The sequence below is a fragment of the Ranitomeya variabilis genome, chromosome 8 (assembly GCF_051348905.1).
Source record: "Ranitomeya variabilis isolate aRanVar5 chromosome 8, aRanVar5.hap1, whole genome shotgun sequence".
In the NCBI taxonomy this organism is placed as follows: Eukaryota; Metazoa; Chordata; class Amphibia; order Anura; family Dendrobatidae; genus Ranitomeya; species Ranitomeya variabilis.
Window position 1 is genome coordinate 118,515,173 of NC_135239.1, and position 72,089 is coordinate 118,587,261.

General features: G+C 45.1%; 1 protein-coding gene across 1 annotated transcript; it reads left to right on the forward strand.

Moving 5' to 3' along the window:
- The first annotated feature begins 39,717 nt into the window (after positions 1–39,717).
- On the forward strand, positions 39,718–40,443 carry LOC143788141 (uncharacterized). Its single transcript, XM_077277549.1, has 3 exons — positions 39,718–39,870; positions 39,953–40,022; positions 40,228–40,443. Exons 1-3 carry the CDS (start codon positions 39,743–39,745, stop codon positions 40,441–40,443), a joined length of 414 nt encoding a protein of 137 aa, XP_077133664.1. The 5' UTR covers positions 39,718–39,742.
- The last annotated feature ends 31,646 nt before the right edge of the window (positions 40,444–72,089 follow it).

The window sequence follows — 72,089 nt, forward strand, 5'->3', positions numbered from 1 at the left end:
GTGTATAGGCTGACAAACATTTCCCCAAGGGGGATACATTTATTAAAAACATACTATGGGCATCATAGACACCCTTTCCAAAAATGTCTCTGTCTGTAGCAGCGCGGAACACATGAACCCTGGTGATCTAGTGGTGGAAAATGATGAGAGGTGGAGGAAGGCCTCATTAAAAAGTAGACCCAATGTCAATGAGCGGGTCTCCTTCACTTGTAATGCCCATACACTAAGTGCATGGGCTGTCAAACATTTCCTCATGGGGGGTTATTTAAAAAAAATATATATTTACCGGCATCATAAACACCTTGCAAAACTGCAAAGTGGTTTCCTACACAGTTGCTGCTGGGAAGGCGCATTTTTTTGTTTAAAAAAATGGCAGACGAATCGTTGGATGAAGTGATCAGGAAAAGGGGCATGGTGATGACAGGAATGGGAACGTACATGATTAATAACAGCGGTGGCTATGGGAGGTATGAGATCCAGGATACGGCCTACAATGATTATTATTTATCCACCACCAATTACCAGAATGTGTTTCATGCCCATCAGAAGATCGGTGTAACAGATGCTCGTGTTTGACTCGGCCTAAAAAATGCCTGTCAAAAATATGTTGCCAAAGACGCACGTGTTGTGAATTCTATTTTTGGGCTCCCTCTAGTGGTCACAAGCGGTACTGTGTAGTGTTGTCTTTCTGCAGGTTGGCTGCATCAGCTGGTTCGTTATCCTTGGTTGGTTTCCTATTTAGCTCACCTGGAGACTCAGTTCCTTGCCTGCTATCAATGTATTCAGTGCTCTTCAGATTCCTTGTGTCTACCTTGCTCCCAGTCTCTCCAAGACAAGCTAAGTTTTTGTTTGTTCATTTTTTGATTATCAGTGTTCATTATGTTTTTTTGTCCAGCTCGCTAAAATGTGATTTCCTCGTTTGCTGGTTGCTCTAGGGGACTGAGTTTCTCCCCCCACACCGTTAGTTGGTGTGGGGGTTCTTGAAATCTCTGAGTGGATATTTTGTAAGGGTTTTTTACTGACCGCATAGATTCTCTTTTCTTTTTTCTGCTATCTTGTATTAGTGGGCCTCATTTGCTGAATCTGCTTTCACCCCTGTGTATGTGCCTTCCTCTTACCTCACCGTTATTATCTGTTGGGGGCTTCTATATCTTCGGGGATTATTTCTCTGGAGGCAAGAGAGGTCTTTCTTTCTCTCTAGGGGTAGTTAGTTCCTCAGACTGGCTCGAGACGTCTAGGATTTTTAGGCACGTTCACCGGCTACTTCTAGTGTGTTTGGATAGGTTCAGATTTGCGGTCAGTCCAGTTTGCCACCTCCCTAGAGCTTGTCCTATGTTTGTTACTTAGCTGGAGTAATTTGTGATCCTCAACCACTAAGGATCATAACAGTATAGCAGGCCAAAAAGTGTTTAATGCATCGCAGAAGTGGGATAAAAAGAAGACCTGAGTACATTTTTTTTTCCCCTCCCGCTTTTCCTTTGCTGCTGTCTGTTTAGCTTCTTTCATCCCCTTGAACTCTGGGTGGTTTTGAGCTCAGCTGCAGACATGAATGTTCAGACTCTGACTTCTAGTGTGGATCATCTTACTGCACGGGTGCAAAGTATTCAGGATTTTGTTATTCATAGCCATATGTCAGAACCAAAGATACCCATTCCTGAGTTGTTTTCTGGAGATAGATCTAGGTTTCTAAATTTTAAGAATAATTGTAAGTTATTTCTATCTCTGAGACCTCGTTCCTCTGGTGATTCCGCTCAGCAAGTTAAAATTGTTATCTCCTTGTTGCGTGGCGACCCTCAAGATTGGGCTTTCTCTCTGGCGCCAGGAGATCCTGCATTGCTTAATGTAGATGCATTTTTTCTGGCTCTTGGACTGCTTTATGAGGAGCCTAATCTTGAGAATCAGGCAGAAAAAGCGTTGCTGGCTATCTCTCAGGGTCAGGATGAAGCAGAGGTGTATTGTCAAAAATTTCGGAAATGGTCGGTGCTTACTCAATGGAATGAGTGTGCCCTGGCTGCAAATTTCAGAGAAGGTCTTTCTGAGGCCGTTAAGAATGTTATGGTGGGGTTTCCCACCCCTGCAAGTCTGAGTGATTCTATGGCTTTAGCCATTCAGGTTGATCGGCGTTTGCGGGAGCGCAAATCTGCTCTTCCTTTGGCGGTATTTTCCGAAAAGAGACCAGAGTCTATGCAATGTGACCGAACTCTGACCAGAATTGAGCGTCAAAGTCATAGACGTCAAAATGGGTTGTGCTTTTACTGTGGTGATTCTACTCATGTTATCTCAGCATGCTCTAAACGCTTAAAAAAATCGCTAAACCTGTCACCATTGGTACTATACAACCTAAATTTATTTTGTCTGTTACTTTGATTTGTTCTTTGTCGTCCTACCCGGTTATGGCTTTTGCGGATTCGGGTGCTGCCCTGAATCTGATGGATTTGTCGTTTGCCAGGCACTGTGGTTTTGTCCTGGAGCTTTTGGAATTTCCTATTCCTCTGAGGGGAATTGATGCTACGCCATTGGCTGAGAATAAGCCTCAGTATTGGACGCAAATGACCATGTGCATGACTCCCGTACATCAGGAGGTGATTCGCTTTCGTGTTCTGCATAATCTGCATGATGTTGTCGTTTTGGGTCTGCCATGGCTGCAAGCTCATAATCCAGTTTTAGATTGGAAAGCTATGTCTGTGTCAAGTTGGGGTTGTCAGGGAATTCATGGCGATACTCCGTTGGTGTCTATTGCTTCTTCCACTCCTTCTGAGGTCCCTGAGTTTTTGTCTGACTATCAGGATGTATTTGATGAGCCCAGGTCCTGTGCCCTGCCTCCTCATAGGGATTGTGACTGTGCTATAAATTTAATTCCTGGTAGTAAATTCCCTAAGGGACGACTTTTTAATTTGTCTATACCAGAGCATGCCGTGATGCGGAGTTATATAAAGGAGTCTTTGGAGAAGGGACATATTCGCCCATCCTCTTCCCCTCTTGGTGCAGGATTTTTTTTTGTGGCCAAGAAGGACGGTTCTTTGAGACCTTGTATAGATTATCGTCTTCTGAATAAAATCACAGTCAAATTTCAGTATCCTTTGCCACTATTGTCTGATTTGTTTGCTCGGATTAAGGGTGCCAGTTGGTTCACCAAGGTAGATCTCCGTGGTGCGTATAACCTTGTGCGCATTAAGCAGGGAGATGAATGGAAAACAGCATTTAATACACCCGAAGGCCATTTTGAGTACTTGGTGATGCCTTTTGGACTCTCTAATGCTCCTTCTGTGTTTTAGTCCTTCATGCATGACATCTTCCGAGAATATCTGGATAAATTTATGATTGTTTATCTGGATGACATTTTGGTCTTTTCTGATGATTGGGAGTCCCATGTGAAGCAGGTCAGGATGGTGTTTCAGGTCCTGCGTGCTAATTGTAACAACTCTGCTGGCATCACGGCATGGCCTCGCATTTCTCACACTATCTTACCCACTGCTCCAGGCCATGATGTGGTTTCTGTTTCTTGCCAGCTCCATGTTCTGTGTCTCTGCTCTCTGCATGCTTCATAGTTCTGTGTATAGAGGGGCGGCGCCTGAACTCTCTGGTTCTTATAGGAATCAGGTGCATCTGTCCAATCTGTTCCTGACCAATTGCCAGGAGACCTCCAGTATTTAGTTCAGCTCCACCCAGTGTTCTGGGCCTGTGCAATGTGTTAGCTCAGTTAGTGTCTTGCTTCTGAATTTGCCTGGCCTTGCTCTGAGTTACTCCCTCTCTGGAGGATTCTCTGTGTTATTTCCTTGGTCTTGTTGTCCGCCCACCAGGAGGCAGTATATCCTGGTCCCAGTGTCTTTGTCCTTGTGTCTTGTTCCATTGCCTTGTCTGCACTTAGTCTTACCTCGGTCTTCTAGTCTTTGGCTTCCTTCCCTGTTGTCTTTCCTTGTATTCTCAGTCTGCTTTCACTCCGCACTCTTGCAGCTCTGCCTGCTCTGAACCTTTGTGACTTTACCTCTGCTCCTCACTTCTGCGTTTCTGCTCCTTTCTACTCAGCTTATCTTCTGCTGTTGCAGTTATCCCTTGCTGCAGCTTCTCTCCACATTCCTTGTGGCTCTGCTCAGCTTTGCTGCAGAGACCTCTCCCGCAGCACCTCTCCGCTCCTTGCGGTTCTACCTGGCTCCGCTCCTTGCGGTTCTACCTGGCTCCGCTCCTTGCGGTTCTACCTGGCTCCGCTCCTTGCGGTTCTACCTGGCTCCGCTCCTTGCGGTTCTACCTGGCTCCGCTCCTTGCGGTTCTACCTGGCTCCGCTCCTTGCGGTTGTACCTGGCTCCGCTCCTTGCGGTTGTACCTGGCTCCGCTCCTTGCGGTTCTACCTGGCTCCGCTCCTTGCGGTTCTACTCCTGCACTTGGCTCCGCCTCCTGCCTGTCTGCACTTGGCTCCGCCTCCTGCCTGTCTGCACTTGGCTCCGCCTCCTGCCTGTCTGCACTTGGCTCCGCCTCCTGCCTGTCTGCACTTGGCTCCGCCTCCAGCTCTTGGCTCCGCCTCCTGCCTGTCTGCACTTGGCTCCGCCTCCAGCTCTTGGCTCCGCCTCCTGCGGTTTTGCACTTGGCTCCGCCTCCTGCTCTTGGCCCCACCTCCTGCATTTCTGTTCTTGGCTCTAGCTCCTGTGCTTTCGCTCTGCATCCGCTCTTGCGGTCTTTATCTACTTATTCCTAGGTCCTCGTGTCTGAACAGGTTCTTACCCGTTCTACATACCTGCCTGCAGGCCGGTCCCTACCGGTCCTTCCAGTGTACCAGTCTTGTCCACCAGTCCTGCCACAGAGCCAGCCGTGCCCGCCTGCCTACCAGAGAGCCAGCCGTGCCCGCCTGCCTGACAGTGTTCCTGTTGTACCCATCTGCCTGCCTATGTGCCAGCCGTGCCTGCTTGCTTGTCTATGTTCCGTTCCCCGGTGGGATCAGCAGCCACAACCAGACTCCACCCTGGAGTGGTACCTGGTAGCTTCCTATTGCACAAGTCTGACCTCACCATCAGAGGCTCCAGCGAACACCTAGGAAGCTACTTAGTTACGCCCCTTCCAGGGAGGTTTGGTCTGTGGCACAGTGGGGCCACACACCTCCGCACGCCCGCGCCAACCAGTCTGGGCGCGAGCATGACACTAATGCTTTATTTGTGAAGGGCTCAAAATGCCTCTTCGGAGTACAGAAGGTCTCCTTTTTGGGTTTTAATTTTTCTCCTTCTACTGTGGAGATGGACCCAGTCAAGGTCCAGGCTATTCATGACTGGACTCAGCCCACGTCTGTTAAGAATCTTCAGAAGTTCTTGGGTTTTGCTAATTTTTACCATTGTTTCATCGCTAATTTTTCTAGCGTGGTTAAACCTTTGACGGATTTGACCAAGAAGGGTTCTGATGTGACTAATTGGTCTCCTGCGGCCGTGGAGGCCTTTCAGGAGCTGAAGCACCGGTTTTCTTCAGCTCCAGTCTTATGTCAGCCAGATGTCTCTCTCCCCTTCCAGGTCGAGGTTGATGCTTCTGAGATTGGAGCAGGGGCTGTTTTGTCGCAGAGAAGCTCTGATGGCTCTGTGATGAAGCCATGTGCTTTCTTTTCAAGAAAGTTTTCGCCTGCCGAGCGGAATTATGATGTTGGTAATCGGGAGTTGTTGGCTATGAAGTGGGCATTTGAGGAGTGGCGACATTGGCTCGAAGGAGCTAAACATCGTGTGGTGGTCTTGACTGATCACAAAAATCTGATTTACCTTGAATCTGCCAAGCGCCTGAATCCTAGACAGGCTCGTTGGTCGTTGTTTTTCTCCCGTTTCAACTTCGTGGTCTCATACCTGCCTGGTTCGAAGAACGTGAAAGCTGATGCACTTTCTAGGAGTTTTGTGCCTGACTCTCCGGGAGTTTCTGAGCCGGCTGGTATTCTCAGAGAGGGAGTGATTTTGTCTGCCATTTCCCCAGATTTGTGACGAGTGCTGCAGAAATTTCAGGCAGATAGACCTGACCGTTGTCCACCAGAGAGACTGTTTGTCCCGGATAGATGGACCAGCAAAGTTATTTCTGAGGTTCATTCTTCGGTGTTGGCAGGTCATCCTGGGATTTTTGGTACCAGAGATTTGGTGGCTAGGTCCTTCTGGTGGCCTTCCTTGTCGCGGGATGTGCGTTCCTTTGTGCAGTCTTGTGGGATTTGTGCTCGGGCTAAGCCTTGCTGTTCTCGTGCCAGCGGTTTGCTTTTGCCTTTGCCTGTTCCGAAGAGGCCTTGGACGCACATTTCCATGGATTTTATTTCGGATCTTCCAGTATCTCAGAAAATGTCTGTCATCTGGGTGGTGTGTGATCGTTTTTCCAAGATGGTCCATTTGGTGCCCTTGCCTAAGTTGCCTTCTTCCTCCGATTTGGTTCCTCTATTTTTTCAGAATGTGGTTCGCTTGCACGGCATTCCTGAAAATATTGTGTCTGATAGAGGATCCCAGTTTGTGTCCAGGTTTTGGCGGACTTTTTGTGCTAAGATGGGCATTGATTTGTCTTTTTCGTCGGCCTTCCATCCTCAGACTAATGGCCAAACCGAGTGAACTAATCAGACGTTGGAAACTTATTTGAGATGTTTTGTTTCTGCTGATCAGGATGATTGGGTGACTTTTTTGCCATTGGCCGAGTTTGCCCTTAATAATCGGGCTAGTTCTGCTACTTTGGTTTCGCCTTTTTTCTGCAATTCTGGTTTCCATCCTCGTTTTTCCTCGGGTCAGGTTGAGCCTTCTGACTGTCCTGGGGTGGATTCTGTGGTGGATAGGTTGCAGCAGATTTGGAACCATGTGGTGGACAATTTGAGGTTGTCACAGGAGAAGGCTCAGCGCTTTGCCAACCGCCGCCGTGGTGTGGGTCCCCGACTTCGTGTTGGGGATTTGGTGTGGCTGTCTTCTTGGTATGTTCCTATGAAGGTCTCCTCTCCTAAATTCAAGCCTCGCTTCATCGGTCCTTATAAGATCTTGGAAATCCTTAACCCGGTGTCTTTTCATTTGGATCTCCCAGCATCGTTTGCCATTCATAATGTGTTCCATAGGTCTTTGTTGCGGAGGTATGTGGTACCTGTGGTTCCTTCTGTTGAGCCTCCTGCTCCGGTGCTGGTCGAGGGCGAATTGGAGTACGTGGTGGAGAAGATTTTGGATTCTCGTATCTCTAGACGGAGGCTTCAGTATTTGGTTAAGTGGAAGGGCTATGGTCAGGAGGATAATTCCTGGGTTGTCGCCTCTGATGTTCATGCGGCCGATTTGGTTCGTGCCTTCCACGCGGCTCATCCTGATCGCCCTGGGGGTCTTGATGAGGGTTCGGTGACCCCTCCTCAAGGGGGGGGTACTGTTGTGAATTCTATTTTTGGGCTCCCTCTAGTGGTCACAAGCGGTACTGTGTAGTGTTGTCTTTCTGCAGGTTGGCTGCATCAGCTGGTTCGTTATCCTTGGTTGGTTTCCTATTTAGCTCACCTGGAGACTCAGTTCCTTGCCTGCTATCAATGTATTCAGTGCTCTTCAGATTCCTTGTGTCTACCTTGCTCCCAGTCTCTCCAAGACAAGCTAAGTTTTTGTTTGATCATTTTTTGATTATCAGTGTTCATTATGTTTTTTTGTCCAGCTCGCTAAAATGTGATTTCCTCGCTTGCTGGTTGCTCTAGGGGACTGAGTTTCTCCCCCCACACCGTTAGTTGGTGTGGGGGTTCTTGAAATCTCAGAGTGGATATTTTGTAAGGGTTTTTTACTGACCGCATAGATTCTCTTTTCTATTTTCTGCTATCTAGTATTAGTGGGCCTCATTTGCTGAATCTGCTTTCACCCCTGTGTATGTGCCTTCCTCTTACCTCACCGTTATTATCTGTTGGGGGCTTCTATATCTTTGGGGATTATTTCTCTGGAGGCAAGAGAGGTCTTTCTTTCTCTCTAGGGGTAGTTAGTTCCTCAGGCTGGTTCGAGACGTCTAGGATTTTTAGGCACGTTCACCGGCTACTTCTAGTGTGTTTGGATAGGTTCAGATTTGCGGTCAGTCCAGTTTGCCACCTCCCTAGAGCTTGTCCTATGTTTGTTACTTAGCTGGAGTAATTTGTGATCCTCAACCACTAAGGATCATAACACGCACGTGTCTCTCTAAAGGGCAAAGTGCAACATGTTCGTGAGATGCTGAATTAGAGAAAGCAGATCAGTGTTGGAGGAAAACCAAACAAACTGATGGATGCTTGTGAAAAAATAAGTTTAAAGAGGAGTGCACTGCCCGTAACTATAAACACACCCTTGGCACAAGCTTCTTCTTCACCCATATATATTACCAATACTATCCAAATGTCACAGTCGAAAATTATTTGTTATAGTGTAACGAACGCTGTTAAAGGAATGCAACTAAACTTAGATAACCACTACCCTGGGAAACACCAGATTTCCTCTTTACAAGATATGGACGATGATGGTATTGATGACGACTTTGAAATTTACAACATCCACACAAAGAAGATGAAGATCAGAGCTTCAAAACATGTGCAAAAAAGGCCGGTAATGTCTGGAAAATCATTTTCTCTTGGGTAGATCTACGTGTCATCGGCGTACTGATGATATAGCAAACCGTGCCATTACATCAGCTGTCCCAGGCCGAAGGTGTAGATGGCAAAGAGTAGGGGTCCTAGAACTGAGCCTTGGAGAACACCAAAAGACCGGGGTCGAAGTGAGGAGGTGGTATGGGAGAGGGAGAAACTAAATGTCCCTGTAACAGCCTGGTTGTTTTTTAAAGACTGTGCCGATAAACTCAAAAAGGCCATTTGCACCACCGGCCATGCCCGCAGCAGCAGGAGTAGCAAAAATTCCATAATAACCACCACAAGCATGATCAGGCACATGGCAGCAAAGCACCTGACTTTGTGGGTTGAACACAAGGCTCCATGAACAGTGTCTGCGGGTGATACCACTGCTTCTTCTGATGTTCTGCGTGCAAGCCAATCCACTGTCCATGGTGCATTTTCAGATGCCTTATGCCCTGCATCTGCAGTTGCACACAAACTGAAATAGCACCATCAACAAGCACGTCCACGTCCTTGTCCCAGTGCAGCGTTCAATTGTCCATACCCCAGTCCTTGGATGCAAGCCGAAATATGCAGCCAACGCCACAGTACTAAATTAACACATTTGTCGTCTGCTTGCTCTGGAAATATTGCAATTTAGGCCCGTGGGAGATGTAAGCTTTCGGCAACCTGATGGCGGTGACCATCACAAGGTACTCGTTACCCAGCCGCCACAATTTTTCCTGGTCTGCCGTCATGACATCACACAAGCAAGCACGTGTCCACAACATTACCCGTGCCCTCCACAATGCTGTTATTGGGAAAGTTCCACCTAACTGCAGACACGTGGACAAGTGCTTGTGGTCAAGGGAGGTACATCTCACTAACGGCACACTGGATTAACATAGTGGAAGCTGGGACCCAGTTCAACCTTGGGATGGTGCACGTCCTCTAATCCCTGAGTATTGCAAGCCCTATGTCAATCTGGGTTGCCCCCACAGTCTACAGCTCCTGCACCTCCTCCTCCTTCACGTTCTCTTCAGCCTCCATCTCTGAAAGTAACACATCAGTCACAAACTTGATGCACTGCAGCACTGCCTCAGCCAAGCGGCAACAGGCTGTGCTGAAGGTAATATGCTGTGACAAGCCGCACAATGATGAAGAGTTGTGGACAGCTCTGAAAGAGCAGGCAGATCTGTGGCTGACACCGCTCAACCTACAGCCAGGCATGGTCATGTGTGACAATGGCTGGAACCTGGTGGCTGCTCTGTGTCGAGGCTCACCAACACAAAAAGAGGACTTAGAAATCCTCCAAAAAATTTAAAAAAGTCACAGAGAAAAAAGCAGAGATGTTTACCTGCTGAAGTCTCCAACCAAATGCACTAGCAGGGCGCAGCAGACCCGATTAATGATGGCAAACACGCAGGTGCAAAAAATACCGATGAAACAACCACTTTCAATCCAGTGTTGGCTGTTTGGCATTAGTGCACAAAAAGATAAGAGATACTAGTCTGTATATGGCATTATTCACACAGTCAATGCAGAGCATCTGGTTTACAGCCTATTACTAACGCACATACAGGCAGGCTGCCCAGTGCTACAAAATGCATGCTGTGCGAACAGAGGCCAATAGTTTACAGAGCCATCTTGGTCCGACTGCACCCTGCAAGATAAAGTGCAAAAAAAACCACATATCAATGTATGTAAGGTATTAGTTTACATTGGGGCCTCAATACGTAAGCTGGCAACCCACGTCAAGGGTCCTTACATTTTGCCAGTCCTAAAGCTAAACATAGAATAAAAGCTCACCGACACAAAAAGAGGACTTAGAAATCCTCCAAAAAATTTAAAAAAGTCACAGAGAAAAAAGCAGAGATGTTTACCTGCTGAAGCCTCCAACCAAATGCACTAGCAGGGCACAGCGGACCCGATTAATGATGGCAAACACACAGGTGCAAAAAATACCGATGAAACAACCACTTTCAATCCAGTGTTGGCTGTTTGGCATTAGTGCACAAAAAGATAAGAGATACTAGTCTGTATATGGCAGAGGCAAGCTCACACACGTGCCATGCCTGGCCCATGTGCTTAACCTCATTGTTGAACGTTTTCAGAAAAGCGACACAGAGGTGACAGATCTGCTTGGAAAAGTACGAGGCTCTGTGTACCCATTTTAAAAAGTCAGCTAGAGCTTTATCAGCCCTTGCCGTGCTTCTGCAGCACTTGCAGATTCAGGCTGAACAAATGATGTGTCATTATCTTCCCCCTGCATTGGAACTCTACACTTCATATTTTGGAAAGGATTTGTGAGCAGAAGAAGGCATTTGTAGATTACCAGCATCAACAAGGCCGTCGGTATTCAGTTCTGACTTCACACATAAGATCTCAGGAGTGGACATGTATGTCAGACATATGTACCATCCTCCAAAACTTTGACGAATTCACGAAGATGGTGATCGGCAATGATGCCATAATTAACATCTCCATCCTGCTTCTCTGTGTTCTAATATCAATAATTATAGTTATTTATATAATGTTAACATATTGTTATGGCTAGCGGAACGCACCGAATAAATAGAGATGTTTTTATTGATATTGGTGCGTTCGCAGCCCGGGGTCCACCGTGCAGGAGTACCTTCTGCTAGCAACGGCGGCTCGATATGGTGGTATGGACTAACTCAGTTACTTCACCGAGTAGTCGTGAAAGAAAAGCACTGTGCCTTGTTAGGCTTCACCGAGGCACAGGCTAACTGCCCACACAGAGAGCAGTCAGTGGTCACGCATGCACACAAAACTCCTCGCCGGAGATGCCAGCATTCTAGGGGCTTATTTCAGCCGGGTCCCTGAACACATTCAAACACAAACTCCTCGCCGGAGGTGCCAGCATTCTAGGGGCTTATTTCAGCCGGGTCCCTGAACACATACTCTCGTGACCACACATGCGCAAAGCACTTAACAAAGAACAATACTAGCGCATGGCCGTGCGGTCATGCGAACCTTAAATAGCTGCAGCACGTACAGGATCTTCCTAGAAGGACCAATGAGAAGCTACACCAGAGCGTGAGCACCTACAGGACTTTCCTGAAGGAGCCAATGACCTTAGCTGCAGTATCAGATCATGTGACCCTCGATCTCCACTGAGAGATCTTACTCTGGGCATGCTCAGAACGAGCAAAGCAGGACTTAGACCCAGAAGCGTCTGCTCGCCGCTGCCCAGCACTGACTTCAATGGCAGAAGCAGGAATGGCAGAAGCAGGAAAGGCAGCAGTAACTCTTAGCACAGAGTCAGACTGAGCGAGACACTGGGACCGACGTCTCCGCTGAGCAGGCTCCACTGCGGCAGGAGAAGAATGGGAGACCGCAGCGGAGATGGACCGAGATTCCCCCTGTGCAGAAGAGGGAACTCGACCCGTAACATTACCCCCCCTCCTTGGGCCTCGCTACGTTCGAAGGCAGCAATGAGCTGCAGAGCCCGAATGCGCTCAGCAGGCTCCCAGGACCTATCCTCAGGACCGTAACCCTTCCAGTCCACCAAATAAAATTTTTTGCCACGAACCACCTTGTACCCCAAATTAGCGTTCACCTCGTAATCGTCCGTAGACGAACCCGATGTCCCGGCAGATTACTCAGAAAACCGGGACATGTATACGGGCTTAAGGAGGGACACATGAAAGGTGTCGGTGATACCTAGGCGTGGAGGAAGAGCTAGACGGTAGTACACAGGATTAACCTGTTCGAGGACCTTGAAGGGACCCAAGTAGTGAGGAACAAACTCAGTGGACTCAACACACAGCCTGATGTTACGGGCGGAGAGCCACACTAAATCGCCGGGAGCAAAGGTCGGAGCGGGCGCCGATGTGCATCGGCGGAAGACCTCTTTCTCTCCTTGGAGGCCCGAATGGCATCCTGAGTGCGGTCCCAAATGTCCCGTGCCTCCACAGCCAAGTCTGCCACCCTGGAGTTGGCGGAAGACACGGGCATGGGCACAGGTACCCGCGGATGCTGACCATAATTAAGGAGGAATGGCGTCTGTCCAGTGGAGTCGGCTACAGCGTTGTTCAGTGCAAACTCTGCCCACGATAGCAAGGATGCCCAGTCATCCTGCCTGGCTGAGACAAAATGTCGCAGATATGTGACCAAGGTCTGGTTGGCCCTCTCTACCAACCCATTCATCTCGGGATGATAAGCAGAAGAGAGATTTAACTCAATACTGAGAAGATGACAAAGCTCTCTCCAGAACCGAGACGCAAACTGGGGACCCCGGTCACTGACAATTTTGTCTGGCATACCGTGTAGGCGGAAGATGTGTTTAATAAACAACGCTGCCAAAGCCCGTGCAGAAGGTAGCCGTGGAAGCGGCACCAAGTGCACCATTTTAGAAAAATGATCGGTGATAACCCAAATGATGGTACAGCCACGAGACTTAGGCAAACCAACCACAAAGTCCATCCCGACCATCTCCCAGGGCCTATCTGCCACCGGCAGAGGATATAATAACCCCGCTGGCCGTTGTCGAGGAGACTTATTTTTGGCGCAGGAGACACACGCCCGAACATAGTCTGCGACATCACGAGCCATATGCGGCCACCAGTATGTCCTCGCCAGTAACTCAGATGTCCTTTTGGAACCAAAATGTCCACCCACCCTGGGCGAGTGTGCCCAAGAGAGAACCTCTGGTCGCAAACCGGATGGTACAAAAGTCTTGCCCGGAGCCACAGACTCTAGCGAAACCGGGGCCACAGTTCTCAGGCTCTCGGTGGGGACAATAAGCCACTAACACATATTTACAGTTTCAAACACAACAGTCCTAAGTAACAATAATACAATAGTTAAACAGAAATCAAACTACCCTGCTTGTGACAGCTTACAATCTACACTAACTAACAACGATAGCAATAATTAACCACACCCAAAAAAAAACCTGCATGTGAGACAACTTACAATCTACAATGAGGTGGGGGAGAAAAAAACTACAGGGGAATGTATTTACAGTGATGTATTTACAATGATATTACTGAGGTTTGTCAAAAGTCGTTGAGGACAAGGAGGAGAAGACCATGGTCAGTTGTCCTCTTGGTGAGGACATGAAAGTATCGACAGTTAGCAGTCTTGCACGCATGGCTGAGTTTATGTTACGCTGCCTTTCCCGTCACCCTCGCTTTCCCAAAATTTCAAAATTTTAGGTGACAAGCAATACTTATTGTTGACAATTCTAGACCCACTCTACAAGGAGAACTTTATATCTCTTATTCCAGAGGCAGACAGGTGTACTACAATGTTGGAGGACCATAGGGCCCTTCTTGATGAATTATTTAAAAAATTCCCATCTGAAAACGCTGGCAGAAGAGGAGTACAGGGGAGAGAGACACAACTCCAATCCAGCAGAGGTAGTGGAGCACTGACAAAGTTCAGGGAGAGTTTCCTAGGACCCTCCAATTGCCCTGGCCGTGAAGCATGGGGGACTCTCACAAGGAGTGCTTTGCTTGGAAAAATGCCGAGGGAGTACCTTGCTGACCATACCATCGTCCTCTGTCATTCCTCTGTGCCCTTTCATTATTGTTTTGCAAAGCTGAACACGGAGCATGAACTGTCTCTCTCTACTGCGAACATGCGCTGTACTCACGGTCATGGAGCGCACGGTGCCGCACTCTCTGGCGGTCACTGTGAACATGCCTCCTCGCTTTCTGGCAGTACTGCTTTTATTGGCGGGAGCAAACGCCTTCGTAATACAGAGACAGAGTACAACACTGCCCAAGCGTTCACACTCTGCTCCTCAGACTTTCTATGTGCACAGTGACTGCCTCTAGGCAGAAGATGATGATGGTGGTAGTAGTACTTGGAGCATTTAACACAGTCATGAAGCAGCCATAACAACTTGAAAGAAAAGTATTTTTAACGAGATACCACACTGTTCGATATGTGGCCTGTATTTTTTAATTTTTTAAACTAAAATAGTGTACTGAACTAGGGTAACAGACGGCAAATAAAGCTGAATGTAGGCCTGAATTTCCACAATTTGTAGGCCAGAAATACATCATACGTCTGACAGCGATAACACACTGCCAAATATGTGGCCTGTATTTTTTGTAATGCAAAATATTGCTGTGTATAAGTAGAGTAACAGACAGTAAAAAAAGTGGGAAACTGGCCTACAATGCCCAAACTTGGAGGACTCAAATATATGAGGCCTGTCACAGAAATACCACACTGCCAAATATGTGGCCTGTTGTAAGGTTTTAGACAATTTGCTATATCTGCTGTTATTTTTAGTAGAACCTAGTTTTTCCTGTCGGCCATTTTGCTTTCTGTTCTGCTGTATCTACTTTGCCCTTAACCAGTATGGAGTTCTCAGTTTCAATGCTTCCGCCCTGTTCTCTGCCACTTGCCCTTTAAAAGCAGCATCAGCTGTTTAATCAGTGCTTCAGAATCAAGTCTGCAGTTTACCTATCACCTTGTTCCTGGAAGACATGGACTTATTATCCTAACCACCTTTTGCTTCAGATCCTTGGACATGTCTGGACTCAGGAATCCCTCAGCTTACCAACAACATTGGCAAGGGAAGTAGAGAGAGAACCTTTAACCTGTTTCTGTGACTAGATGGACTTAATGTTAGGGTTGGCGGAACGCACCGAATATATTTATTAGATGGGATTGGTGCGTTTGCAACCCGGGATCCACCGTGCAGGAAAGAACCTGCTGCTAAGTAATTGGCGGCACTAAAAGGCGGTATGAACCAGCTCTGTTAGCTTCACAGAGCAGCCGAGAGAGCAAAGTTCTGTGCCCTGTTAGACTTTCACAGAGGCACAGGCTAACTACCCAAATGAGAGCAGTCAGTGGTCATGCATGCACACAAAACTCCTCGCCGGAGGTGCCAGCATTCTAGGGGCTTATTTCAGCCAGGTCCCTGAATATACACAAACACAATCTCCTCGCCAGAGGTGCCAGCATTCTAGGGGCTTATTTCAGCCGGGTCCCTGAACACATACAAACACATGACCACACTGGCGCAAAGCACATAACTTAGGAAGATAGCCGTGCGGCCATGCGAGCCTTAAATTGCTGCAGCACGTACAGGACCTTCCTAGGAGGACCAATGAGTGGCTGCTACAGGGCCTGCGCACCTACAGGACCTTCCTAGAAGGACCAATAGATTTGGCTGCAGTACCTGAGCATGGGACCCTTGATCTCCACTGAGAGATCTTACCCTGGGCATGCTCAGTGTGTGCAAAGCAGGAATTAGTCCCAGAAAAGCCTGCTCGCTGCAGATCAGTGCAGGGTACAATAGCAGAGCCTGGAGAGGCAGCAGTAACCCTTTGCACAGAATCAGTCTTAGTGAGACGCTGGGACCGACGTCTCCGCTGAGCAGGCTCCACTGCGGCTCATGCAGAATGGGACACCTCAGCAGACACGGATCGAGATTCCCCCTGTGCAGCAGAGGAAACTTGACTCCTAACATTACCCCCCCTCCTAGGGCCCCCGCCTCCTTGAGCCTCGCTACGCTCAAAAGCTGCAATGAGCAGCGGAGTGTTATGACCTGGTGGGTACGGAGCGGTACTGAAATGGCCTGGTGGGCAAAACCAATCATGAACTCGCTAAGGAGCAGCACTGAAATTACCTGGTGGGTAAAACAAAAATAGGACTAGCTCTAAGGAGGTGGTAACTTTACTGACCGCAATCCCTACTCCTAACACCAACACTAGAAATAGCCATGGAGCGTTCCTATCTCTGCCTAGATGCCTCTGCACAGCCTAAGAACTAGCTACCCCTGGAGATGGAAACGGAAAGCTATCTCACCTCAGAGAAACCCCCAAAGGAAGATAGACCCCCACAAATATTGACGGTGAGTGGTGTTATGGTGACCTGGTGGTTAGGAGCACTAGGAATGACCTGATGAGCAAACTAGTAATACAGGACCAGCTCTGGGAAGTGGGAGCTCTGCTGACCGCAACCCCTAATCCTATCACAACAACTAGAAATAGCCGTGGAGCGTACCTGACTCTGCCTAGACGCCTCTTCACAGCCTAAGAGCTAACTACCCCTAAAGATAGAAAATAAAGCCTACCTTGCCTCAGAGAAATTCCCCAAAGAAACAGGCAGCCCCCCACAAATATTAACTGTGAGTTAAGATGGAAGTCACAAACACAGGAATGAAACAGGTTTCAGCAAAGGAGGCCAGACTTAACTAAACAGACTGAGGATAGAAAAGGTAACTTTGCGGTCAGCACAAAAAACTATAAAAACCACGCAGAGTGTGCAAAAAGAGACCCCCGCACCGACTCACGGTGTGGAGGTGCCACTCTGCATCCCAGAGCTTCCAGCTAGCAAGGCAAAATCATGATAGCAAGCTGGACAAGAAAACAGAGATAAACAATTTAACTAGCAGGGACTTAGCTTTTGCTGGAGTAGACAGGTAATCTGCAAGATCCAAGAGAGAACTGAACCAGTACTAGAACATTGACAGCTGGCATCAAGTAACGGTCTGAGTGGAGTTAAATAGAGCAGCCAGCCTAGAACTAAACGAGGTCAGCTGGAGAAGGAACCTCAGAACCAGCAGCTCCACTCACAGCCACCAGAGGGAGTCCATGGACAGAACTCGCCGAAGTACCATTCATGACCACAGGAGGGAGTTCAAGAACAGAATTCACAACAGAGTGGAGAGGGAAAATGACAAACTCAGAAATGAAACTAGATTTTTTAGCAAAGGAGGACAATACTACCTAAATAGACAGAGATAGAAAAGGCTACTGTGCGGTCAGTATAAAAACTAAAAGTCCACGCAGAGTTTACAAAAATAACCACCACACCGACTCACGGTGTGGAGGGGCAAATCTGAGACCCCAGAGCTTCCAACTAGCCGGAATATTTCATAATGACAAGCTGGACAAAGAGACATAAATTGAACTGAACAGAAGGTCATAAGCAGGGAAACACCCAAATAGTAGCAGACTTATCTTAAGCTGAAAATGGACTGGCCAACAGAGAACTTCCAGGAAAGGACTGAATCCACAGGAAATACATTGACAGCTGGCATCCACTAAAGCCAAAAGCCCAGTTAAATAACAAGGCCAGGAAACTGATTAGTGAACGCAGCTGCTAAGTTCCACTTGAAACCACCAGAGGGAGCCCAAGAGCAGAACTCCCAAAAATACCATTCGCAAACACAGGATGGAGCCCAAGAACGGAATTCACAACAGTACCCCCCCCTTAAGGAGGGGTCACCGAACCCTCACCAGAGCCCCCAGGCCGATCGGGACGAGCCAAATGAAAAGCACGTACCAAATCGGCAGCATGGACATTGGAGGCAAAAACCCAAGAGTTATCCTCCTGGCCATAACCCTTCCACTTGATCAGATACTGAAGTTTCCGCCTTGAACGACGAGAATCCAAAATCTTCTCCACCACATATTCCAGCTCCCCCTCAACCAACACCGGAGCAGGAGGGTCAACTGAGGGAACCATGGGCACCACATATCTCCGCAACAAAGATCTATGGAACACATTATGAATGGAAAATGAAGCTGGAAGGGCCAAACGAAAAGACACCGGATTGATAATTTCCGAAATCCTATAAGGACCAATAAAACGAGGTTTGAACTTAGGGGAAGAGACCTTCATAGGAACATGACGAGAAGACAACCAGACCAAATCCCCAACCCGAAGCCGGGGACCAACGCATCGACGGCGGTTAGCAAAACGTTGAGCCTTTTCCTGAGACAATGTTAAATTGTCCACCACATGAGTCCAAATCCGCTGCAACCTGTCCACCACAGAATCCACCCCAGGACAGTCTGAAGGCTCAACCTGCCCTGAAGAAAAACAAGGATGAAAACCGAAATTGCAAAAAAAAGGCGAAAACAAAGTAGCCGAACTAGCCCGATTATTAAGGGCAAACTCGGCCAACGGCAAGAAGGTAACCCAATCATCCTGATCAGCAGACACAAAGCATCTCAAGTAGGTTTCCAAGGTCTAATTGGTTCGCTCCGTCTGTCCATTTGTCTGAGGGTGAAACGCCGAAGAAAAAGACAAATTAATGCCCATTCTACCACAAAAGGACCGCCAAAACCTAGAAACAAACTGGGTACCTCTGTCAGACACAATATTCTCCGGAATACCATGCAAACGAACCACATGCTGGAAAAACAAAGGAACCAAATCAGAGGAGGAAGGCAACTTAGGCAAAGGTACCAAATGGACCATTTTAGAAAACCGGTCACAAACCACCCAGATGACAGACATCTTCTGAGACACAGGAAGATCGGAAATAAAATCTATGGAAATATGCGTCCAGGGCCTCTCAGGGATAGGCAAGGGCAAAAGCAATCCACTAGCACGAGAACAGCAAACAGGCAAAAAACTCCTAGACAAGGCATCAGCTTTCACATTCTTAGATCCCGGAAGATACGAGACCACAAAATCAAAACGGGAGAAAAACAAAGACCACCGAGCCTGTCTAGGATTCAAGCGCTTGGCCGACTCAAGGTAAATCAGATTCTTATGGTCGGTCAAGACCACAACACGATGCTTGGCTCCCTCAAGCCAATGTCACCACTCCTCGAATGCCCACTTCATAGCCAACAACTCCCGATTGCCGACATCATAATTACGCTCAGCAGGTGAAAACTTTCTGGAGAAGAAAGCACACGGCTTCAACACAGAGCCATCAGAGCTTCTCTGAGACAGAACAGCTCCTGCCCCAATCTCAGAAGCGTCAACCTCAACCTGAAAATGGAGAGAAACATCTGGCTGACGCAACACAGGGGCAGAAGTAAAACGACGCTTAAGCTCCTGAAAGGCCTCCACAGCCGCAGAGGACCAATTCACCACATCTGCACCTTTCTTGGTCAAATCGGTCAGAGGTTTAACCACAGTAGAAAAATTAGCAATGAAGCGGCGATAAAAATTAGCAAAGCCCAAAAATTTCTGAAGGCTCTTCACAGATGTGGGCTGAGTCCAATCATAAATAGCCTGGACCTTAACAGGGTCCATTTCAATAGCCGAGGGAGAAAAAATGAATCCCAGAAAAGAAACCTTCTGAACTCCAAAAAGGCACTTAGACCCCTTCACAAACAGTGTATTACCACGAAGAATCTGAAATACCATCCTGACCTGCTTCACATGAGTCTCCCAATAATCGGAAAAAACCAAAATATCATCCAAATATACAATCATAAATTTATCCAAATACTCCCGGAAAATATCATGCATAAAGGACTGAAACACAGATGGAGCATTAGAGAGCCCGAAAGGCATCACAAGATATTCAAAATGGCCTTCGGGCGTATTAAATGCTGTTTTCCATTCATCACCCTGTTTGATGCGGACCAGATTATACGCCCCTCGAAGGTCAATCTTGGTAAACCAGCTAGCCCCTTTGATCCGAGCAAACAAATCAGAAAGCAAAGGCAAAGGGTACTGGAATTTGACCGTGATCTTATTGAGAAGGCGATAATCTATACAGGGCCTCAAGGAGCCATCCATCTTGGCAACAAAAAAGAACCCCGCTCCCAATGGTGATGAAGACGGGCGAATATGCCCCTTCTCCAAGGACTCTTTTACATAAGTCCGCATAGCGGTATGCTCTGGCACAGACAGATTGAAAAGTCGACCCTTAGGGAACTTACAGCCAGGAATCAAATTAATAGCGCAATCACAGTCCCTATGAGGAGGCAGAGGACTGGATTTAGGCTCCTCAAATATATCCTGGAAATCCGACAAAAACTCAGGAACTTCAGAAGAAGGGGACGAGGAAATTGACATCAGAGGAATGTCACTATGTATCCCCTGACAACCCCAACTAGTCACGGACATAGATTTCCAATCCAGCACTGGATTATGTACCTGTAACCATGGAAACCTGTTGTGAACTCTATTTTTGGGCTCCCTCTAGTGGTCACAAGCGGTACTGTGTAGTGTTGTCTTTCTGCAGGTTGCAGCATCAGCTGGTTCGTTATCCTTGGTTGGTTTCCTATTTAGCCCACCTGGATACTCAGTTCCTTGTCTGCTATCAATGTATTCAGTGCTCTTCAGATTCCTTGTGTCTACCTTGCTCCCAGTCTCTCCAAGACAAGCTAAGTTTTTGTTTGATCATTTTTTGATTATCAGCGTTCATGATGTTTTTAGTCCAGCTTGCTAAAATGTGATTTCCTCGCTTGCTGGTTGCTCTAGGGGACTGAGTTTCTCCCCCCACACCGTTAGTTGGTGTGGGGGTTCTTGAAATCTCAGAGTGGATATTTTGTAAGGGTTTTTTACTGACCGCATAGATTCCCTTTTCTATTTTCTGCTATCTAGTATTAGTGGGCCTCATTTGCTGAATCTGCTTTCACCCCTGTGTATGTGCCTTCCTCTTACCTCACCGTTATTATTTGTTGGGGGCTTCTATATCTTTGGGGATTATTTCTCTGGAGGCAAGAGAGGTCTTTCTTTCTCTCTAGGGGTAGTTAGTTCCTCAGGCTGGCTCGAGACGTCTAGGATTTTTAGGCACGTTCACCGGCTACTTCTAGTGTGTTTGGATAGGTTCAGATTTGCGGTCAGTCCAGTTTGCCACCTCCCTAGAGCTTGTCCTATGTTTGTTACTTAGCTGGAGTAATTTGTGATCCTCAACCACTAAGGATCATAACAGTATAGCAGGACGAAAAGTGTTTAATGCATCGCAGAAGTGGGATAAAAAGAAGACCTGAGTACTTTTTTTTTTCCCCTCCCGCTTTTCCTTTGCTGCAGTCTGTTTAGCTTCTTTCATCCCCTTGAACTCTGGGTGGTTTTGAGCTCAGCTGCAGACATGAATGTTCAGACTCTGACTTCTAGTGTGGATCATCTTACTGCACGGGTGCAAAGTATTCAGGATTTTGTTATTCATAGCCCTATGTCAGAACCAAAGATACCCATTCCTGAGTTGTTTTCTGGAGATAGATCTAGGTTTCTAAATTTTAAGAATAATTGTAAGTTATTTCTATCTCTGAGACCTCGTTCCTCTGGTGATTCCGCTCAGCAAGTTAAAATTGTTATCTCCTTGTTGCGTGGCGACCCTCAAGATTGGGCTTTCTCTCTGGCGCCAGGAGATCCTGCATTGCTTAATGTAGATGCATTTTTTCTGGCTCTTGGACTGCTTTATGAGGAGCCTAATCTTGAGAATCAGGCAGAAAAAGCGTTGCTGGCTATCTCTCAAGGTCAGGATGAAGCAGAGGTGTATTGTCAAAAATTTCGGAAATGGTCAGTGCTTACTCAATGGAATGAGTGTGCCCTGGCTGCAAATTTCAGAGAAGGTCTTTCTGAGGCCGTTAAGAATGTTATGGTGGAGTTTCCCACCCCTACAAGTCTGAGTGATTCTATGGCTTTAGCCATTCAGGTTGATCGGCGTTTGCGGGAGCGCAAATCTGCTCATCCTTTGGCGGTATTTTCTGGACAGAGACCTGAGTCTATGCAATGTGACCGAACTCTGACCAGAATTGAGCGACAAAGTCATAGACGTCAAAATGGGTTGTGCTTTTACTGTGGTGATTCTACTCATGTTATCTCAGCATGCTCTAAACGCTTAAAAAATATCACTAAACCTGTCACCATTGGTACTATACAGCCTAAATTTATTTTGTCTGTTGCTTTGATTTGTTCTTTGTCGTCCTACCCGGTTATGGCTTTTGTGGATTTGGGTGCTGCCCTGAATCTGATGGATTTGTCGTTTGCCAGGCGCTGTGGTGTTGTCCTGGAGCCTTTGGAATTTCCTATTCCTCTGAGGGGAATTGATGCTACGCCATTGGCTGAGAATAAGCCTCAGTATTGGATGCAAATGACCATGTGCATGACTCCCGTACATCAGGAGGTGATTTGCTTTCTTGTTCTGCATAATTTGCATGATGTTGTCGTTTTGGGTCTGCCATGTCTGCAAGCTCATAATCCAGTTTTAGATTGGAAAGCTATGTCTGTGTCGAGTTGGGGTTGTCAGGGAATTCATGGCGATACTCCGTTGGTGTCTATTGCTTCTTCCACTCCTTCTGAGGTCCCTGAGTTTTTGTCTGACTTCCAGGATGTATTTGATGAGCCCAGGTCCAGTGCCCTGCCCCCTCATATGGATTGTGACTGTGCTATAAATTTAATTCCTGGTAGTAAATTCCCTAAGGGACGACTTTTTAATTTGTCTATACCAGAGGATGCCGTGATGCGGAGTTATATAAAGGAGTCTTTGGAGAAGGGACATATTCGCCCATCCTCTTCCCCTCTTGGTGCAGGATTTTTTTTTGTGGCCAAGAAGGACGGTTCCTTGAGACCTTGTATAGATTATCATCTTCTGAATAAAATTACAGTCAAATTTCAGTATCCTTTGCCACTATTGTCTGATTTGTTTGCTCGGATTAAGGGTGCCAGTTGGTTCACCAAGATAGATCTCCGTGGTGCGTATAACCTTGTGCGCATTAAGCAGGGAGATGAATGGAAAACAGCATTTAATACGCCCGAAGGCCATTTTGAGTACTTAGTGATGCCTTTTGGACTCTCTAATGCTCCTTCTGTGTTTCAGTCCTTCATGCATGACATCTTCCGAGAATATCTGGATACATTTATGATTGTTTATCTGGATGACATTTTGGTCTTTTCTGATGATTGGTAGTCCCATGTGAAGCAGGTCAGGATGGTGTTTCAGGTCCTGCGTGCTAATGCTTTATTTGTGAAGGGCTCAAAATGCCTCTTCGGAGTACAGAAGGTCTCCTTTTTGGGTTTTATTTTTTCTCCTTCTACTGTGGAGATGGACCCAGTCAAGGTCCAGGCTATTCATGACTGGACTCAGCCCACGTCTGTTAAGAGTCTTCAGAAGTTCTTGGGTTTTGCTAATTTTTACCGTCGTTTCATCGCTAATTTTTCTAGCGTGGTTAAACCTTTGACGGATTTGACCAAGAAGGGTTCTGATGTGACTAATTGGTCTCCTGCGGCCGTGGAGGCCTTTCGGGAGCTGAAGCACCGGTTTTCTTCAGCTCCAGTCTTATGTCAGCCAGATGTCTCTCTCCCCTTCCAGGTCGAGGTTGATGCTTCTGAGATTAGAGCAGGGGCTGTTTTGTCGCAGAGAAGCTCTGATGGCTCTGTGATGAAGCCATGTGCTTTCTTTTCAAGAAAGTTTTCGCCTGCCGAGCGGAATTATGATGTTGGTAATCGGGAGTTGTTGGCTATGAAGTGGGCATTTGAGGAGTGGCGACATTGGCTCGAAGGAGCTAAACATCGTGTGGTGGTCTTGACGGATCACAAAAATCTGATTTACCTTGAATCTGCCAAGCACCTGAATCCTAGACAGGCTCGTTGGTCGTTGTTTTTCTCCCATTTCAACTTCGTGGTCTCATACCTGCCCGGTTCGAAGAACGTGAAAGCTGATGCACTTTCTAGGAGTTTTGTGCCTGACTCTCCGGGAGTTTCTGAGCCGGCTGGTATTCTCGGAGAGGGAGTTATTTTGTCTGCCATTTCCCCAGATTTGCGACGAGTGCTGCAGAAATTTCAGGTGGATAGACCTGACCGTTGTCCACCAGAGCGACTGTTTGTCCCGGATAGATGGACCAGCAGAGTTATTTCCGAGGTTCATTCTTCGGTGTTGGCGGGTCATCCTGGGATTTTTGGTACCAGAGATTTGGTGGCTAGGTCCTTCTGGTGGCCTTCCTTGTCGCGGGATGTGCGTTCCTTTGTGCAGTCTTGTGGGATTTGTGCTCGGGCTAAGCCTTGCTGTTCTCGTGCCAGCGGTTTGCTTTTGCCTTTGCCTGTTCCGAAAAGGCCTTGGACGCACATTTCCATGGATTTTATTTCAGATCTTCCAGTATCTCAGAAAATGTCTGTCATCTGGGTGGTGTGTGATCGTTTTTCCAAGATGGTCCATTTGGTGCCCTTGCCTAAGTTGCCTTCTTCCTCCGATTTGGTTCCTCTATTTTTTCAGAATGTGGTTCGCTTGCACGGCATTCCTGAAAATATTGTGTCTGATAGAGGATCCTAGTTTGTGTCCAGGTTTTGGCGGACTTTTTGTGCTAAGATGGGCATTGATTTGTCTTTTTCGTCGGCCTTCCATCCTCAGACTAATGGCCAAACCGAGCGAACTAATCAGACGTTGGAAACTTATTTGAGATGTTTTGTTTCTGCTGATCAGGATGATTGGGTGACTTTTTTGCCATTGGCCGAGTTTGCCCTTAATAATCGGGCTAGTTCTGCTACTTTGGTTTCGCCTTTTTTCTGCAATTCTGGTTTCCATCCTTGTTTTTCCTCGGGTCAGGTTGAGCCTTCTGACTGTCCTGGGGTGGATTCTGTGGTGGATAGGTTGCAGCAGATTTGGACTCATGTGGTGGACAATTTGAGGTTGTCACAGGAGAAGGCTCAGCGCTTTGCCAACCGCCGCCGCGGTGTGGGTCCACGACTTTTTGTTGGGGATTTGGTGTGGCTGTCTTCTCGGTATGTTCCTATGAAGGTCTCCTCTCCTAAATTCAAGCCTCGCTTCATCGGTCCTTATAAGATCTTGGAAATCCTTAACCCGGTGTCTTTTCGTTTGGATCTCCCAGCATCGTTTGCCATTCATAATGTGTTCCATAGGTCTTTGTTGCGGAGGTATGTGGTACCTGTGGTTCCTTCTGTTGAGCCTCCTGCTCCGGTGCTGGTCGAGGGCGAATTGGAGTACGTGGTGGAGAAGATTTTGGATTCTCGTATCTCTAGACGGAGGCTGCAGTATTTGGTTAAGTGGAAGGGCTATGGTCAGGAGGATAATTCCTGGGTTGTCGCCTCTGATGTTCATGCGGCCGATTTGGTTCGTGCCTTCCACGTGGCTCATCCTGATCGCCCTGGGGGTTTTGATGAGGGTTCGGTGACCCCTCCTCAAGGGGGGGGTACTGTTGTGAACTCTATTTTTGGGCTCCCTTTAGTGGTCACAAGCGGTACTGTGTAGTGTTGTCTTTCTGCAGGTTGCAGCATCAGCTGGTTCGTTATCCTTGGTTGGTTTCCTATTTAGCCCACCTGGATACTCAGTTCCTTGCCTGCTATCAATGTATTCAGTGCTCTTCAGATTCCTTGTGTCTACCTTGCTCCCAGTCTCTCCAAGACAAGCTAAGTTTTTGTTTGATCATTTTTTGATTATCAGCGTTCATTATGTTTTTAGTCCAGCTCGCTAAAATGTGATTTCCTCGCTTGCTGGTTGCTCTAGGGGACTGAGTTTCTCCCCCCACACCGTTAGTTGGTGTGGGGGTTCTTGAAATCTCAGAGTGGATATTTTGTAAGGGTTTTTTACTGACCGCATAGATTCCCTTTTCTATTTTCTGCTATCTAGTATTAGTGGGCCTCATTTGCTGAATCTGCTTTCACCCCTGTGTATGTGCCTTCCTCTTACCTCACCGTTATTATTTGTTGGGGGCTTCTATATCTTTGGGGATTATTTCTCTGGAGGTAAGAGAGGAGAGGTCTTTCTTTCTCTCTAGGGGTAGTTAGTTCCTCAGACTGGCTCGAGACGTCTAGGATTTTTAGGCACATTCACCGGCTACTTCTAGTGTGTTTGGATAGGTTCAGATTTGCGGTCAGTCCAGTTTGCCACCTCCCTAGAGCTTGTCCTATGTTTGTTACTTAGCTGGAGTAATTTGTGATCCTCAACCACTAAGGATCATAACAGAAACCCCAGCACAACCACATCATGCAAATTATGCAACACCAAAAAGCGAATATTTTCCTGATGTGCTGGAGCCATGTTCATGGCTAACTGTGTCCAGTACTGAGGTTTATTCTTGGCCAATGGCGTAGCATCAATCCCCCTCAAGGGAATAGGACTCTGCAACGGCTCCAAGGAAAAACCACAGCGCTTGGCAAATTCCAGGTCCATTAAGTTCAGGGCAGCGCCAGAATCCACAAATGCCATTACAGAAAAGGACGACAATGAGCAAATCAGGGTAATAGACAAGAGAAATTTAGGCTGTAAAGTACTGATGGTAACCGACTTAGCAACCCTCTTAGTTCGCTTCGGGCAGTCAGAGATAGCATGAGTAGCGTCACCACAGTAAAAACACAGCCCATTCTGACGTCTGAACTCCTGCCGTTCTGCTCTCGTCAAAACTCGCATTGCATAGGCTCAGAACTCTGCCCAGAGGACACCGCCATATGGTGCACCACCTTACGTTCACGTAAGCGCCGATCAATCTGAATGGCCAGAGACATTGATTCGTTCAAACCAGCAGGCGTGGGAAACCCCACCATAACATCTTTAAGAGCTTCAGAAAGACCCTTTCTGAAAATAGCCGCCAGGGCATCCTCATTCCATTTTGTAAGCACAGACCACTTTCTAAATTTCTGACAATATATCTCTATTGCTTCCTGACCCTGACACAGAGCCAGCAAAATTTTTTCTGCCTGATCCACAGAATTGGGTTCGTCATAAAGCAGTCCAAGTGCTTGAAAAAACGAATCTATATTGAGCAATGCAGGATTCCCTGGCTCAAGGGAGAATGCCCAGTCCTGCGGGTCGCCACGCAACAGAGAAATAACAATCTTCACCTGCTGAATGGGGTCACCAGAGGAACGGGGTCTCAGAGCAAAAAATAATCTGCAATTATTTTTAAAATTCAAAAACCTAGATCTATCCCCAGAAAACAAATCAGGAATAGGAATTCTAGGCTCAGAAACAAGAGTTTGAACAACATAGTCTTGGATACTCTGTACCCTTGCAGCGAGATGATCAACACGCGCAGACAAACCCTGAACCTCCATATCAGCACCAAGCTCCTGCCCATCCAAAAATCAAGGGGAAAAAAAAGGACAAAACAAGCAACACAAAAAAAAAAAAAAAAAATGACTCAGAACTTTCTCTTCCCTCTTTTGAGATGCATTTAACACATTGTGGGCCAGCTGTACTGTTATGACCTGGTGGGTACGGAGCGGTGCTGAGATGACCTGGTGGGCAAAACCAATCATGAACTCGCTAAGGAGCAGCACTGAAATGACCTGGTGGGTAAAACAAAAATAGGACTAGCTCTGAGGAGGTGGTAACTTTACTGACCGCAATCCCTACTCCTAACACCAACACTAGAAATAGCCGTGGAGCGTTTCTATCTCTGCCTTGACGCCTCTGCACAGCCTAAGAGCTAGCTACCCTTGAAGATGGAAACGGAAAGCTATCTCGCCGCAGAGAAACCCCCAAAGGAAGATAGCCCCCACAAATATTGACGGTGAGTGGAGAGGGAAAATGACAAACTCAGACATGAAACTAGATTTTTTAGCTAAACGAGGTCAGCTGGAGAAGGAACCTCAGAACCAGCAGCTCCACTCACAGCCACCAGAGGGAGTCCATGGACAGAACTCGCCGAAGTACCATTCATGACCACAGGAGGGAGTTCGAGAACAGAATTCACAACAGAGTGGAGAGGGAAAATGACAAACTCAGAAATGAAACTAGATTTTTTAGCAAAGGAGGCCAATACTACCTAAATAGACAGAGATAGAAAAGGCTACTGTGCGGTCAGTATAAAAACTAAAAGTCCACGCAGAGTTTACAAAAATAACCACCACACCGACTCACGGTGTGGAGAGGCAAATCTGCGACCCCAGAGCTTCCAACTAGCCGGAATATTTCATAATGACAAGCTGGACAAAGAGACATAAATTGAACTGAACAGAAGGTCATAAGCAGGGAAACACCCAAAAAGTAGCAGACTTATCTTAAGCTGAAAATGGACTGGCCAACAGAGAACTTCCAGGAAAGGACTGAATCCACAGGAAATACATTGACAGCTGGCATCCACTAAAGCCAAAAGCCCAGTTAAATAACAAGGCCAGGAAACTGATTAGTGAACGCAGCTGCTAAGTTCCACTTGAAACCACCAGAGGGAGCCCAAGAGCAGAACTCCCAAAAATACCATTCGCAAACACAGGATGGAGCCCAAGAACGGAATTCACAACAGTGGAGCCCAAATGTGCTCCACAGGCTCCCAGGTTCTATCTTCTGGACCGTGACCCTTCCAGTCCACCAGATAAAATTTCTTGCCACGTACCACCTTGCACCCCACGATAGCATTCAGCTCAAACTCATCCGTGGATGAACCTGATGTCCCGGCAGATGACTCAGAAAACCGGGACAAATGAACGGGCTTTAAGAGGGAAACGTGAAAAGTATCGGTGATACCAAGGCGTGGAGGAATAGCCAAACGGTAGACCGCAGGGTTGACCTGTTCCAGAACCTTGAACGGGTGAATGTAGCGAGGCGCAAACTTAGTGGACTCAACTCGCAGCCTGATGTTACGGGCGGAGAGCCACACTAAGTCACCAAGAGTAAAGGTTGGAGCGGGGCGCCGGTGTGTATCAGCCGAAACCCTCATTCTCTCCTTGGAGGCCCAGATGGCATCCTGTGTGCGGTCCCAGATGTCACGTGCCTCCACCGCCCAGTCTGCCACCCTAGAATCGGTGGATGACACGGGCATGGGCACAGGGACATGCGGATGCTGGCCGTATTTAAGAAGAAAAGGAGTCTGACCAGTGGAATCAGCTACGGCGTTGTTCAAGGCAAATTCCGCCCAAGGTAGCAAAGATGCCCAGTCATCCTGCCTAGCAGAGACAAAATGTCGCAAGTACATCATCAGAGTCTGGTTGGTTCTCTCTACCAACCCATTCGTCTCGGAATGAAATGCAGAGGAAAGATTCAGCTCTATGCTGAGTAAATGGCAGAGCTCTCCCCAAAACCGAGACGAAAACTGGGGACCCCGGTCACTGACAATTTTATCAGGCATTCCATGTAAGCGGAAAATATGTTTTATGAACACTGCCGCCAAGGCCTGTGCAGAAGGTAACCGTGGAAGCGGCACCAAATGCACCATCTTAGAAAAATGATCGGTGACTACCCAGATAACGGTGCAGCTATGAGACTTGGGTAAGCCCACCACAAAGTCCATCCTGACCATCTCCCAGGGCCTGTCTGCCACCGGCATGGGGTAAAGTAACCCAGTAGGCCGTTGCCGAGGAGACCGATTCTGGGTGCAGGAGACACACGCCCGAATATAGTCTCCGACGTCACGGGCCATATAAGACCACCAGTACGTCCTCGCCAAAAGCTCAGATGTCCTCTTGGTCCCAAAATGTCCACCGACTCTGGATGAGTGAGCCCAAGAGAGAACCTCCGGTCGCAAATTCGCTGGTACGAAAGTCTTGCCCTGGGGCACGGACTCTAGCGAAACCAGAGCCACAGTTCTCAGGCTCTCAGAAGGGACAATAAGCCGAGGCTCCTCCTCCTCAGATGACACTACGGAGCGGGAGAGAGCGTCGGCACGAATGTTCTTCTCCCCAGAGAGAAAATGAAGAGTAAAATGTAACCGGGAGAAGAACAGGGACCATCTAGCCTGGCGAGAATTCAGCCGCTGGGCCGTCTGTATATATACCAAGTTCTTGTGGTCAGTGAACACTTGGAAGGGAAAGCAAGCTCCCTCCAAGAGGTGTCTCCACACTGAAAAAGCCAACTTCATGGCTAGCAACTCCCTGTCCACGATGGACTAGTTCCTCTCCGCTGGTGTGAAGGTCTTGGAGAAGAAGAAGCAAGGATGCTTCCGACCTTGAGCATCCTTTTGGAAAAGGACTGCTCCAGCACCAACGGATGAGGCATCCACCTCCATGATAAATGGCTTATCTACATCGGGGCGATGTACAGTAGGATGGGAGCGCTAGCGAAGTGTGACTTAATCGAGAGAAAGGCCTTGGAGACCTCCTCTGACCACAACTTGGGATTTGCTCCCTTCTTGGTGAGGGCAACCAAGGGAGCTACCAAAGTTGAGAAGTGTGGAATGAACTGGCGATAGTAATTAATGAACCCCATAAAGTGCTGCACCGCTTTAAGAGAATGGGGTTCCTGCCAGTCCATCACAGCCTGTAGCTTGGCAGGATCCATAGCCAAACCCTGGGCAGAGATGATATAACCTAGGAAAGGCAAGGACTCCTGCTCAAACACACACTTCTCCAACTTGGCGTAGAGGGAGTTTTCCCGTAAGAGGTCAAAGACTTTGCGAACATCTCTCCGATGGGAGTCAATATCTGGAGAGTAGATGAGAATATCATCCAGATAGACTACGACCGAGGTGGTGAGCATATCCTGGAAAATGTCATTCACAAAGTCTTGGAAAACAGCTGGAGCATTACAGAGCCCAAAGGGCATCACCAGGTGTTCATAGTGCCCATCCCTGGTGTTAAAAGCCGTCTTCCATTCATCCCCCTCACTGATGCGAATCAGGTTATAGGCACCCCACAGATCTAATTTTGTAAATACCCTTGCTCCCCGTAGCCTATCAAAAAGCTCAGATATCAGGGGTAATGGGTACTTGTTCTTAACGGTGATGGCGTTAAGACCCCTGTAGTCTATGCATGGACATAAGTCTCCAGTCTTCTTCTGCACGAAGAAGAACCCAGCCCCTGCAGGTGACACTAACTTCCTAATGAATCCTCTTGCCAGATTCTCTTAGATGTACTGAGACATTCCCTCCGTCTCCGGGAGAGATAACGGATAGACTCGAACACGGGGATGCTCAACACAGGCAAGAGGTCAATAGGACAGTCATAGGGGCGGTGAGGCGGAAGGGTCTCCGCAGCCCATTTGGAGAACACGTCTGCATAGGGCCAATAGTGCTTGGGGAGAGAGGAAAGATCTGCGGGTACCGGTGTTGTAGCAACCTGAACGCACTCCCTCAGACATCTACCCTCGCAGGATTTACTCCATCCCAAAATTCTCCCTGAGGACCACTCTATATGAGGAGAATGATAGTGTAGCCATGGTATCCCCAACAGGACCTCATCAATTCCCTCAGGAATGACTAATAGGGAGATAATCTCCTGATGTGATGTAGACACAGAAAGCGTGATAGGAATGGTTTGGTGGGTAATCTGTGAAGGTAGTGTCGACCCATTTACCACTCGAACAGTTACTGGTTTAGCAAACATAACCAGGGGTATTGCGTGACGCTGGGCGAAAGCGGATTACATAAAATTACCCTCCGCCCCAGAGTCCACGCATAGCTCTACCATAAGAGTGGATTGGGCCTAAGGTAATTGTCCCCTTGAAGGACAACTTTGAGGCAAACGTCGCCGTGTCTAGTGTACCTCCTCCAACTGCCATTAGACGCTGACGTTTCCCCGACCGCTGAGGACACTTGGAGGCAAGATGTCCTGACTGCTGGCAAACATGACAGACCTTATGTGCACGAGCGGACTGGGACTTGGATCCCGCTCGTGTCACCTCTATGGCCTCATGTGACTCGGAAGCCTGGACTGGAGATTCCAGAGGTCTGGTGAGGGTGGGAGCCAGCCGAAACCTCTGCCTACACTGGGCTCGCTCCAACCTTCGCTCGTGAAAACGAAGGTCTATGCGAGTTGATACAGCTATGAGCTCCTCCAGTGTGGCGGGAATCTCCCTAGTAGCCAAAGCGTCCTTCACATGGTCAGCCAGCCCCCTCCAAAATACAGGAATGAGGGTTTTATCTGGCCATTCCAACTCAGACGCTAATGTCCGGAAGAGAACAGCAAAATGGCTGACCATGGTTGAACCCTAAGTCAAAGCCTGCAGTTGGAGCGCTGTATCATGGGTGACTTGAGGTCCTACAAAGACCTGTTTCAGAGTGTCCAGAAACTGAGGAACACTCCGCACCACATGATCATTGCGCTCCCACAGCGGCGTAGCCCACTCCAAGGCCCTGTCCGACAAGAGAGAGATTATGAATCCCACCTTTGCCCGCTCTGTGGGAAAACGTGCAGCCAGGAGCTCGAGGTGTATACCACACTGGCTCAAGAAACCCCTACAGGACTTACTGTCCCCAGAGTATCTCTCAGGCAATGGGAGGTGAGATAAGGTCGGAACAGAGGTGGCTGTGGGTAAAGCTGCTGCAGCCACGCTAGCAGCCTGAACAGCTATTGCGGTAACATCCACCGCCGAGGTTGCACGCTCAAGAGACGCCAACCGGCCCTCCAGCAGCTGGATGTACCCCTGCATTTGCTGTTCATTCGCCATTACTTAGCCAGATCCTGGCGCTAGTATACTGTTAAGGTTGGCGGAACGCACCGAATATATTTATTAGATGGGATTGGTGCATTGGCAACCCGGGATCCACCGTGCAGGAAAGAACCTGCTGCTAAGTAATTGGCGGCACTATATGGCGGTATGAACCGGCTTTGTTAGCTTCACAGAGCGGCCGAGAAAGCAAAGCTCTGTGCCCTGTTAGACTTTCACAGAGGCACAGGCTAACTACCCAAATGAGAGCAGTCAGTGGTCATGCATTCACACAAAACTCATCGCCGGAGGTGCCAGCATTCTAGGGGCTTATTTCAGCCAGGTCCCTGAATACACACAAACACAATCTCCTTGCCGGAGGTGCCAGCATTCTAGGGGCTTATTTCAGCCGGGTCCCTGAACACATACAAATGCAGCGCCCCAGAGTCCTGGTCATTGCAGTACTGATGCTCCGCCGCTAAGGGGAGTGATGGTACGTCTGATGGCACTTAAGGAGTTCACCTGACCAGGTATCACAGACACCAATACACTTCACAGTTTAGCCTCCAGGGGGAGCAAAGGGTACTATGTATTAGGCCACTCCTCACAATCTGGTAAAACTGGGGGCTGGATAGGAAGTTAGGCAGAAGTTGACTGGGTTGGAACCAGGAAACATCCTGTGGCAGAGGGTGTTGCAGGGGAAGATTCAGGGGGGTCCCTGTCAGGGGTGGGATCCTGACAGAGGCCTAGCGAACAAGACAAAACATTAAGGAACCGCGCCTGCACTACCTTGCGGCGGTATCTCAAGAAAGGACAAGAAGCGAGGTTTATTGTGAAGAGTGAGAAACGAGATCACAGCAAAAAGGAGATAACACCAGTAGGAGTCATGCCGTAAGATCGAGGCAACATCCTACTGAGGCGCGTAGCCGGTGGCCAGAACGCCGAGGAAGTATTGGGCTCCAAGCATTACTTCAAACCAACGGCAGGACAGTTAATTATAGGTTGGCTGTCTCATCTAAATCACCTAAGCAGACATAGGGGGCAACTGTGGGAGAGGGGCGTCACTAGGGTCCCGGAAGAACTCCAGGCCTACCCATCATACGGGTGCGTCCTAGCCATATCATCTGGGGGACAGAGAAGGTAGGCACAGATCTCCACCTGTAAAGGGATCTCTGGAGGTGCCTTCGGACCGGCCGGTCTCAGCCAGCCCTGTTGACAGTACTCTGGATTGAGGATCTTGAAGCCTTCAGTAAAGAGGTAAAGAGACTGCAACCCTGTGTCCTCGTTATTCACCGCGACTTGCACCATGCACCATCACCACACCTTTCATTGGACGCCCCTTAGCAGGGTCACGGACCAGGTCTAGCCACCGTGACAACCCCAGAACTGAGACAGAGAGGCCCGGTACCGAGTACCCCGCGGCCCTGTGTCTGGGGGCGCTCCACAAACACATGACCACACTGGCGCAAAGCACATAACTTAGGAAGATACTAGCGCCGTGCGGCCATGCGAGCCTTAAATAGCTAGGACCTTCCTAGGAGGACCAATGAGAGGCTGCTAAAGAGCCTGCACACCTACAGGACTTTCCTAGAAGGACCAATAGATTTGTCTGCAGTACCTGAGCATGTGACCCTTGATCTCCACTGAGAGATCTTACCCTGGGCATGCTCAGTGTGTGCAAAGCAGGACTTAGTCCCAGAAAAGCCTGCTTGCTGCAGATCAGTGCAGGGTACAATAGCAGAGCCTGGAGAGGCAGCAGTAACCCTTTGCACAGTATCAGTCTTAGTGAGATGCTGGGACCAACGTCTCCGCCGAGCAGGCTCCACTGCGGCCGATGCAGAATGGGAGACCGCAGCAGACACGGATCGAGATTCCCCCTGTGCAGCAGAGGAAACTCGACTCCTAACACTTAAGGTTTATTCCTGCCTGTCTTGTATCCTGCCTGCAACTGTGTTAACCCTTACTTGTATGAAGTAATACAAGAACTACTTAAGCAAGCCTGTGTCTTCTGTGTTTCCTTGCACCCAAGCACAAGACTCTATACAGACTGTATTTTATATTTGATACCTGTATTTTTTGAAATGCAAAATAGTGCTGTATATAAGTAGGGTAAGAGACAGCAAAAACAGTGGAAAACCGGCCTACAATGCCCAAACTTGGAGCACGCAGATATATGAGGCCTGTCACGGAAATACCACACTGCCAAATATGTGGCCTGTTTTTTTTTTAAATCCAAAATAGTGCTGTATATAATTAGAGTAACAGATAGCAAAAACAATGGCAAAACGGCCTAAAATGCCAAAACTTTGAGCACGCAGATATAGGAGGCCTGTCACGGAAATATCACGCTGCCAAATATGTGGCCTGTTTTTTCTGAATGCAAAATAGAGCTGTATATAAGTAGAGTAACAGACAGCAAAAAAAGTGGTAAACCAGCCTACAATGCCCAAACTTGTAGCACACAGATATATGAGGCCTGTCACAGAAATATCACACTGCCAAATATGTGGCCTGTATTTTTAGTTAAATGCAAAATAGTGCTGTATATAAGTTTAGTAACAGACTGGAAAAAAAGTGGTAAACCGGCCTACAATGCGCAAACTTTGAGCACGCAGATATATGAGGCCTGTCACGGAAATATCACACTACCCGGAAACAGAGGTTGCAGCCCTTTCAGTTCCGGACCCGGCATGCAGGTACCCACGGTCTGGTCTATCTCCTTACACACACATTAAGTTAGAAGAAAAAACAAAAATGACAGTTTACAAGCACACCATGCCTCTGAGCTCTGCAAACCCCCTCTCCTCATCAAACACGTGCCAAGCGCTCATGATACACCACCATTATCGTAGCCAAAGTGCTGAAAATACTTTAGTGGTAGCGCAAATATTTTCCCATATTTTTTACCGAATGTTTCTGATTTTTTCCAATTTTATAAAATTTTGCTTGTGTTTCTAATCAAGAAGTTGAATGTGCCATATTTGAGCCAATTTTATGTGTGGGTGTTGTTTTTCAAGCAAATTCGCTCATTATTAGTCATGATTAGTGTTGACTGTTGAGCGATACCGTCCGATACTTGAAAGTATCGGTATCGGAAAGTATCGGCCGATACCGGCAAAGTATCGGATCCAATCCGATACCGATACCCGATACCAATACAAGTCAATGGGACTCAAGTATCGGACGGTATTCCTGATGGTTCCCAGGGTCTGAAGGAGAGGAAACTCTCCTTCAGGCCCTGGGATCCATATAAATGTGTAAAAGAAAGAATTAAAATAAAAAATATCGCTATACTCACCTCTCCGACGCAGCCTGTACCTCCGCGAGGGAACCGGCAGCGTTGTTTGTTTAAAATTCGCGCTTTTACTTGGTTACGTGAAGTCCCGGCTTGTGATTGGTCAGGGCGGCCATGTTGCCGGGACGCGGACCAATCACAGCAAGCCGTGACGAAATTACGTCACGGCTTGCTGTGATTGGTCCGCGTCCCGGCAACATGGCCGCCATTAACCAATCACAAGCCGTGACGTCACGGGAGGCTGGACACGCGCGCTTTTTAAAAAGCGCGCGTGTCCAGCCTCCAGTGACGTCCCGGCTTATGATTGGTCACGGCGCTATGTTGCCGGGACGCGGACCAATCACAGCAAGCCGTGACGTAATTTCGTCACGGCTTGCTGTGATTGGTCCGCGTCCCGGCAACATATCACAGCAAGCCGTGACGAAATTACGTCACGGCTTGCTGTGATTGGTCCGCGTCCCGGCAACATGGCCGCCATTAACCAATCACAAGCCGTGACGTCACGGGAGGCTGGACACGCACGCTTTTTAAAATGGGCGCGTGTCCAGCCTCCCGTGACGTCCCGGCTTGTGATTGGTTGCGCCGCGGTCAACCAATCACAAGCCGGGAGGCTGGACACGCGCGCATTTTAAAATTTTAAAATGGGCGCGTGTCCAGCCTCCCGTGACGTCCCGGCTTGTGATTGGTTGCGCCGCGGTCAACCAATCACAAGCCGGGAGGCTGGACACGCGCGCATTTTAAAATTTAAAATGCGCGCGTGTCCAGCCTCCCGGCTTGTGATTGGTTGATCGCGGCGCAACCAATCACAAGCCGGGACGTCACGGGAGGCTGGACACGCGCCCATTTTAAAATGCGCGCGTGTCCAGCCTCCCGTGATGTCACGGCTTGTGATTGGTTGCGTCTCCCATGTGACTGCGACGCAACCAATCACAAAGCCGGGACGTAATTTTAAAATCCTTAAGGACCTGAAATTACGTCACGGCTTGCTGTGATTGGTTGCGTCGCCCATGTGACTGCGACGCAACCAATCACAACGCCGGAACGTAATTTTAAAATCCTGAAGGACCTGAAATTACGTCACGGCTTGCTGTGATTGGTTGCGTCCCGGTCACATGGGCGGCATGCAACCAATCACAAGCCGGGACTCACGTAAAGGAAAGAAAAGCGCGAATTTTAAACAAAGAACGCTGCCGCTTCCCTCGGTAAGGTGCAGGCTGCGTCGGAGAGGTGAGTATAGCAATATTTTTTATTTTAATTCTCTCTTTTACACATTTTTACATTAATGTTGTTTCGATACCGATACCCGATATCACAAAAATATCGGATCTCGGTATCGGAATTCCGATACAGCAAGTATCGGCCGATACCCGATACTTGCAGTATCGGAATGCTCAACACTAGTCATGATGTAACTGTATTATTTGGACCTTGTATAGTAGTATAATTATGTTTTTGCATAGTGTATTTTGTTCAATAACAATATAGCGGTAATATTTTGCTGTCTGATTGTAATATTGCTCTTGTTATGGTGGTACAATTTAATAAATATTTCTTACATGTGGGGGCGTAGTTGCATGTGCACTTTCCATTTATTAATATTCAAAAAACATCCAGACACACTGCTTTCTAAATTTATCACTCCGTTGTTGGTTCAATATTTCAGCATTTGGGGCCATACTTTATCATTTTGTCACATTTTGTCTAAAAAAGTCGACTTTGGTTACACCGAGATAAAAGAGTATGCTGCTTCTGGTGAAACATCTAGGGAAATGTATTTATGCAGAAACTAGTCATTATTCTATAAACAAATGTGACTTAGTTTCTGTATAGTTTGAGAATATACCAACTTTCTTTGCTGCAGTATTCTGACAGCGCAGAATTATGATCCCAGATTGACTTCATTCCTTTTACATACTGTCCACAAAATTACAGTTTGGAAGCATTAGCTGCTGAACAGAGTGAAAGCATATGTATGTGTTGTGCAATTCAGGATTGTGTAAGGACTTTCCTTCGCACACTTGCACATAACTCACTGATAATTCCCTATAAGGCAATGATCCAGGCTCCATGTGGAGGAATTGAGGGTGGCCTTAAATGTTTTCCTTGTGATGCGAAAGCTTGAGCTAGTTACATGAGAGGAGCAGACATTGTCACCTCCCTTTTGTATCCTGCCTTTCATAAGGAGGTCAGGGGGCAAATGTGTATACTTCCTGCCCCTTATATTCATGTCCTCCCACAATGAAATTGCATTCATGGAATTCCAATACCTTGAGCAAAGAAATCTTTCAGCTGTTTTAACTTGTTGCTCACTGATTACACAGTCTGAAATTGAGCAGCACTTGAAGTGTGTCAGATAAAGATTTGATATGAGGTAGAGATAAAGGTAGAAATCTAGCAAATATTTGATTGTATGTACTCTGTTGTATGGAGTTAAATTGAGTAACAGGTACCTATTTGATTCCCAATACATTTGGAATATATCTTGCCTGTTGGTTGGCAGAAAGTCTAATCTCGTGCCAGCTTTTAGCTACAATGTAGTTTGCCTTATAAGTGAGTAGACAGACGGACGTATTTCTTGTGCGATGATCCCATCGCAGTGCACGGACTGGCCCAACACTTTTCCAGAAGGTCGCAGAGGAATTATGAAGTACGCTGATTTTGTCAGTCAGGTAGTACTTGACCATCTTTAACCCCTTAACCCCTTAACGTGTCTTGTGTTTTCGTTTTTTGCTCCTCTTATTCCCAGAGCCATAACTTTTTTATTTTTTGGTCAGTATGGCCATGTGAGTGCTTGTTTATTGCGGGACAAGTTGTACTTTTGAATTATACCGTTGGTTTTAACATATGTACTGGAAAATGGGAAAAAAATCCAAAATACAAAAAAGTGCAATTCCACAGTTGTTGTTTTTTTTTTCACAAAGTAACATAGTAACTTAGTTAGCAAGGCCAAAAAAAGACATTGGTCCATCCAGTTCAGCCTTTATTCCATCAGAATAAATCCCCAGATCTATGTTCTTCTTAAGAAGCTAATAATTGTAAGATACAATATTGTTACGCTCCAGGAAGACATCCAGGGCTCTCTTGAACCCCTCGACTGAGTTTGCCATCACCACCTCCTGAGGCAACAAATTCCAGATACTCACTGCCCTAACAGTAAAGAATCCTCTTCTATGTTGGAGAGGAAAAATCTTCTCTCCTCCAGGCGCAGAGAATGCCCCCTTGTAACAGTCACCTTCCTTGGTAAAAACATCCTCGGAGAGATATTTGCATTGTCCCCTTATATACTTATACATGGTTATTAGATCGCCCCTCAGTCGTCTTTTTTCTAGACTAAATAATCCTAATTTTTATTGTAGTTCCCCCATCCCCTTTATTAATTTTGTTGCCCTCCTTTGTACTCGCTTTAGTTCCATTATATCCTTCCTGAGCACTGGTGCCCAAAACTGTAAAAAAATCAGTAGCAGAATACTATCTTCTCTTGTATTGACTGCTATAGGCCGGTTTCACATTTGCGGTTGTGTCCGCAGCGTTTCTTCCACAATTATCCGCATGCGTTGTTTATTCCTATATTTAACATTAGAGACGCATGTGTCTGCGATCGGTTGCGTTTTGCCGCGTTTGACGACGCATGCGTTGTTTCGTCGTCTACGGTTTGGCGCGGTAAACGCTACATGTAGTAATTTTAGAGGCGTCAGTTTGCCACCTAGAAACGTGTGCGGTTGTTAGTGGATGGAATGGGGCAAAAAACACATTGCTGTCTATGTGAACACATGCGGCCGCAAGCACATGCGTTTGCTTGCGTTTGTGAACGCATGCGTTGCACCACAGGAAAACATGTCTAGACAATAATTAGCCACCCACCACATACAAAGTGATAAAGGGAGGGAGTGGACATTTGCAGGTCACTACTCAGCAGACAGAGAACCAGACCAGAAAGAGAAAAGCACCTTGGAGGAAACAAAACTGAACAATGTTCTGACTAAAGCCAATTAGTCTATAACCAATGCCTTTATTTTCTATTTTCTCTACATGTCCCAATTTCTGCCATTTCTTTCTGCATGCATCAGAATGTCATCTTCTTCTGATGAGGAGCAACGTCCTGGGCCTTCACAAGCCGAACATGTTAGTGAAGTGAGTACTCACCTCCTAAGATCGGTAAGTACTCACTGTCACATCTACACATGTGACAATTTTTTTTCTCCTTTTTTTAAAGCACTTCTTCCACTGCAGCAGAGGCTGAGCAGGAGCAGTGGGTTCACGGTCGGGTGGCATGGCAGCAGCGTGTAAGTATACCTGGCTGACTGTTTACTGTATCCTCACTTTAGTATTCTTGAATCTTCCTTTCTTTAATTTCCTCTTTCTTTACATTTTTCTTCTGGACTCCTTTTTTATCTTGACTTTCATTATGCATGCCATTTCTCTGCCTCGGTCTTCTTTCTTTTCATTATGTTAATGTATCCAACATTAATGTCTTTATTTATTTTTTAGGTTCCAGAACAGGATGAGGACCTCATTGACAACGATATCCTCATCTCCCTGGTCCATGAGCGAGTCCCGTTGTGGGACACCCGGGTTCCTCAGCACTCGGACAACGTGACGATCTGGCGGCTATGGAATGAGGTGGCCAAAGCGATGTGGGATGGCTGGGACAATGCCCCGACTCGGGTCCGAAATGCATTTTGTAAGTATTGCAATGCAGTGTGATGCAGCAGATACCTTGGACGTGCTCACTAAACTGTGTGTGATGACAGAAACTCTCAGGAGTTTCTCGCATCACACACACAGTTGTGTGAGCACAGCCCAAAGTCCATTGTCTAACCATTATTTTTTGTTTTTTCAACAGTGCACAAAGTCAAAAAACATTGGCGTTTGATGAAGACCGCTTCAACAAGGACCTGCGTCAAGAGAGCCGTGTTCCCAGTGGTTCTGGAGCAAGGATCCGAAAATATAAATACCACCGCATTCTGGCATTTTTAAGACCGGTCCTTGCCCAGAGAACGTATTTTTTCGGTGTATTAGGTTGTGTTGTATTGCCATAATCTGTATGTTTCTATTCCACAGGAGTTGGCCTTTTGTAAGTTTTTGGTATTATTTTTTTTTTCTTTTTTCACAGCACATGGAGCAGCACTGTTGACCCAGGTTCTGGAGCAGTCCTTCATCAGACAGCCACGGACCCGTCCCAGCCATCCAGCAGCGCTGCAGCAAGTGGTCCTGCCACACTAACTGGAGACCAGGAAGCTGTTCCATCAGGTGTTCCCCTTTCCCAGTCCCCTGCCTCTGCCCCCTTTTTTTTTTGGGCTCCTCCCAGCAGCGGCAGAGGGCATCAGACAGGTCACTCATGCCCGAGTTTTTGCACTCGGTTTTTCATGATGCACTCAAGGCTTTGGGTGACCGACTGGATACTGCCATTAGCCATAGGAATACACATATCCAGGAGGACACCAAAAGCCTTAACCAAGTAAAAGCCAACCTCCAGAGGCCAGCACATCATTTTTTTTAATCAAATTGAACAGGGCATGTCAGAACACCTTACTCCTGATCTCCAGCTTAGTGTCATGCAGGCCTGCAATGCTGCTTACATGCAGGCTATGCAGCAGAGTCGGTATTTTCAGCAGACAGTGGCGGCATATCCACCTGTGCCTACACTGTCACAATTGACCTCAATGCCGACCTCTGCTGCATACCACTGCACGGCCACCTCCATTCCAAGCACTGCCGGACACCACTACAGCATAGTAACATAGTTAGTAAGGCCGAAAAAAGACATTTGTCCATCCAGTTCAGCCTATATTCCATCATAATAAATCCCCAGATCTACGTCCTTCTACAGAACCTAATAATTGTATGATACAATATTGTTCTGCTCCAGGAAGACATCCAGGCCTCTCTTGAACCCCTCGACTGAGTTCGCCATCACCACCTCCTCAGGCAAGCAATTCCAGATTCTCTGTCATGTCGGACACTGTTCAGACCAGGTCGTCTGACAGACAGCGGTAATTCCGCGTTTGACCACTGTTTGCTCATTGGCGTCGGCTAGTTTTCGTCTGGCTGCTCCGGGGTTAATTTATCTGATCCTCGGATTGGAAGCTGGGCCATGCCCATTTCCTTTAAATGGTTCTCCTGATCTTTGGGCGTCGCCGATTATAGCTTCTGTCTTATCCGTAGTTATCTCGGTCCGGAGTGGAGAGCTGGTTGTTGGAGAATCGTTGCTGGTGGTGTATTTTCCTTTGTCTTATTTACTCCTTCCTATATTTGTATTTATTTTGCCCTGCACCTTTATAGTGTATTCCTGATTGACTGCGGCGTGGTGTATATTTTCCTTTATCCTTGTTTGTTATAACTGTGGGTATTGGTCTATTGCATTCACTGGGTGGTGGGCGATGGTGTTCAGTCTAGGGCTGAATCAGGAATCAGGGTGAGGGTGGAGGCCTGAACATGCACACCTTCAGTGTAAACTTCAGGTAGAGGGTCAGACAGGGTTTCCCTAGTCTGAGGGAAATTGCAGGGGCCCGGGTTATTAGCTCTCGCCCTCCTTGTATCCCCGTGACATTATAATCGGCCTAACAAAAAAAAAAAAAAAGGGGTTCCTTTTTTTTTTTCTTCTCTGTGTTTTGTCATGGATCCCATGACTTCCATAACCCACCGGTTGGAGGCGCTGTCCCTACAGGTCACTGAGTTGAGGGGAGCAGTGCAGCAACAGGGACTAGCAGTATCTAATATACAGGCTGGAGCGACAGGAGGAGTTAATGAGCCCAAGTTTCCTTTGCCTGAAAAATTTGCTGGGGAACGCAGTAAATTTGTTTCTTTTTGTGAAGCTTGCAAACTGTATTTCTGTATGCGCCCGATCTCCTCTGGTAATGAGGCTCAACGTGTGGGCCTGGTGTTGTCATTATTAAGCGGGGATCCCCAAGCATGGGCATTTTCGTTGCCGTGACCGTCTGATTCTGCTGCATTTAACTCAGTGGAGGGTTTATTTTCTGCTCTAGGACACATTTACGACGATCCAGACAGAATGGCTCTAGCAGAATCTAAGTTACGCACTATTTGCCAGGGGGAGCGTGTGGCAGAGGATTACTGTTCTGAATTTCGCCGCTGGGCGGTTGACACTCAGTGGAATGAGCCAGCATTTCGGAGTCACTTTATTCATGGAGTTTCTAATAGGGTTAAAAAAGCCCTCCTGATGTATGAGACTCCTGCTTCACTAGATTCCGCTATGAGTCTTGTTGTCCGCATTGATCGCCGTTTGCGTCAGGGGAATCATGAGACGCCGCCTGTGGGTGAAGGTTTAGGTTCACGTGAGGTTGCTGCAGGTGAGCCCACGGAATTTATGCAAATCGCAGGGGTGTCACATGTTAAGAATCGTATCCCTGTACTCAGGAAGCAGGGAGCCTGTTTTTTCTGCGGTTAAACTGGTCATTTTATTAATATCTGTCCTCTGCTGTTAAAGAAAAACGCAACGGCGGAAAACTTCTGAGCTCAGAGGGTGTAGAGGAGTCCAATCTGAGCTTATGTATATCCTCATGATGATTTCTCAGTGCATGCTCCCTGCCAAAGTTGTTGTCGCTGGCAGAGAGATACCAATCACTAGGGTTGAGCGACTTTCATTTTTTTAAGATCGAGTCGGGTTTTGTGAAACCCGACTTTGTCCAGAGTCGAGTCGAGTGCAGTCGGACGATTATCGCTAAAAGTCGGGGATCGACCGAAACACGAAACCCAATGCAAGTCAATGGGGAAGCATAGTCGGCAGTGAGTGGAGGCCAGGAAAACACCTACAGTGCCCATTTTAATGCCAAAAACATCCATTCTTGTTTCTGAAGCTTGTCAATCTTAATTAACTTTATAATAATAGTTGGGCATAGGAAATTGGGGGTCATTTGGCAAAAGTTGTGGGGGGTAGGGCTGGTTCAAGGCTTTAGTGGGCCCAGGAAACGTGGACTACGTCATGGCGGTGGAGCAGGGAGAGGTAAGTATTTCAACGTTGCAAGTGCTGTGATCCTGAGCAAGCAGGGGGGCACACTTGTTCGCATTGGCACTGGCACAGGGCCCCTCAAAGTACAGCGGTGTGTTTGCACGGCGGGGGCGCCTCCCACCAGCAGCGACACTTTTGCGTACTCTGAGGGGCCCTGTGCCAGTGACGTCGCCAACGAGTATGCCCCCCCACCTGATGAAGGAACCTGCACTTTCATCTGCACCTTCCTCTTTGTCCCTGTGTAAGGTGGTATAACAGCAGGGTCAGATTCTGGCTGTGTAGAGTGCAAGGGGAATGTAGTGGTCTGGGTCAATGTACCAGCAGACTCATCTAGCAGTGGCTGGGCAATGGGCAGGATGAGGAGGAAACAGATATAGGGCCAAAGAATAAAGTAGGCTAAATGCAGTTCAAAATTGGTAACAGGACAGGACTTAACAGGCGGCATTGCTTTGTTCAGTGGAGTAGCAAACCCAGGAGCAGCAGACGCTGTATTAAGGGCCCAACCACACTAGTAGGCCAAATGCAGTTTAATATCTGATACTATAGGCCCAAAGCCAGAAGGTTGAAGCTCAGCTTTATTCAGTTGAGGAAAAACACCAGGGAGGGGCAGACACCGTTAGTAGGCCCTAACCACCAATTTTTAAAATAACAGCACTTAATGAGAGCCAGAAGGTTGAAGCTCAGCTTTATTCAGTTGAGGAAAAACACCAGGGAGGGGCAGACACCGTTAGTAGGCCCTAACCACCAATTTTTAAAAACACAGCACTTAATGAGAGCCAGAAGGTTGAAGCTCAGCTTTATTCAGTTGAGGAAAAACACCAGGGAGGGGCAGACACCGTTAGTAGGCCGTAAGCAAAGTTGAAGGCCAAATGCAGTTTAATATCTGATACTATAGGCCGAAAGCCAGAAGGTTGAAGCTCAGCTTTATTCAGTTGAGGAAAAAAACCAGGGAGGGGCAGACACCGTTAGTAGGCCCTAACCACCAATTTTTAAAAACACAGCACTTAATGAGAGCCAGAAGGATGAAGCTCAGCTTTATTCAGTTGAGGAAAAACACCAGGCAGGGGCAGACACCGTTAGTAGGCCCTAACCACCAATTTTTGAAAACATAGCACTTAATGAGAGCCAGAAGGTTGAAGCTCAGCTTTATTCAGTTGAGGGCAAACACCAGGCAGGGGCAGACACCGTTAGTAGGCGCCGTAACCAAAGTTGAAGGCCAAATGCAGTTTAATTTCTGATACTATAGGCCGAAAGCCAGAAGGTTGAAGCTCAGCTTTATTCAGTTGAGGAAAAAAACCAGGGAGGGGCAGACACTGTTAGTAGGCCCTAACCACCAATTTTTAAAAACACAGCACTTAATGAGAGCCAGAAGGATGAAGCTCAGCTTTATTCAGTTGAGGAAAAACACCAGGGAGGGGCAGACACCGTTAGTAGGCCGTAAGCAAAGTTGAAGGCCAAATGCAGTTTAATATCTGACACTATAGGCCGAAAGCCAGAAGGATGAAGCTCAGCTTTATTCAGTTGAGGACAAACACCAGGCAGGGGCAGACACCGTTAGTAGGCCGTAACCAAAGTTGAAGGCCAAATGCAGTTTAATATCTGATACTATAGGCCAAAAGCCAGAAGGTTGAAGCTCAGCTTTATTCAGTTGAGGAAAAACACCAGGGAGGGGCAGACACCGTTAGTAGGCCCTAACCACCAATTTTTAAAATAACAGCACTTAATGAGAGCCAGAAGGTTGAAGCTCAGCTTTATTCAGTTGAGGGCAAACACCAGGCAGGGGCAGACACCGTTAGTAGGCCGTAACCAAAGTTGAAGGCCAAATGCAGTTTAATATCTGATACTATAGGCCAAAAGCCAGAAGGTTGAAGCTCAGCTTTATTCAGTTGAGGAAAAACACCAGGGAGGGGCAGACACCGTTAGTAGGCCCTAACCACCAATTTTTAAAAACACAGCACTTAATGAGAGCCAGAAGGATGAAGCTCAGCTTTATTCAGTTGAGGAAAAACACCAGGGAGGGGCAGACACCGTTAGTAGGCCCTAACCACCAATTTTTAAAATAACAGCACTTAATGAGAGCCAGAAGGTTGAAGCTCAGCTTTATTCAGTTGAGGGCAAACACCAGGCAGGGGCAGACACCGTTAGTAGGCCGTAACCAAAGTTGAAGGCCAAATGCAGTTTAATTTCTGATACTATAGGCCGAAAGCCAGAAGGTGGAAGCTCCGATTTAGCCAGTGGAGGACAATTTGAATTAGGGACTGCAGACAGACTTATTAGGCTGTCCCCTGTGGACCATGCATCCAACACATTAACCCATTGCGCCGTAATGGACACGTAATCTTCCGTGGCCATGCCTACAGGTCCATGTGTCTGTTGTCAGGTGCACCTTTGTACTCATAGATTGCCAGAGTGCATGGACAATGCGGTCTTCTACATGCTGATGGAGGGTTGGGATGGCTTTTCTCGCAAAAGAAGTGTCGACTGGTTAGCTTGTAGCGTGGTACAGCGTAGTCCATCATGGCCTTATTAATAGTAAATAAAATATATAACTAGGCTCTATGAACTTTTAAATAGGTTCCAGGGGTACACGGGCAGCATTGTTGTGGTCAGTGGAGGAGTATTGCAAGTAGGGGCCGCAGACAGGCTCACAAAGGCCTAAAATAACAAACAGTTGGCAGTCATGGCAGTTTTACATCGGTTACATGGATACACAGGCAGGCAGCATTGTGGTCAGTGGAGGAGTAATGCAAGTAGGGACGGCAGACAGGCTATCAAAGGCCTAAAATAACAAACAATAGGCTCATGGCAGTTTTATATCGGTTACATGGATACACAGGCAGGCAGCATTGTGGTCAGTGGAGGAGTATTGCAAGTAGGGGCCGCAGACAGGCTCACAAAGGCCTAAAATAACAAACAGTAGGCAGTCATGGCAGTTTTACATCGGTTACATGGATACACAGGCAGGCACTCCAGGCAGCATTGTGGTCAGTGGAGGAGTATTGCAAGTAGGGGCCGCAGACAGGCTCACAAAGGCCTAAAATAACAAACAGTAGGCAGTCATGGCAGTTTTACATCGGTTACATAGATACACAGGCAGGCACTCCAGGCAGCATTGTGGTCAGTGGAGGAGTATTGCAAGTAGGGGACGCAGACAGGCTCACAAAGGCCTAAAATAACAAACAGTAGGCAGTCATGGCAGTTTTACATCGGTTACATGGATACACAGGCAGGCACTCCAGGCAGCATTGTGGTCAGTGGAGGAGTATTGCAAGTAGGGGCCACAGACAGGCTCACAAAGGCCTAAAATAACAAACAGTAGGCAGTCATGGCAGTTTTACATCGGTTACATGGATACACAGGCAGGCACTCCAGGCAGCATTGTGGTCAGTGGAGGAGTATTGCAAGTAGGGGCCACAGACAGGCTCACAAAGGCCTAACATAACAAACAGTAGGCAGTCATGGCAGTTTTACATCGGTTACATGGATACACAGGCAGGCACTCCAGGCAGCATTGTGGTCAGTGGAGGAGTATTGCAAGTAGGGGCCGCAGACAGGCTATCAAAGGCCTAAAATAACAAACAATAGGCTCATGGCAGTTTTACATCGGTTACATGGATACACAGGCAGGCCAGGCAGCATTGTGGTCAGTGGAGGAGTATTGCAAGGAGTGTCTGACCCAGTACTCCCAAAATATAAATAGATGTTAATGTCTCGCAAAACAAACAAAAAAAAATAAAATAAAAAGGGTGGCATACTTAGGTACAGGGATGGGCTCATCTGCTGAGTTTCTGACATAGTAATTTGGCAGTAAATATTTAATGGTGCCAATATAGGACACTGACCCAGACTACTTTAAGTAGCATCATAGATGTCTACAAATTGGTATTGTCAGTGCCAGACATTGAATGATGTCAGCGAATAGACTAAACATTGGTGGAGCTGTGCGAGATAATTTTGCACGTGGTACAGCACAGTTTGAGCTGGGGGGGGGGGGAACTCTCTTGTGGCCGGCGGTACCACCCCAGGGCCCCTCATGTTACAACGGTGTGTCTGACGTTGGGTGCGCACCACCACCGCCAGAGACACTACATTGTACTATGAGGGACCCAGTGGCAATGCCGTCGACCAAAAGCGGGCACACCCGCCTCTTCAGACAATCAGCACTGTAACGGGTGCTTGCGCCAAGTGGCGAGACAACGGCCCCGTGGGGGGATTTTTCCCATTGGGGGAGGTGTAAACATGTCATATGCTGGACAAACAGCTGCTGCAAATTAACAGATTGGAACACTCAGTAAGACCAGTCCACAAGCAAGACCTTTTTATAGGAAAGCTAGGTGTCAGCCGGGAAAGGTGGGGCAAAATAATTTGAAATCCAGGAGTGGTTCATTTTAATGAAGGTGAGATCATCCACATTTTGGGTAGCCAGACGAGTCCTTTTTTCGGTTAATATTGAACCAGCAGCACTGAATACTCTTTCTGATAGCACACTAGCTGCTGGGCAAGCAAGCTCCTGCAACGCATATTCTGCCAATTCAGGCCAGGTGTCTAATTTTGATGCCCAGTAATCAAATGGGAATGACGGTTGAGGGAGAACATCGATAAGGGAAGAAAAATAGTTAGTAACCCTACTGGACAAATGTTGTCTCCTGTCACTTTGAATAGATGCAGCAGTACCTGTCCTGTCTGCGGTCATTGCGAAATCACTCCACAACCTGGTCAGAAAACCCCTCTGTCCAACGCCACTTCTGATCTGTGCACCCCTAACACCTCTGCCATGTAGCCCCCTGCAGCTTGTGTGAGAACCATCACCGGCGCTGTGTGCTGGGAATGCCTGAATCAAACGGTCTACAAGAGTAGCTTGTTTGGTTGCTAAGATTTGTTCGAGGTTCTCATGTGGCATAATATTTTGCAATTTGCCTTTATAGCGAGGGTCAAGGATGCAGGCCAACCAGTAATCGTCATCGCTCATCATTTTAGTAATGCGTGGGTCCTTTTTGAGGATACGTAAGGCATAATCCGCCATGTGGGCCAAAGTTCCTGTTGGCAAATCTGCGGTTGTGCTGGTTTGAGGGGCAGTTACAGGCAAATCTACGTCACTTGTCTCCCTTAAAAAGCAGAACCCGGCCTTGCAACGCCACTAATTTCTGTTGGTCCAGGAGAAGCTTCCTCATTAAAAAAGTACTCATCCCCATCATCCTCCTCGTCCTCCTCCTCCTCTTAGCCCGCTACCGCATCCTCTACACGGCCCTGACCAGACAATGGCTGACTGTCATCAAGGCTTTCCTCTTCCTCGGCTGCAGACGCCTGCTCCTTTATGTGCGCCAAACTTTGCATCAGCAGACGCATTAGGGGGATGCTCATGCTTATTATGGCATTGTCTGCACTAACCAGCCGTGTGCATTCCTCAAAACACTGAAGGACTTGACACAGGTCTTGTAGCTTCGACCACTGCACACCTGACAACTCCATGTCTGCCATCCAACTGCCTGCCCGTGTATGTGTATCCTCCCACAAAAACATAACAGCACGCCTCTGTTCGCACAGTCTCTGAAGCATGTGCAGTGTGGAGTTCCACCTTGTTGAAATGTCGATGATTAGGCGATGCTGGGGAAGGTTCAAAGACCGCTGATAGTTCTGCATACGGCTGGAGTGTACGGGCGAACGGCGGATATGCGAGCAATGTCTGTGCACTTTGAGGAGCAGGTCGGGTAACCCCGGATAACTTTTCAGGAAGCACTGCACCACCAGGTTTAAGGTGTGAGCCAGGCAAGGAATGTGTTTCAGTTGGGAAAGGGCTATGGCAGCCATGAAATTCCTTCCGTTATCACTCACAACCTTGCCTGCCTCAAGATGTACAGTGCCCAGCCATGACTGAGTTTCATTCTGCAAGAACTCGGACAGTACTTCCGCGGTGTGTCTGTTGTCGCCCAAACACTTCATTGCCAATACAGCCTGCTGACACTTGCCACTAGCTGTCCCATAATGGCACACCTGGTGTGCAACAGTGGCAGCTGCGGATGGGGTGGATGTGCGACTGGGGTGTGTGGACGATCTCTCGCTTCTGCATGAGGAGGAGGAAGAGGAGGAGGGGGGGCGAACGCCTACAGCCAACTCTTTCCTTGACCGTGGACTAGGCAAAACTGTCCCAATATTGCTGTCCCCTGTGGACCCTGCATCCACCACATTCACCCAGTGTGCCGTGATGGACATGTAACGTCCCTGGCCATGCCTACTGGTCCATGCATCTGTTGTCAGGTGCACCTTTGTAGTCACAGACTGCCTGAGTGCATGGACGATGCGGTCTTTAACATGCTGTTGGAGGGCTGGGATGACTTTTCTAGAAAAGAAGTGCCGACTGGGTAGCTCGTAGCGTGGTACAGCGTAGTCCATCAGCACTTTGAAAGCTTCGCTTTCAACTAACCGGTAGGGCATCATCTCTAATGAGATTAGTCTAGCAATGTGGGCGTTCAAACCCTGTGTACGCGGATGCGAGGATGAGTACTTCCTTTTCCTAACAAGAGTCTCATGTAGGGTGAGCTGGACTGGAGAGCTGGAGATCGTGGAACTAGCGGTGGTGCCGGTGGACATGGGTGACTGAGAGAGGGTTGGAGATGGTATTCTTGCCGGTGCCCTACATGCAGTGTTTCCTACTACTAACCTGGTGATTCCCTGACTGCTTTGGCCTCGCGATGAAAGCTGCACAGATACTGCAGGTGGTGTGGGAAATGGTCGGCTTACAGGGAGGGAAGGGATGTAGCGTTGCTGACTAGCTTCATTGGCCGAGGGTGCTGCAACCTTTAGGGACGTTTGGTAGTTAGTCCAGGCTTGCAAATGCATGGTGGATAAATGTCTATGCATGCAACTTGTATTTAGACTTTTAAGATTCTGACCTCTGCTTAAGGTTGTTGAACATTTTTAACAGATGACTTTGCGCTGATCATTTGGATCTTGTTTAAAAAAATGCCAGTCTGCACTCTTTCTACTATCGGATACCTTTTCAGGCATTGCAGACTGAGCTTCTTTAACCGGATGGCCACGCTGTCCTCCAACTGGTTTTGGTTTTGCCACGCGTTTTTGGCCAGATACGGGCCCGGTAGATGGAACGTGTTGTGATGTTGATGCCTGCTGCGGCTCCTCCTCCGCTTCAGAACTACTGCCGCCTGCACCCTGTTCCCCCAATGGCTGCCAATCGGGGTCCACAACTGGGTCATCTATGATCTCCTCTTCTATGTCGTGTGCGATTTCGTCTGTGTCACCGTGTAAGCCGGTGGTATAGCGTCCGTGACGGGGCACCATAGTCTCCGCTGGGTTTGATTCTGCCTCAGTACACTGCGAGGGCAATGTTCTGGTCTGAGTCAAAGGAACAGCATAGTAATCTGGCTGTGGCTGTGCATCTGTGCACTCCATGTCCGATTCAACTTCTAATGGACATGGCCTGTTAACTGTTTCACTGTCTAACCCAGGAACGGTATGTGTAAAGAGCTCCATGGAGTAACCCGTTGTGTCTCCTGACGCATCCTTCTCTCTTGTTCTGGGTGAAGAAGACAAGGAAGTGACTTGTCCCTGACCGGGAGCATCCACTGACGATGCACTGCTCTGACATTTGGCACTTTCCGAGGAGGAGGCGAAAGAGCTAGAGGCAGAGTCAGCAATGAAAGCCAATACTTGTTCCTGCTGCTCCGGCTTCAAAAGTGGTTTTCCTACTCCCAGAAAAGAGAGCGTTCGAGGCATTGTGTAGCCAGACAAGGAACCTGGCTCAACAACTCGAGACTTAGGTGCTGTACTGCTTTTACCACGACCACCTGATGCTCCACCACCACTACCATCATTACCAGCTGACAATGACCGCCCACGGCCACGACCTCTTCCACTAGACTTCCTCATTGCTTGCAAAACGTAACCAAAGTAACACTATTTGTTACTGTAAAACAACTTATAAGGTGAACTCAAACTTCTGTAGGATTTATATATACCTTTATAGGTGCCTGACACTGAAAGGAAAATCAGGCCCAATGTTACACACTAGGTTTTCTGTGGCCCAATAATTTGAGACAGATGGCACACACAGGCCCAGCACTCAAGCAGAAATGCCAATCTTAATCCCCCACAATTTTTTTTTTTTTCTGGGAGAATTTACCCCCCCCCCCCAAAAAAAAGGCCCAGTATTACACAGTGTTTTCGGTGCCACACAATGAGAGAGAGATGCCACACACAGCAATGGCACGGAGTCAGACTTGGCAATATTTATCTCCCACTAATTTTTTTTTTGGAAAAGGGAGAATTTAGAAAAAAAAAAGGACAAGTATTACACAGTGTTTTCAGTGCCACACAATGAGAGAGAGATGCCACACACAGCAATGGCACGGAGTCAGACTTGACAATATTTATCTCCCACAAATTTTTTTTTGGGAAAAGGGAGAATTTAGAAAAAAAAAAAAAAAAAAGGACAAGTATTACACACTGTTTTCAGTGCCACACAATGAGAGAGAGATGCCACACACAGCAATGGCACGGAGTCAGACTTGACAATATTTATCTCCCACTAATTTTTTTTTTGGAAAAGGGAGAATTTAGAAAAAAAAAAAAAAAGGACAAGTATTACACAGTGTTTTCAGTGCCACACAATGAGAGAGAGATGCCACACACAGCAATGGCACGGAGTCACACTTGACAATATTTATCTCCCACAAATTTTTTTTGGGGAAAAGGGAGAATTTAGAAAAAAAAAAAAAAAAAAGGACAAGTATTACACAGTGTTTTCAGTGCCACACAATGAGAGAGAGATGCCACACACAGCAATGGCACGGAGTCAGACTTGACAATATTTATCTCCCACTAATTTTTTTTGGGGAAAAGGGAGAATTTAGAAAAAAAAAAAAAGGACAAGTATTACACAGTGTTTTCAGTGCCACACAATGAGAGAGAGATGCCACACACAGCAATGGCACGGAGTCAGACTTGACAATATTTATCTCCCACTAATTTTTTGGGGGGAAAAGGGAGAATTTAGAAAAAAAAATAAAAAAAGGACATGTATTACACAGTGTTTTCAGTGCCACACAATGAGAGAGAGATGCCACACACAGCAATGGCACGGAGTCAGACTTGACAATATTTATCTCCCACTAATTTTTTTTTTGGAAAAGGGAGAATTTAGAAAAAAAAAAAAAAAAAAGAACAAGTATTACACAGTGTTTTCAGTGCCACACAATGAGAGAGATGCCACACACAGCAATGGCACGGAGTCAGACTTGACAATATTTATCTCCCACTAATTTTTTGGGGGGAAAAGGGAGAATTTTGAAAAAAAAAAAAAAAAAGGACAAGTATTACACAGTGTTTTCAGTGCCACACAATGAGAGAAAGATGCCACACACAGCAATGGCACGGAGTCAGACTTGACAATATTTATCTCCCACTAATTTTTTTTGGGGAAAAGGGAGAATTTAGAAAAAAAAAAAAAAAGGACAAGTATTACACAGTGTTTTCAGTGCCACACAATGAGAGAAAGATGCCACACACAGCAATGGCACGGAGTCAGACTTGACAATATTTATCTCCCACTAATTTTTTTTTGGAAAAGGGAGAATTTAGAAAAAAAAAAAAAAAAAGGACAAGTATTACACAGTGTTTTCAGTGCCACACAATGAGAGAGAGATGCCACACACAGCAATGGCACGGAGTCAGACTTGACAATATTTATCTCCCAATATTTTTTTTTTTTTTTAAAAGGGAGAATGTACCCCCCCCAAAAAAATGGCCAAGTATTACACAGTGTTTTCGGTGCCACACAATGAGAGAGAGATGCCACACACAGCAATGGCACGGAGTCAGACTTGACAATATTTATCTCCCACTAATTTTTTTTTTTGAAAAGGGAGAATTTAGAAAAAAAAAAAAAAAAGGACAAGTATTACACAGTGTTTTCAGTGCCACACAATGAGAGAGAGATGCCACACACAGCAATGGCACGGAGTCACACTTGACAATATTTATCTCCCACAAATTTTTTTTGGGGAAAAGGGAGAATTTAGAAAAAAAAAAAAAAAAAAGGACAAGTATTACACAGTGTTTTCAGTGCCACACAATGAGAGAGAGATGCCACACACAGCAATGGCACGGAGTCAGACTTGACAATATTTATCTCCCACTAATTTTTTTTTTGGAAAAGGGAGAATTTAGAAAAAAAAAAAAAAAAAGAACAAGTATTACACAGTGTTTTCAGTGCCACACAATGAGAGAGATGCCACACACAGCAATGGCACGGAGTCAGACTTGACAATATTTATCTCCCACTAATTTTTTGGGGGGAAAAGGGAGAATTTTGAAAAAAAAAAAAAAAAAGGACAAGTATTACACAGTGTTTTCAGTGCCACACAATGAGAGAAAGATGCCACACACAGCAATGGCACGGAGTCAGACTTGACAATATTTATCTCCCACTAATTTTTTTTGGGGAAAAGGGAGAATTTAGAAAAAAAAAAAAAAGGACAAGTATTACACAGTGTTTTCAGTGCCACACAATGAGAGAAAGATGCCACACACAGCAATGGCACGGAGTCAGACTTGACAATATTTATCTCCCACTAATTTTTTTTTGGAAAAGGGAGAATTTAGAAAAAAAAAAAAAAAAAAGGACAAGTATTACACAGTGTTTTCAGTGCCACACAATGAGAGAGAGATGCCACACACAACAATGGCACGGAGTCAGACTTGACAATATTTATCTCCCAATATTTTTTTTTTTTTTTAAAAGGGAGAATGTACCCCCCCCAAAAAAATGGCCAAGTATTACACAGTGTTTTCGGTGCCACACAATGAGAGAGAGATGCCACACACAGCAATGGCACGGAGTCAGACTTGACAATATTTATCTCCCACTAATTTTTTTTTTGGAAAAGGGAGAATTTAGAACAAAAAAAAAAATAAAGAACAAGTATTACACAGTGTTTTCAGTGCCACACAATGAGAGAGAGATGCCACACACAGCAATGGCACGGAGTCAGACTTGACAATATTTATCTCCCACTAATTTTTTTTGGGGAAAAGGGAGAATTTAGAAAAAAAAAAAAAAGGACAAGTATTACACAGTGTTTTCAGTGCCACACAATGAGAGAGAGATGCCACACACAGCAATGGCACGGAGTCAGACTTGACAATATTTATCTCCCACTAATTTTTTGGGGGGAAAAGGGAGAATTTAGAAAAAAAAATAAAAAAAGGACATGTATTACACAGTGTTTTCAGTGCCACACAATGAGAGAGAGATGCCACACACAGCAATGGCACGGAGTCAGACTTGACAATATTTATCTCCCACTAATTTTTTTTTTGGAAAAGGGAGAATTTAGAAAAAAAAAAAAAAAAAAGAACAAGTATTACACAGTGTTTTCAGTGCCACACAATGAGAGAGATGCCACACACAGCAATGGCACGGAGTCAGACTTGACAATATTTATCTCCCACTAATTTTTTTGGGGGAAAAGGGAGAATTTTGAAAAAAAAAAAAAAAAAGGACAAGTATTACACAGTGTTTTCAGTGCCACACAATGAGAGAAAGATGCCACACACAGCAATGGCACGGAGTCAGACTTGACAATATTTATCTCCCACTAATTTTTTTTGGGGAAAAGGGAGAATTTAGAAAAAAAAAAAAAAAGGACAAGTATTACACAGTGTTTTCAGTGCCACACAATGAGAGAAAGATGCCACACACAGCAATGGCACGGAGTCAGACTTGACAATATTTATCTCCCACTAATTTTTTTTTGGAAAAGGGAGAATTTAGAAAAAAAAAAAAAAAAAAGAACAAGTATTACACAGTGTTTTCAGTGCCACACAATGAGAGAGAGATGCCACACACAGCAATGGCACGGAGTCAGACTTGACAATATTTATCTCCCACTAATTTTTTTTGGGGAAAAGGGAGAATTTAGAAAAAAAAAAAAAAGGACAAGTATTACACAGTGTTTTCAGTGCCACACAATGAGAGAGAGATGCCACACACAGCAATGGCACGGAGTCAGACTTGACAATATTTATCTCCCAATATTTTTTTTTTTTTTTAAAAGGGAGAATGTACCCCCCCAAAAAAAATGGCCAAGTATTACACAGTGTTTTCGGTGCCACACAATGAGAGAGAGATGCCACACACAGCAATGGCACGGAGTCAGACTTGACAATATTTATCTCCCACTAATTTTTTTTTTTGAAAAGGGAGAATTTAGAACAAAAAAAAAAATAAAGAACAAGTATTACACAGTGTTTTCAGTGCCACACAATGAGAGAGAGATGCCACACACAGCAATGGCACGGAGGCAGACTTGCCAATATTTATCTCCCAATAATTTTTTTTTTGGAAAAGGGAGAATTTAGAAAAAAAAAAAAAAAAAAGAACAAGTATTACACAGTGTTTTCAGTGCCACACAATGAGAGAGAGATGCCACACACAGCAATGGCACGGAGTCAGACTTGACAATATTTATCTCCCACTAATTTTTTTTGGGGAAAAGGGAGAATTTAGAAAAAAAAAAAAAAAGGACAAGTATTACACAGTGTTTTCAGTGCCACACAATGAGAGAGAGATGCCACACACAGCAATGGCACGGAGTCAGACTTGACAGAATTTATCTCCCACAAATTTTTTTTTGGGAAAAGGGAGAATTTAGAAAAAAAAAAAAAAAAAGGACAAGTATTACACAGTGTTTTCAGTGCCACACAATGAGAGAGAGATGCCACACACAGCAATGGCACGGAGTCAGACTTGACAATATTTATCTCCCACTAATTTTTTTTTGGGAAAAGGGAGAATTTAGAAAAAAAAAAAAAAAAAGGACATGTATTACACAGTGTTTTCAGTGCCACACAATGAGAGAGAGATGCCACACACAGCAATGGCACGGAGTCAGACTTGACAATATTTATCTCCCACTAATTTTTTTTTTGGAAAAGGGAGAATTTAGAAAAAAAAAAAAAAAAAGAACAAGTATTACACAGTGTTTTCAGTGCCACACAATGAGAGAGAGATGCCACACACAGCAATGGCACGGAGTCAGACTTGACAATATTTATCTCCCACTAATTTTTTTTGGGGAAAAGGGAGAATTTAGAAAAAAAAAAAAAAGGACAAGTATTACACAGTGTTTTCAGTGCCACACAATGAGAGAAAGATGCCACACACAGCAATGGCACGGAGTCAGACTTGACAATATTTATCTCCCACTAATTTTTTTTGGGGAAAAGGGAGAATTTAGAAAAAAAAAAAAAAGGACAAGTATTACACAGTGTTTTCAGTGCCACACAATGAGAGAAAGATGCCACACACAGCAATGGCACGGAGTCAGACTTGACAATATTTATCTCCCACTAATTTTTTTTTGGAAAAGGGAGAATTTAGAAAAAAAAAAAAAAAAAAGGACAAGTATTACACAGTGTTTTCAGTGCCACACAATGAGAGAGAGATGCCACACACAGCAATGGCACGGAGTCAGACTTGACAATATTTATCTCCCAATATTTTTTTTTTTTTTTAAAAGGGAGAATGTACCCCCCCCCAAAAAAATGGCCAAGTATTACACAGTGTTTTCGGTGCCACACAATGAGAGAGAGATGCCACACACAGCAATGGCACGGAGTCAGACTTGACAATATTTATCTCCCACTAATTTTTTTTTTGGAAAAGGGAGAATTTAGAACAAAAAAAAAAATAAAGAACAAGTATTACACAGTGTTTTCAGTGCCACACAATGAGAGAGAGATGCCACACACAGCAATGGCACGGAGTCAGACTTGACAATATTTATCTCCCACTAATTTTTTTTGGGGAAAAGGGAGAATTTAGAAAAAAAAAAAAAAGGACAAGTATTACACAGTGTTTTCAGTGCCACACAATGAGAGAGAGATGCCACACACAGCAATGGCACGGAGTCAGACTTGACAATATTTATCTCCCACTAATTTTTTTGGGGGAAAAGGGAGAATTTAGAAAAAAAAATAAAAAAAGGACATGTATTACACAGTGTTTTCAGTGCCACACAATGAGAGAGAGATGCCACACACAGCAATGGCACGGAGTCAGACTTGACAATATTTATCTCCCACTAATTTTTTTTTTGGAAAAGGGAGAATTTAGAAAAAAAAAAAAAAAAAAGAACAAGTATTACACAGTGTTTTCAGTGCCACACAATGAGAGAGATGCCACACACAGCAATGGCACGGAGTCAGACTTGACAATATTTATCTCCCACTAATTTTTTTGGGGGAAAAGGGAGAATTTTGAAAAAAAAAAAAAAAAAGGACAAGTATTACACAGTGTTTTCAGTGCCACACAATGAGAGAAAGATGCCACACACAGCAATGGCACGGAGTCAGACTTGACAATATTTATCTCCCACTAATTTTTTTTGGGGAAAGGGGAGAATTTAGAAAAAAAAAAAAAAAGGACAAGTATTACACAGTGTTTTCAGTGCCACACAATGAGAGAAAGATGCCACACACAGCAATGGCACGGAGTCAGACTTGACAATATTTATCTCCCACTAATTTTTTTTTGGAAAAGGGAGAATTTAGAAAAAAAAAAAAAAAAAAGAACAAGTATTACACAGTGTTTTCAGTGCCACACAATGAGAGAGAGATGCCACACACAGCAATGGCACGGAGTCAGACTTGACAATATTTATCTCCCACTAATTTTTTTTGGGGAAAAGGGAGAATTTAGAAAAAAAAAAAAAAGGACAAGTATTACACAGTGTTTTCAGTGCCACACAATGAGAGAGAGATGCCACACACAGCAATGGCACGGAGTCAGACTTGACAATATTTATCTCCCAATATTTTTTTTTTTTTTTAAAAGGGAGAATGTACCCCCCCAAAAAAAATGGCCAAGTATTACACAGTGTTTTCGGTGCCACACAATGAGAGAGAGATGCCACACACAGCAATGGCACGGAGTCAGACTTGACAATATTTATCTCCCACTAATTTTTTTTTTTGAAAAGGGAGAATTTAGAACAAAAAAAAAAATAAAGAACAAGTATTACACAGTGTTTTCAGTGCCACACAATGAGAGAGAGATGCCACACACAGCAATGGCACGGAGGCAGACTTGCCAATATTTATCTCCCAATAATTTTTTTTTTGGAAAAGGGAGAATTTAGAAAAAAAAAAAAAAAAAAGAACAAGTATTACACAGTGTTTTCAGTGCCACACAATGAGAGAGAGATGCCACACACAGCAATGGCACGGAGTCAGACTTGACAATATTTATCTCCCACTAATTTTTTTTGGGGAAAAGGGAGAATTTAGAAAAAAAAAAAAAAAGGACAAGTATTACACAGTGTTTTCAGTGCCACACAATGAGAGAGAGATGCCACACACAGCAATGGCACGGAGTCAGACTTGACAGAATTTATCTCCCACAAATTTTTTTTTGGGAAAAGGGAGAATTTAGAAAAAAAAAAAAAAAAAGGACAAGTATTACACAGTGTTTTCAGTGCCACACAATGAGAGAGAGATGCCACACACAGCAATGGCACGGAGTCAGACTTGACAATATTTATCTCCCACTAATTTTTTTTTGGGAAAAGGGAGAATTTAGAAAAAAAAAAAAAAAAAGGACATGTATTACACAGTGTTTTCAGTGCCACACAATGAGAGAGAGATGCCACACACAGCAATGGCACGGAGTCAGACTTGACAATATTTATCTCCCACTAATTTTTTTTTTGGAAAAGGGAGAATTTAGAAAAAAAAAAAAAAAAAGAACAAGTATTACACAGTGTTTTCAGTGCCACACAATGAGAGAGAGATGCCACACACAGCAATGGCACGGAGTCAGACTTGACAATATTTATCTCCCACTAATTTTTTTTGGGGAAAAGGGAGAATTTAGAAAAAAAAAAAAAAGGACAAGTATTACACAGTGTTTTCAGTGCCACACAATGAGAGAAAGATGCCACACACAGCAATGGCACGGAGTCAGACTTGACAATATTTATCTCCCACTAATTTTTTTTTGGAAAAGGGAGAATTTAGAAAAAAAAAAGGACAAGTATTACACAGTGTTTTCAGTGCCACACAATGAGAGAGAGATGCCACACACAGCAATGGCACGGAGTCAGACTTGACAATATTTATCTCCCACTAATTTTTTTTTGGGAAAAGGGAGAATTTAGAAAAAAAAAAAAAAAAAGGACAAGTATTACACAGTGTTTTCAGTGCCACACAATGAGAGAGAGATGCCACACACAGCAATGGCACGGAGTCAGACTTGACAATATTTATCTCCCACTAATTTTTTTTTGGGAAAAGGGAGAATTTAGAAAAAAAAAAAAAAAAAGGACATGTATTACACAGTGTTTTCAGTGCCACACAATGAGAGAGAGATGCCACACACAGCAATGGCACGGAGTCAGACTTGACAATATTTATCTCCCACTAATTTTTTTTTTGGAAAAGGGAGAATTTAGAAAAAAAAAAAAAAAAAGAACAAGTATTACACAGTGTTTTCAGTGCCACACAATGAGAGAGAGATGCCACACACAGCAATGGCACGGAGTCAGACTTGACAATATTTATCTCCCACTAATTTTTTTTGGGGAAAAGGGAGAATTTAGAAAAAAAAAAAAAAGGACAAGTATTACACAGTGTTTTCAGTGCCACACAATGAGAGAAAGATGCCACACACAGCAATGGCACGGAGTCAGACTTGACAATATTTATCTCCCACTAATTTTTTTTTGGAAAAGGGAGAATTTAGAAAAAAAAAGGACAAGTATTACACAGTGTTTTCAGTGCCACACAATGAGAGAGAGATGCCACACACAGCAATGGCACGGAGTCAGACTTGACAATATTTATCTCCCACTAATTTTTTTTTGGGAAAAGGGAGAATTTGGAAAAAAAAAAAAAAGGACAAGTATTACACAGTGTTTTCAGTGCCACACAATGAGAGAAAGATGCCACACACAGCAATGGCACGGAGTCAGACTTGACAATATTTATCTCCCAATATTTTTTATTTTTTTTGAAAAGGGAGAATGTACCCCCCCCCAAAAAAAATGGCCAAGTATTACACAGTGTTTTCGGTGCCACACAATGAGAGAGAGATGCCACACACAGCAATGGCATGGAGTCAGACTTGACAATATTTATCTCCCACTAATTTTTTTTTGGGAAAAGGGAGAATTTAGAAAAAAAAAAAAAAAAGGACAAGTATTACACAGTGTTTTCAGTGCCACACAATGAGAGAGAGATGCCACACACAGCAATGGCACGGAGTCAGACTTGACAATATTTATCTCCCAATATTTTTTATTTTTTTTGAAAAGGGAGAATGTACCCCCCCCCCAAAAAAATGGCCAAGTATTACACAGTGTTTTCGGTGCCACACAATGAGAGAGAGATGCCACACACAGCAATGGCATGGAGTCAGACTTGACAATATTTATCTCCCACTAATTTTTTTTTTGGAAAAGGGAGAATTTAGAACAAAAAAAAAAAATAAAGAACAAGTATTACACAGTGTTTTCAGTGCCACACAATGAGAGAGAGATGCCACACACAGCAATGGCACGGAGGCAGACTTGCCAATATTTATCTCCCAATAATTTTTTTTTTGGAAAAGGGAGAATTTAGAACAAAAAAAAAAAATAAAGAACAAGTATTACACAGTGTTTTCAGTGCCACACAATGAGAGAGAGATGCCACACACAGCAATGGCACGGAGTCAGACTTGACAATATTTATCTCCCACTAATTTTTTTTTTGGAAAAGGGAGAATTTAGAAAAAAAAAAAAAAAAAAAGAACAAGTATTACACAGTGTTTTCAGTGCCACACAATGAGAGAGAGATGCCACACACAGCAATGGCACGGAGTCAGACTTGACAATATTTATCTCCCACTAATTTTTTTTTGGAAAAGGGAGAATTTAGAAAAGAAATAAAAAAAGGACAAGTATTACACAGTGTTTTCAGTGCCACACAATGAGAGAGAGATGCCACACACAGCAATGGCACGGAGTCAGACTTGACAATATTTATCTCCCACTAATTTTTTTTTGGGAAAAGGGACAATTTAGACAAAAAAAAAAAAAGGACAAGTATTACACAGTGTTTTCAGTGCCACACAATGAGAGAGAGATGCCACACACAGCAATGGCACGGAGGCAGACTTGACAATATTTATCTCCCAATAATTTTTTTTTTTTTTGAAAAGGGAGAATGTACCCCCCCCAAAAAAGTGGCCAAGTATTACACAGTGTTTTCGGTGCCACACAATGAGAGAGAGATGCCACACACAGCAATGGCACGGAGTCAGACTTGACAATATTTATCTCCCACAAATTTTTTTTTGGGAAAAGGGAGAATTTAGAAAAAAAAAAAAAAAAAAGGACAAGTATTACACACTGTTTTCAGTGCCACACAATGAGAGAGAGATGCCACACACAGCAATGGCACGGAGTCAGACTTGACAATATTTATCTCCCACTAATTTTTTTTTTGGAAAAGGGAGAATTTAGAAAAAAAAAAAAAAAGGACAAGTATTACACAGTGTTTTCAGTGCCACACAATGAGAGAGAGATGCCACACACAGCAATGGCACGGAGTCACACTTGACAATATTTATCTCCCACAAATTTTTTTGGGGGAAAAGGGAGAATTTAGAAAAAAAAAAAAAAAAAAGGACAAGTATTACACAGTGTTTTCAGTGCCACACAATGAGAGAGAGATGCCACACACAGCAATGGCACGGAGTCAGACTTGACAATATTTATCTCCCACTAATTTTTTTTGGGGAAAAGGGAGAATTTAGAAAAAAAAAAAAAGGACAAGTATTACACAGTGTTTTCAGTGCCACACAATGAGAGAGAGATGCCACACACAGCAATGGCACGGAGTCAGACTTGACAATATTTATCTCCCAATATTTTTTTTTTTTTTTAAAAGGGAGAATGTACCCCCCCCAAAAAAATGGCCAAGTATTACACAGTGTTTTCGGTGCCACACAATGAGAGAGAGATGCCACACACAGCAATGGCACGGAGTCAGACTTGACAATATTTATCTCCCACTAATTTTTTTTTTGGAAAAGGGAGAATTTAGAACAAAAAAAAAAATAAAGAACAAGTATTACACAGTGTTTTCAGTGCCACACAATGAGAGAGAGATGCCACACACAGCAATGGCACGGAGTCAGACTTGACAATATTTATCTCCCACTAATTTTTTTTGGGGAAAAGGGAGAATTTAGAAAAAAAAAAAAAAGGACAAGTATTACACAGTGTTTTCAGTGCCACACAATGAGAGAGAGATGCCACACACAGCAATGGCACGGAGTCAGACTTGACAATATTTATCTCCCACTAATTTTTTTGGGGGAAAAGGGAGAATTTAGAAAAAAAAATAAAAAAAGGACATGTATTACACAGTGTTTTCAGTGCCACACAATGAGAGAGAGATGCCACACACAGCAATGGCACGGAGTCAGACTTGACAATATTTATCTCCCACTAATTTTTTTTTTGGAAAAGGGAGAATTTAGAAAAAAAAAAAAAAAAAAGAACAAGTATTACACAGTGTTTTCAGTGCCACACAATGAGAGAGATGCCACACACAGCAATGGCACGGAGTCAGACTTGACAATATTTATCTCCCACTAATTTTTTTTGGGGAAAAGGGAGAATTTTGAAAAAAAAAAAAAAAAAGGACAAGTATTACACAGTGTTTTCAGTGCCACACAATGAGAGAAAGATGCCACACACAGCAATGGCACGGAGTCAGACTTGACAATATTTATCTCCCACTAATTTTTTTTGGGGAAAAGGGAGAATTTAGAGAAAAAAAAAAAAAGGACAAGTATTACACAGTGTTTTCAGTGCCACACAATGAGAGAAAGATGCCACACACAGCAATGGCACGGAGTCAGACTTGACAATATTTATCTCCCACTAATTTTTTTTTGGAAAAGGGAGAATTTAGAAAAAAAAAAAAAAAAAAGAACAAGTATTACACAGTGTTTTCAGTGCCACACAATGAGAGAGAGATGCCACACACAGCAATGGCACGGAGTCAGACTTGACAATATTTATCTCCCACTAATTTTTTTTGGGGAAAAGGGAGAATTTAGAAAAAAAAAAAAAAGGACAAGTATTACACAGTGTTTTCAGTGCCACACAATGAGAGAGAGATGCCACACACAGCAATGGCACGGAGTCAGACTTGACAATATTTATCTCCCAATATTTTTTTTTTTTTTTAAAAGGGAGAATGTACCCCCCCAAAAAAAATGGCCAAGTATTACACAGTGTTTTCGGTGCCACACAATGAGAGAGAGATGCCACACACAGCAATGGCACGGAGTCAGACTTGACAATATTTATCTCCCACTAATTTTTTTTTTTGAAAAGGGAGAATTTAGAACAAAAAAAAAAATAAAGAACAAGTATTACACAGTGTTTTCAGTGCCACACAATGAGAGAGAGATGCCACACACAGCAATGGCACGGAGGCAGACTTGCCAATATTTATCTCCCAATAATTTTTTTTTTGGAAAAGGGAGAATTTAGAAAAAAAAAAAAAAAAAAGAACAAGTATTACACAGTGTTTTCAGTGCCACACAATGAGAGAGAGATGCCACACACAGCAATGGCACGGAGTCAGACTTGACAATATTTATCTCCCACTAATTTTTTTTGGGGAAAAGGGAGAATTTAGAAAAAAAAAAAAAATGGACAAGTATTACACAGTGTTTTCAGTGCCACACAATGAGAGAGAGATGCCACACACAGCAATGGCACGGAGTCAGACTTGACAGAATTTATCTCCCACAAATTTTTTTTTGGGAAAAGGGAGAATTTAGAAAAAAAAAAAAAAAAGGACAAGTATTACACAGTGTTTTCAGTGCCACACAATGAGAGAGAGATGCCACACACAGCAATGGCACGGAGTCAGACTTGACAATATTTATCTCCCACTAATTTTTTTTTGGGAAAAGGGAGAATTTAGAAAAAAAAAAAAAAAAAGGACATGTATTACACAGTGTTTTCAGTGCCACACAATGAGAGAGAGATGCCACACACAGCAATGGCACGGAGTCAGACTTGACAATATTTATCTCCCACTAATTTTTTTTTTTGGAAAAGGGAGAATTTAGAAAAAAAAAAAAAAAAAGAACAAGTATTACACAGTGTTTTCAGTGCCACACAATGAGAGAGAGATGCCACACACAGCAATGGCACGGAGTCAGACTTGACAATATTTATCTCCCACTAATTTCTTTTGGGGAAAAGGGAGAATTTAGAAAAAAAAAAAAAAGGACAAGTATTACACAGTGTTTTCAGTGCCACACAATGAGAGAAAGATGCCACACACAGCAATGGCACGGAGTCAGACTTGACAATATTTATCTCCCACTAATTTTTTTTTGGAAAAGGGAGAATTTAGAAAAAAAAAAGGACAAGTATTACACAGTGTTTTCAGTGCCACACAATGAGAGAGAGATGCCACACACAGCAATGGCACGGAGTCAGACTTGACAATATTTATCTCCCACTAATTTTTTTTTGGGAAAAGGGAGAATTTAGAAAAAAAAAAAAAAAAAGGACAAGTATTACACAGTGTTTTCAGTGCCACACAATGAGAGAGAGATGCCACACACAGCAATGGCACGGAGTCAGACTTGACAATATTTATCTCCCACTAATTTTTTTTTGGGAAAAGGGAGAATTTAGAAAAAAAAAAAAAAAAAGGACATGTATTACACAGTGTTTTCAGTGCCACACAATGAGAGAGAGATGCCACACACAGCAATGGCACGGAGTCAGACTTGACAATATTTATCTCCCACTAATTTTTTTTTTGGAAAAGGGAGAATTTAGAAAAAAAAAAAAAAAAAGAACAAGTATTACACAGTGTTTTCAGTGCCACACAATGAGAGAGAGATGCCACACACAGCAATGGCACGGAGTCAGACTTGACAATATTTATCTCCCACTAATTTTTTTTTGGGAAAAGGGAGAATTTAGAAAAAAAAAAAAAAGGACAAGTATTACACAGTGTTTTCAGTGCCACACAATGAGAGAAAGATGCCACACACAGCAATGGCACGGAGTCAGACTTGACAATATTTATCTCCCAATATTTTTTATTTTTTTTGAAAAGGGAGAATGTACCCCCCCCCCCAAAAAAATGGCCAAGTATTACACAGTGTTTTCGGTGCCACACAATGAGAGAGAGATGCCACACACAGCAATGGCATGGAGTCAGACTTGACAATATTTATCTCCCACTAATTTTTTTTTGGGAAAAGGGAGAATTTAGAAAAAAAAAAAAAAAAGGACAAGTATTACACAGTGTTTTCAGTGCCACACAATGAGAGAGAGATGCCACACACAGCAATGGCACGGAGTCAGACTTGACAATATTTATCTCCCAATATTTTTTATTTTTTTTGAAAAGGGAGAATGTACCCCCCCCCAAAAAAAATGGCCAAGTATTACACAGTGTTTTCGGTGCCACACAATGAGAGAGAGATGCCACACACAGCAATGGCATGGAGTCAGACTTGACAATATTTATCTCCCACTAATTTTTTTTTTGGAAAAGGGAGAATTTAGAACAAAAAAAAAAATAAAGAACAAGTATTACACAGTGTTTTCAGTGCCACACAATGAGAGAGAGATGCCACACACAGCAATGGCACGGAGGCAGACTTGCCAATATTTATCTCCCAATAATTTTTTTTTTGGAAAAGGGAGAATTTAGAACAAAAAAAAAAAATAAAGAACAAGTATTACACAGTGTTTTCAGTGCCACACAATGAGAGAGAGATGCCACACACAGCAATGGCACGGAGTCAGACTTGACAATATTTATCTCCCACTAATTTTTTTTTTGGAAAAGGGAGAATTTAGAAAAAAAAAAAAAAAAAAAAGAACAAGTATTACACAGTGTTTTCAGTGCCACACAATGAGAGAGAGATGCCACACACAGCAATGGCACGGAGTCAGACTTGACAATATTTATCTCCCACTAATTTTTTTTTGGAAAAGGGAGAATTTAGAAAAGAAATAAAAAAAGGACAAGTATTACACAGTGTTTTCAGTGCCACACAATGAGAGAGAGATGCCACACACAGCAATGGCACGGAGTCAGACTTGACAATATTTATCTCCCACTAATTTTTTTTTGGGAAAAGGGACAATTTAGACAAAAAAAAAAAAAGGACAAGTATTACACAGTGTTTTCAGTGCCACACAATGAGAGAGAGATGCCACACACAGCAATGGCACGGAGGCAGACTTGACAATATTTATCTCCCAATAATTTTTTTTTTTTTTGAAAAGGGAGAATGTACCCCCCCAAAAAAAGTGGCCAAGTATTACACAGTGTTTTCGGTGCCACACAATGAGAGAGAGATGCCACACACAGCAATGGCACGGAGTCAGACTTGACAATATTTATCTCCCACTAATTTTTTTTTGGGAAAAGGGTGAATTTAGAAGAAAAAAAAAAAAAAAAGAACAAATATTACACAGTGTTTTCAGTGCCACACAATGAGAGAGAGATGCCACACACAGCAATGGCACGGAGGCAGACTTGCCAATATTTATCTCCCAATAATTTTTTTTTTTTTGAAAAGGGAGAATGTACCCCCCCAAAAAAATATGGGCAAGTATTACACAGTGTTTTCGGTGCCACACAATGAGAGAGAGATGCCACACACAGCAATGGCACGGAGTCAGACTTGACAATATTTATCTCCCACTAATTTTTTTTTGGGAAAAGGGAGAATTTTGAAAAAAAAAAAAAAAAGGACAAGTATTACACAGTGTTTTCAGTGCCACACAATGAGAGAGAGATGCCACACACAGCAATGGCACGGAGTCAGACTTGACAATATTTATCTCCCACTAATTTTTTTTTTGGAAAAGTGAGAATTTAGAAAAAAAAAAAAAAAGGACAAGTATTACACAGTGTTTTCAGTGCCACACAATGAGAGAGAGATGCCACACACAGCAATGGCACGGAGTCAGACTTGACAATATTTATCTCCCACTAATTTTTTTTTTGGAAAAGGGAGAATTTAGAAAAAAAAAAAAAAAAGAACAAGTATTACACAGTGTTTTCAGTGCCACACAATGAGAGAGAGATGCCACACACAGCAATGGCACGGAGTCAGACTTGACAATATTTATCTCCCACTAATTTTTTTTTGGGAAAAGGGAGAATTTAGAAAAAAAAAAAAAAGGACAAGTATTACACAGTGTTTTCAGTGCCACACAATGAGAGAGAGATGCCACACACAGCAATGGCACGGAGGCAGACTTGCCAATATTTATCTCCCACTAATTTTTTTTTTGGAAAAGGGAGAATTTAGAAAAAAAAAAAAAAGGACAAGTATTACACAGTGTTTTCAGTGCCACACAATGAGAGAGAGATGCCACACACAGCAATGGCACGGAGGCAGACTTGCCAATATTTATCTCCCAATAATTTTTTTTTTTTGAAAAGGGAGAATGTACCCCCCCAAAAAAATGGCCAAGTATTACACAGTGTTTTCAGTGCCACACAATGAGAGAGAGATGCCACACACAGCAATGGCACGGAGTCAGACTTGACAATATTTATCTCCCACTAATTTTTTTTTTGGAAAAGGGAGACTTTAGAAAAAAAAAAAACAAGGACAAGTATTACACAGTGTTTTCGGTGCCACACAATGAGAGAGAGATGCCACACACAGCAATGGCACGGAGGCAGACTTGCCAATATTTATCTCCCTGCAGTTATCTGAGAAAAGTATGGCAGGCAGCTGTAAAAGGACTGCTGCACACAAAAGTGTGGACAAGCACACAAGATAGCTGTGCAGAAAGGAAGGAAAAACAGGATTTGTGCTTTGAAAAAAGCAGTTGGTTTACACAGCGGCGTACACACAAAGCAACGCAGCTATCAGGGAGCTTTCTAGGGCAGCCCAATGAGCTACAGCGCTGAGAAAAAAAAATGTAGCTTCCACTGTCCTGCAAACAAAAGGTGGTATTGGACAGTGGAAATCGCTACAGCACAAGCGGTTTGTGGCTTTATGTACCCTGCCTATCACTATCCCTGCTTCCGAAGAAGCTGCAGCAACCTCTCCCTACGCTCAGATCAGCAGCAGTAAGATGGCGGTCGGCGGGAACGCCCCTTTATAGCCCCTGTGACGCCGCAGAAAGCAAGCCAATCACTGCAATGCCCTTCTATAAGATGGTGGGGACTGAGATCTATGTCATCACGCTGCCCACACTCTGCGTCCACCTTCATTGACTGAGAAATGGCGCTTTTAGCATCATTGAAACGCGACTTTGGCGCGAAAGTTGCGTACCGCATGGCAGACCCCACACAGGGATCGGCTCGGTTTCATGAGACGCCGACTTTGCCAAAAGTCGGCGACTTATGAAAATGAACGATCCGTTTCGCTCAACCCTACCAATCACTATTTTTGTGGATATTGGTTCCGCCACAAATCTCATTGATGAGGAGTTTGCACGCACTGCTGGTTTTAAGATTGAAAAACTGCCTCATCCTATCCGTGTGGTCACCATCAATTCTGCTCCTCGTCCACAGGGGGAGATTACTGAGTTCGTGGCTGAGGTTAAACTCCACATTGGGGTTCTCCATTTCGAGCAGGTCACATGTAAGGTGCTCAAGAGTCTTCCGGCACAATTGGTTCTGGGTTTTCCATGGTTGTCTACACACAACCCGGTGATTGACTGGAAAACTCAGGACATAATCCAGTGGAGTGATTTCTGTCAGGAGAATTGCCTGGTCACATGTGTGTCCGCTGTGACTTCAAGCATTCCTGAGTCACTTCAGGATTATGCGGATGTGTTCTCTGAGAAGGGTTGTTCAGAGTTGCCACCACACCGCTCCTATGACTGTTCTATCAGGTTTAAACCAGGGGCCAAGTTGCCTAAAGCAAGGATGTTCAACATCTCCGGTCCGGAGAGACAAGCGCTCAAGGATTACATTTCTGAAAGTTTGAGCAAAGGGCACATCAGGCCGTCATCCTCGCCGGTGGCAGCAGGGTTCTTCTTTGTGAAGAAGAAAGATGGCGGATTACGCCCGTGTTTGGATTTCAGGGAGTTCAACCATAGGGTTCGTGATCCATACCCTATGCCACTGATACCTGACTTGTTCAACCAGGTGGCAGGTGCTAAGTGGTTTACCAAGCTTGACCTCAGGGGGGCGTACAACCTCATAAGAGTCCGTCAAGGTGATGAGTGGAAGACGGCTTTTAATACCCCTGAGGGTCATTTTGAAAATTTGGTGATGCCTTTTGGGTTAACTAATGCACCTGCAGTGTTCCAACATTTCATCAATGATGTGTTCTCGCATGTTTTGGGGAAATTCGTTATCGTGTACCTAGATGACATCCTCATATATTCTTGCAACCGTGATGCTCATTTAGATCATTAGTAATAAATCACTTAGCACTCAAATGGTTTCTTTCAGATGAAAAAAGTGAACATCCCATTTATTTGTGCATCCAGTTCAAAGATTATTTAAACGTTTTCGGTCAAATCACAAGACCTTCATCAGAAATATCTTTAACAAAACTGGAAGCATAGGACAATGAGGTATATGAGCCTAGGCAACCCGGGATGGAAAGCGCACCTGGAGCGTCTCAGATCCTTGAAGAGAGAAGGAGGGCGTGTATCCGCCGCTGCATATGGCACTTATAGACGTCCGGTCCGTCACGCTGTGTGGAGTGATCCCGGGGCTCCCGGGATCACTCCACACAGCGTGACGGACCGGACGTCTATAAGTGCCATATGCAGCGGCGGATACACGCCCTCCTTCTCTCTTCAAGGATCTGAGACGCTCCAGGTGCGCTTTCCATCCCGGGTTGCCTAGGCTCATATACCTCATTGTCCTATGCTTCCAGTTTTGTTAAAGATATTTCTGATGAAGGTCTTGTGATTTGACCGAAAACGTTTAAATAATCTTTGAACTGGATGCACAAATAAATGGGATGTTCACTTTTTTCATCTGAAAGAAACCATTTGAGTGCCAAGTGATTTATTACTATTGGATTGACGGGCTGGAAACCTGACTTGGGCACCACACAGGATCCTTGAGTGCCGTGTGTTTTGTCGTTAGCTCATTTAGATCATGTCAGGCAGGTGTTACAGCTTCTCAGAGAGAATAAGCTGTATGCTAAACTTGAGAAATGTGTATTTTTTGCTCAAGAGTTGCCGTTCTTGGCTTATATTGTGTCTGCTTCTGGTTTTAAAATGGACGCCGCTAAGGTTCAAGCGGTGGCTGCATTGGGAACGTCCTGATAACCTGAAAGCACTTCAGCGGTTCCTTGGGTTTTCTAACTACTATAGGAAATTTATCAAGGATTTTTCTATCATTGCTAAAGCGCTAACTGACATGACTAAAAAGGGTACCAATTTCTCCGTTTGGCCTGTGGCTGCTGTTCGCGCATTTGAATTTCTCAAGAACAGTTTTGTTTCAGCCCCATTCTTGTGCAGCCAGACGTATCTAAACCCTTTGTCGTGGAAGTCGATGCATCTGAGGTTGGTGTGGGGGTGGTACTATCTCAAGGCTCATCCTTGAGTGGTTTGCGTCCATGCGCCTATTTCTCCAAAAAACTGTCGTCCGCTGAACGTAACTACGATATCAGCAACAGGGAGTTGTTGGCTATTAAGTTGGCCTTTGAGGAATGGCGACACTTCTTGGAGGGGTCGGTACATCAGGTCACTGTTATTACCGACCATAAGAATCTGCTGTATTTGAAGTCTGCCAAGCGTCTGTCTCTCAGGCAGGCTCACTGGGCATTGTTTTTCACGCGGTTCAACTTTGTTGTCACTTACAGACCAGGGTCTAAAAACACTAAGGCGGATGCTCTGTCCAGGTGTTTTCCGGGGGGAGAACCTCGGGAAGACCCAGTACCCATTCTCCAAAAGGGTGTTGTGGTTTCAGCCCTCACTACCGAGGTTGAGGCTGAGATTGCCGAGGCTCAGGAGGAGGTACCATCTGAGCTTCTCATCAACAAATCTTTTGTACTGCTTCATCTCCGCCTAAAGGTGTTGGCGGAGCATCATGATACTGTCCTGGCTGGCCACCCAGGGGTTAGAGGTACTTTGGAGTTTGTGTCACGTCGGTTTTGGTGGCCCAAAATCCGACAGGACGTGGTCTCATATGTGTCAGCTTGCACCACGTGCGCTAGGGCGAAGACGCCCCGCTCCCGTCCTGTTGGCACACTACTTCCTCTGGAGGTACCGAGTAAGCCATGGATGGAAATCTCCATGGATTCCATCACGGATTTGCCTCCCTCAGCTGGGAACACGGTCATTTTGGTGATTGTGGATCGGTTTTTAAAAATGTCACACTTTGTGTCTTT

What these genes read in the sequence shown, in the direction of transcription:
- LOC143788141 (XM_077277549.1), top strand. Translation starts at nt 39,743, where the DNA reads ATGCCTTTATTTTCTATTTTCTCTACATGTCCCAATTTCTGCCATTTC. An exon ending in AAGCCGAACATGTTAGTGAA is followed by an intron (nt 39,871 to 39,952) that starts GTGAGTACTCAC and finishes CTTTTTTTAAAG; the next exon opens with CACTTCTTCCACTGCAGCAG. An exon ending in GGGTGGCATGGCAGCAGCGT is followed by an intron (nt 40,023 to 40,227) that starts GTAAGTATACCT and finishes TTTATTTTTTAG; the next exon opens with GTTCCAGAACAGGATGAGGA.